The sequence below is a fragment of the Moschus berezovskii genome, chromosome 7 (assembly GCF_049115385.1).
Source record: "Moschus berezovskii isolate FMDL1 chromosome 7, NW_MosBer_1.0, whole genome shotgun sequence".
Lineage (NCBI taxonomy): Eukaryota > Metazoa > Chordata > Mammalia > Artiodactyla > Moschidae > Moschus > Moschus berezovskii.
The window spans coordinates 56,250,693-56,322,781 of NC_142466.1; the positions used below are offsets into that span (position 1 = coordinate 56,250,693).

The following is a 72,089-nucleotide window of genomic DNA, read 5'->3' on the forward strand; positions in this document are numbered from 1 at the left end:
GTTCTCTACATATTAAAGCATTTTGGATAATGGACCATCCACTATTAACCTGTTTTCTACAACACCTAACATAGTGCTCAGTACTCTATAGGAACTCAGTAAATGCTTACCACCTATCTCATGTTTGCTATTGATTTCAAAAATTCTTCCAGAAAATAAAATTTGTTTCTTTACTTATTTGAGAATGAGTAGATTAATCTTAATTTTTAAATACACCTTTATGCTCAATTTAACACTGCTTTTGAGTGACAGGAAGAGCAAATCACTATAGCCAAAAACTCTACTTAAAAATTTCACATTGAACAAGAATCATGCAAGGTTGTTTTTATTAAGCTGTACGTTTAGGTTACATCTAAGGATTTCAGGCATTACTTCATTTGACAAGCAGACATGACATTCTAGGAAACATTTCAACAAATTAAAAGGACTGAACCACTACGGAGAACAGAGCATACCTAGTCTGAAGTTAACAGGTATGGTAAGTACTTCAAGGGGTCATCAAGAGAAAGATGCTAAATGACAACTTGTTCTCTTCTATAAAGTGATTATCCTAGGCAAGTAGCTACAAAGAGAAGCACATGACTATTACAGAGCTAGAGAGATTGCATCCAAGTCCATCATTTTTATTTCAGGGAGGGCTTGGGTGTCATATCAGAAGGCTGATGATTCTTTCAGAATAACATACATGTCAAGTTATGTGTAGTATTAATGCTAATATGATTAGCTTATGTTTAAAGAATCAAGGAAAGAACAATTTTGCATTTAAAACCACTAAGATATATTAGCCACTGCAGGAGATGCTTAGCCATTGAGGAGTCATTTCTGTACTCTCATAGTTTATGAGTTCTTCTGAGAAATTTTGATTGTGACCGTCTTGACTTCTATGTACTCATGGAAACCATATTCTCCGCTAGAGAGTGGAGGAAAAAAATGCACAGAATTTAGCAGAGCTGTACAAATACACTATGGTCAATGATTTTGTACAAGTTTGTTCCTGCTTATCTGGCTAGGGACAATGGAAAATATTTTCTGTGGTCTGTGTACAGAAGCATTTCAAAAGGTAGCTAGCCTACCTTAAAATATCTGGTCTTATATAAATCCCATTTGGGAAAACTTTTTGCATTTTTTTTTTGGCACGCTTTAAATGATCATGTACACTCAGTTGACTTTTAAGGAAATTGTTCATTTTTGACAATTTTTTCTACTTGACTATAAAAGTGCTCACCACACACAAACACAAGCCCAAGAGGAATTTTATCATTTCTAGTTTAGGTTCTAATATATAAGATGGGTATATTACTAGAGGAAATGTAGCTATATTCAAAATATAATCATTTGGTTAATACAGAAAAATTGTAAATTCAAATTTAGTTCAGTTCAGTGTATTCACCATTTCCAATCGATCTCAAAATGAGGAAGTGGCTAAAAATGACCAGGCTTCTATTTTCATTCTAACTTACCCTAGTAGCAGTAGTAGTGTTAGTCACTCAGTCGTGTCCAGCTCTTTGTGAACCCATGGATTGTGGCCCGCCAGGCTCCTCTGTCCATGGGATTCTCCAGGCAAGAATACTGGAGTGGATTGCCATTCCCTTCTCCAGAGGATCTTCCCCACCCAGGGATCAAACCTGGGTCTCTTGCATTGCAGGCAGATGATTTACCATCTGAGCCTAGCTTAAAATAGAATAGAATATTTTCTAGTTGTAGTTGTAGTAATATCTTTTGATTCTTGGCAAACACAAAACACCCCAGAATGAAGCAAAACAAAAAGCTTGACCTTATTGTTACAGGTTTGTATTTGAGTGTAGGGTTGATTGTTTTGTTTTGATTTGAGAGGGGGAGAAGGTTCATTGGGCTAAAATGTGGGACTATTTTGTGAATTTTTTGATTCATGAAACCCCTGTCATTTGCTATATAACTCTTAAATCCAACCCAAATGATCAGCAATTAAACTTGAGTCAATCAATCAAAACTCTGATACCTTGCTATCAGTTTTATTGAGACCTCCTACCAGTTTTAGAAACTGTGATTTACCCTTCCTTAAAGAGATAACTAAAAAAAATTAGGTTAACTTATTCTCTATATTGTTTTGATGAAAGGATTAAATTACATGAACATAAGAGTACTCTTAAAATCATAACACTTGTGCACATGTAGACTTACAGAGGAAAAAGATCTTGATCCTTTTCTAACCCTCCCCTTTGGTGATGTAGACAGGTATGTAGAAGACATCTTTTTCTCCTGGGTAACCTAATCCTCTTACACTGATTATTTTCTTGGACCATTAAGCTTCTGAAAATACCTTCTAAAAGCTTCAGTGAGCATGTTCTTCAAAGTAATTAAAGGGTTTAGCCCCAGTTGTCTGAAACCCATTAAAGGATAATATTTTAGTAAGTATTTTTATCGCACAAAGTTAGATATATTAACCCATGATTTTTGCCAATAGACTTTCCATTGTATTTTGCGTTACATGGACACTTGAAACTCTCAGGAGAGTACAAAGTGTGATAATTGTCTTACTTAAGCTGAAATAAACCTTGCTTCTTAGTATTCTGATGTATAGACATTCTTATGTCTTGATATAACACAAAATACCAGCTTACATTTCTCTTTATGACGCTAGTCTATGAGTTATTGGTTCTGTGCTTCTAAAATTGTCAAAGTGCCAGTCACCTGGCACTTGATTCAAATGCTGATTCTTTTTTTTTAATTATTATTATATTGGTTGGTTTTGCCATACATTGACATGAATCCGCCCTGGGTGTACATGAGTTCCCCTTCCTGAACCCCCCTCCCACCTCCCTCCTCCCCTTATCCTCCCTCTGGGTCATCCGCGTGCACCAGCTCCGAGCATCCTGTATCATGTGTCAAACCTGGACTGGTATTTGCTTCACATATGATAATATACATGTTTCAATGCCATTCTCCAAATCATCCCATTTCAGCAAGATTGGAGAGAAGCCTGAGACTTTGCATTTCTAACACACTGTTAGATGATACCTGTGCTTCTATTCCAGGGTGCACTCTGGAGCAATAAGATGCAGTAACATATTATGCCTGTTTTTCACCCTGTATCCACAAGTTAGCTTGGCACTAATTAATTAAGTAGGCACAGAGGAAATGTTTGCTGCACTGGTTTGGCAAATATAATCAAGCAAAGTCTATTCATGTTAGCCCACCAGTTTATGATACTTTATTTCTCCCCATTTATAAAAGGGACAGGAAGAAAGAAACATCTTGTGAGGTGTTGAGAGCCAATTAAGTTTGAAATGGCATGCTAGTAAAATCTCAAGTGACCTATGTTAATCTAAGTAAAAATGAGTCCAGTTACACACAGAGAGGGATTTCTGCCATTTAACTCATTCCAGGGCTAACGTCATGATGGGAGTGCCAATTCTGTTTTGGACACCCAGCATCAGTACCTCAGTGGGGTCTGTATACTATTATTTTTAGCTCTTTAAGGACTCCGTTGATCAATGATCAACTAGATGATCAAATCAACTAGATGATTAAATCTTTCTATCTTTGAGGATAAACTGTACCTGAACTCTTGGTAGTCATTTGAGATTATTGCTTCAGCAATGCTCTTTAAACATCCTGCAGTGAATGACTTATTTATTAAATTTGCCAACTTTGGTTTCAGATAGACATTAACACTAGCATCCTCAGCTGGGATTTTTGAAGTTAAAATTACAGTATAACATTTTCCTTTATATTTTCAATAAGGAAGTTATCCATATCCATATTCCACATTTTGGGAATAATTCTCCTTTCCATCCTTCTCTTATTTGATTTCCTTATGTCTTGAACATAAAGTTTGACTAAATTGTGTCTAACAATCTAACAAAATTTATGTCTAGTCTGCTTTAATTATTTCATCCCTTCTGATTATTTTATTTTCAACATTCCTAGGGAATTGGATATCTGGGCCAGCAATCAACTAATCTTCAAAATAATCTAACTTTCGTTATAGTTCTTTGTACAAAGTACTTAGTGCTCCCAAGGGACTCCCCAATAATGGATATTATAAGGAAAAAGAACTTGGGGAGGATGAACTATTTGTTGAGTCCCCATTTTGTGACAGTTACAGTACTAAGGAATGAATAGGAAATATGTTCTCTAACTCTCAAAGCCATCTTAAAAGGAATATTAACATTTTCCTTTTAAGTAGAAGAAAACAAAGCCTCAGAAGTTAGATAACTTGAACTGGGTTGCAAGGCTAGCAAGTGGTGGAGTCAGGATTCAAATGCAGGCTGGTTAGTTTCCAATTATGCTTTCTCAGCTATGTCGTGCACTTTTGAATTGATCTTTTGCTGCACTACATCCCCAACAATATTCTAAAGCTACCCATGGCTTTTCACTGCTCCACTAATGAATGTAAGCTGATTTTCTTGAATTCAAGCCTTCTTAATCTGTATCCTATTTAACTCTGAAATCATACTTCCCCCATAATTCCCTACCAGCCAGGCAAATTCACTAACCCCTCAATACGCCACCTGGAATGTTCCTTCACAAATGTCCTCTTCTCTATTTCCTAACATTTGACACTTATTTCCTGCCCTAGATTAAGTCCTATCTTTTCTGTTACATCTTCTCTTATTCTATCAACCGTCTTTGTCAACTGAATTTCCACAGGAGGGTTGGAACCACAGAATCTTAAGCATGGAAAAGAGCTCATAGACCTTTTACTTTCTTCCCTGACTCCTATCCCCACCACAAATGCTCACTTTAACAGATGGAAATAGTGAGACTTAAAGAGATGCTGAAAATGTTATAGTCTAGAGGTGCACATATTTTCTATGCTCTAATACTGCACTCTGCATTTTAATTGCTTCTCTACCTCCATGTTCTATGGACTCACAGTCTATTTATCTTAAAGTATGTGTTTGTTATTTTTCACTGTATATATATATATATATATATATATATATTAACATGTTCCTCATGTCACTACAATTATATGGAAGATGGGACATGGTATTGTGTTTGTAGGGCTCCAAGGACCTCATATAAAGAGTAACTACTTAATGAAAGTATATTGAGAAAGAGGATGGATCATTTTAACATGGGCCCCTTTCACTGGCTCCCCAAAGACAGTTGTTTCATTGTGATATTGTTTTATTTAAATGACAGGTACCTAGCTATTTAATACTCTTAGACAGAGGCTACTTTTTACTTGTCATTTACAAAATGAGCAGTTTCACTGTTTGATTTCATAAAGTTTGAATATGATGTGACTTTTCTTTATGATTTTTTAAATTTATTGATAAATATAAGAAAATTTTAAGAAATATAATGATTAAAATTGCTTGAGCAAAATCGATCAAACATTACCCCTACTTGCTATGCATAAATATATATGTGTATATTTTAAAAAGTCAGTATGTCCCAGTTTGGAAAGAAACTGAAGGCTCATAAATTCATTTATATAATATATATATCCTCAATGTAGTCATGATTGTAAAACATGTTTTCCTTGAATACATTTTCCTTTCAGTTTAAATTTTAGAAACAAAAACAACTTATTCAGTTTATTTAACTTTTTAGTCACATCTCTAAAAATATTAACAATGAGAATCATTCCTCCTACACTGAAGAGTATTTTGAGATAAAGACACCTAATTTGTTCATTTAAGAGATATATTCAAATAGCTAAAGCATTCTTATATTTGCACACTTTTTACAATCACCAATTGGTAGTTTCCACTTCCTTTCTAGAAATGTTTCCCAAATTACATTCATGTATCCAGCAAACAAAAAGTAGGTGATATTTCAAGAACCAATGTAAAGTGCTTAATATGATCCCTTACAAAAAGTTTAATAAATAATATTTCCCTCTGCCATCACATTTTTGCACTTTTGAGAGTAAACCCAACATTTAAAAACTATTTGACGTATAAATCTCCAGGAAAGCACAGAAGCAGGTTTTAATTTGAATAGTAACTTCCCTGGTGGCTCAGATGGTAAAGAATCCGCCCTCAATGTAGGAGATGCGGGGTTCAATCCCTGTTTTGGGAAGAGCCCCTGCAGAAGGAAATAGCAATCCACTCTAGCATTCTTGCCTGAAGAATTTCAAGGACAGAGGAACCTGGCAGGCTACAGTCTACAGGGTCACAAAGAGTGGGACACGATTGAGTGACTAACTCTTTCATTTTCAAAGATTATTATAATTCCTTCAGAGTGATAACCATTTTTATCAAGATAAATATTTATCTTAATGAAAGTTATTCTTACAGTTCTCGACCATTTCCAGACATCTTGAATCCACCAAAGGGGCACTGGGCAGATACCGCACTATAGCAGTTCACCCTGAAAAGGAAAGAAGTACATTATAGGTCACACTTAACCTATTTTGAACTCCTAAATTTGGAATTTTTGAAATTCAGAGAGTTCTTTAACAACTCTATTAATTTTAATGTTACATAGTCACTTAAAAAAATAGCACTATAAATTAGAATGCAGGAGTATAAGTATATGTATATATACTGACTAGAAATAAAAGCAATGATCTGATGCTATATGTGGATAGCCATGTTGGCAGTACATCATATGCCCTGAGAAGTTATAGCTTGAATTATAAAAGATAGAATACCCAACATACCGTAAGTGGACGGATACCGTTTGTGAGACTAGAGTTTGTTGGATGAGTGTTCTTTACTGCCTATATTCAATAACCTTTGTAGTTCTCTTGTGGGTTGTGTCCTTAGGCTAGAATCAATTTTCTTTTGTAATTGTAATATACCTCATATTACTTAGTTCACTTTTTTCATTAACTAATTGAAAAAATTGCTTAAACAGAGGCTGTGGCAGGAGTTGGATTTCATTATATAATTTTTTTAATCCTTTGCCATATTTTAAAAAAGTTTCAAAATGTCTATATGAACAAATATAAACATGAACAAATAAAAACATGAATAATGAGAATTTTTTAAAATTAAAAACTACATCCAAATTCAGTCACAGTCACTGATATAATTGGTGGATTTGATGCATACCCACCTCCACCCACATCAGTGTAGATATTTCTAAAGCTTCCCAGACAATTCTAATGCACGGCCAGTGTTGAGAATCACTGCTTTAGAGTAAAATAATCTGAACCTCAGCGGTCATTTATTGTGTGATCTTGATCAATTACATAAACCCACTAAACTACTGTTTGTTTGTTGATAAATTTAGCATACCAATTAACAGTTGCAGTAAGGTAAAATGAGATAATAAATGTGAGGACTACAGTGTGGGGCTTAGCGCAGAATACATGGTAGTGAAATCGTGACTGTGCCATTGCTTCAGAAAAAAAGATTCTAGAGCTATCGAGAGGGACAAGGATTTTTGGCTGCCTCTCGAGGGTAAATACTTTTCAACATCTCATGGATAAATACTTTTCATGGATTTGGGTGTGACATTATCAACGAGAAAAATAATCTTGGGCTGTTACTGGGACTGAGTGGACAAAGTACAGTTTAATGGAACAAAAATAACTAACAAAGCAGTCCAGAGACTAGGGGCTAGGCAAGGGATTCAGTGTGAGACTCAGAGAAAGTTCAAAGTAGCCTGGTAATGTGGTTAACGTTGAAAAGGTGACATTACATAGGTTTGACTTACCACACGGTCCCAGACTGCAAAGCAGAGGAGACTGTGATGGCTTTGTCAATATCATTGGTAAAAATTCCTGCTGATAACCCATAGAAAGTATTGTTTGCTCTCTTGATTACATCATCTAAAGACTTAAACTTCATGATTTGCTGCACAGGTCCAAATATCTATACAAAAAGAAATGAATGAAATGTTAAAGTAATAGATTACAACAAAATATTTGTATATAATGCTTATAAACATGTCTAAATAATATATAAATAAAATATTTATATTTATTATATTCAGTATTTCATGTAAATATACTTATGTTTTATATTGACTATAAGGCACTTAGCACATAGTTAACAATCACTAAATGTTATTTTGTCATCAATAAAAATAATAAAAGTACAACCAATATCCCTCAAACCACAGACCATTATAAGCAAATATTCCTAAAAAATATTAGCAATTAGTGTTCACCAATACCTACAAAGAATTATATACCATCACCAAGTGACATTCGTTCTAGAGATGCAAGGCTGATTCAGCATTCAAAAACCAATCAGTATATATCGTATTAATAGAATGAGGAAAAAATACCATATAGTCATCTTAGTTGATGCAGGAAAATCATTTCCTAAAATCCAACCTCCTTTTACTGTCAACAAATTAAAAATAAAAAGGCTTTTCTGAACTTGATCAAAGGCATATATGAAAATCTTACAGGTAATACCATATTCAATGGTAAAGACTGAAGGCTTTCCTCCTAAGATAGAGAACAAAAAGACACCCATGTTTACTGATTTTATTTAACACAGTGCTGGAATTATAGCAAGAGAAAAAGGCAAGAAGAAGAAATAAAAAGGCATACAGATTCAGTTCAGTTCAGTTCAGTTCAGTCGCTCAGTCGTGTCCCAACTCTGCGACCCCATGAATTGCAGCATGCCAGGCCTCCTTGTCCATCACCAACTCCCGGAGTTCACTCAAACTCATATGCATTGAGTCAGTGATGCCATCCACCCATCTCATCTTCTGTCGTCCGCTTCTCCTCCTGCCCCCAATCCCTCCCAGCATCAGGGTCTTTTCCAATGAGTCAACTCTTCTCATGAGGTGGCCAAAGTATTGGAGTTTCAGCTTTAGTATCAGTCCTTCCAATGAACACCTAGGTCTGATCTCTTTTAGAATGGACTAGTTGGATCTCCATGCAGTCTAAGGGACTCACAAGAGTATTCTCCAGCACCACAGTTCAAAAGCATCAATTCTTCGGTGATCAGCTTTCTTCACAGTCCAACTCTCACATCCATACATGACCACTGGAAAAACCATAGCCTTGACTAGACGGACCTTTGTCAGCAAAGTAATATCTCTGCTTTTTAATATGCTATCTAGGTTAGTCATAACTTTCCTTCCAAGGAGCAAGCGTCTTTTAATTTCATGGCTGCAATCACCATCTGCAGTGATTTTGGAGCCCCCAAAAATAAAGTCTGACGCTGTTTCCACTGTTTCCCCATCTATTTCCCATGAAGTGATGGGACCAGATGCCATGATCTTAAGTTTTCTGAATGTTGAGCTTTATGCCAACTTTTTCACTCTCCTCTTTCACTTTCATCAAGAGGCTCTTTCAGTTCAGTTCAGTTCAGTCGCTTAGTCATGTCCGACTCTCCGTGACCCCATGAATCACAGCACGCCAGGCCTCCCTGTCCATCACCAACTCCCGGAGTTCACTCAAACTCATGTCCACAGAGTCGGTGATGCCATCCAGCCATCTCATACTGGGCACCTACCGACCTGGGGAATTCCTCATTCAGTATCCTATCATTTTGCCCATTGTTACTGTTCATGGGGTTCTCAAGGCAAGTATACTGAAGTGGTTTGCCATTCCCTTCTCCAGTGGACCACATTCAGCTGTGGTCCATGTGATCAGATCGACTAGTTTCCTGTGGTTATGATTTCTTTAGTTCTTCACTTTCTTCCATAAGGGTGGTATCATCTGCATATCTCAGGTTATTGATATTTCTCCTGGCAATCTTGATTCCAGCTTGTGCTTCATCCAGCCCAGCGTTCCTCATGATGTACTCTGCATGTAAGTTAAATAAACAAGGTGACAATATATAGCCTTGACGTACTCCTTTTCCTATTTGAAATCAGTCTGTTGTTCCATGTCCAGTTCTAACTGTTGCTTCCTGGCCTGCATATAGGTTTCTCAAGAGGCAGGTCAGGTGGTCTGGTATTCCCATCTCTTTCAGAATTCTCCACTGTTTATTGTGATCCACACAGTCAAAGGCCTTGGCATAGTCAATAAAGCAGAAATAGATGTTTTTCTGGAACTCTCTTGCTTTTTCCATGATCTCTGGTTCCTCTGCCTTTTCTAAATTCAGCTTGAATATCTGGAAGTTCATGGTTCACGTATTGCTGAAGCCTGGCTTGGAGAATTTTGAGCATGACTTTACCAGCGTGCGAGATGAGTGCAATTGTGTGGTAGTTGGAGCATTCTTTGGCATTGCCTTTCTTTGGGATTAGAAGATTAGAAATGAATAAAATTGTCCCCATTTGTAGATGACATAATCGTCTACATATAAATTACCAAGGAATCTACAAAAACCTTCTAAAATATCCGAGTTCAGTGATGTTACAGGATGATGTCACAATAAAATATGCAAAAATCAAGTACACTTGTATTAATACATACTAGCAATGAAGGCAATGGCAAGCCACTCCACTACTCTCGCCTAGAAAATCCCATGGATGGAGGAACCTGGTAGGCTGCAGTCCGTGGGGTCGCTAAGGGTCGGACACGACTGAGCGACTTCACTTTCACTTTTCACTTTCCACTTTCACACATTGGAGAAGGAAATGGCAACCCACTCCAGTGTTCTTGCCTGGAGAATCCCAGGGACAGGGGAGCCTGGTGGGCTTCCGTCTATGGGGTCACACAGAGTCGAACACGACTGAAGTGACTTAGCAGCAGTAGCAGCAATGAACAGGAGAGGGCAATGGCAAGCCAATCCAGTGCTCTTGCCTGGAGAATCCCATGGATGGAGGAGCCTGGTGGGCTGCAGTCCGTGGGGTCGCTGAGGGTCGGACACAGCTGAGCGACTTCACTTTCACTTTTCACTTTCACACATTGGAGAAGGAAATGGCAACCCACTCCAGTGTTCTTGCCTGGAGAATCCCAGGGACGGGGGACCCTGGTGGGCTTCTGTCTATGGGGTCACACAGAGTCGGACACGACTGAAGTGACGCAGCAGCAGCAGCAACAGCAGCAATGAACATGTGCATATTGAAATCAGAAATAACAATTTACGCAAAAAATACTTAGGTATAAGTCCAATAAAACATTTATGGGACGTGTATACTGAAAACTACAAAATGCTAATGAAAGAAATAAATGAAGAGATACATAAATGGAGAGACCTACTATGTTCAATAACAGGAAGATTTAGCACAATAAAGATGTTAATTCTCTCCAAAGAGACTGATATGTTTAACACAACTCCTCTCAAAATTCCAGCAAGATTTTAAAATACATATGCACAGGTTATTCTAAAATTTATATGGTAGAGCAAAAGAATTAGCTTAGCTAAAACAATTTTGAAAAAGAAGAATAAAGTGAGAGAAGGCAATCTTTCCAATTTCAAGACTTATTATACAGCTACTAAAATCAAGAGAATATATTTAATATTTTGTAATAATCTATCACTGAAAAGAATCACTGAACCACTTTTCTGTGTGCCTGAAACTAACACAGCATTATAAATCTACTATACTTCAGTAAGAATAATTACATTTTAAAAAGGAATACAGGTAGAGAAATAGACACATAGGTCAATTGAAGGGTAGAGAACCCAGAAATTGATACATACAAATATACACAACTGAAATGTTGACAGTTGCAAAAGTAACCAAGTGGAAGAAAAACTGCCTTTTCAACAAATGATGCTGGAGCGATTGAACATATAGACAAAAACAAATAACCTTTACTTAAATCTCACACCTTGTATAAAAATTAACCTAAAATGGATCACACACTTATGTGTAAAACATAGACTATAAAGCTTTTAGAAACTATAAAAAAATTACACAGAAAGAGTTTTTTGGATCTATGAGTAAATATAGAGTATCTCATAAGAGTTGACACCAAAAGTACTATTTATAAAAAGAAAAATGAATAAATTGGATTTCCTTAAAATTAAAAACTTTGGTCTGAGAAGGACCCTGGTAAGAAGATGAAAAGACAAGCTACAGCCTGGGAGAAAATATTTGCAAACCACACAGCTAAAAAACAGTAAGTGTCTAGAATGTATAAGGAACTCTAAAAACTCAACAGTAAAAAGCAAACACTCCAATTGGCACATGGGCAAAATAAATCAGACATTTTATCAAGGAAAATATCAGATGGCAAATAATCCCAGGTAAAGATGTTCAATATTACTAGCCACCGCTGCTGCTGCTGCTGCTAAGTCCCTTCAGTCATGTCCGACTCTGTGCGACCCCATAGATGGCAGCCCACCAGGCTCCTCTGTCCCTGGGATTCCCCAGGCAAGAATACTGGAATGGGTTGCCATTTCTTTCTCCAATGAATGCATGAATGCATGCTAAGTCGATTCACTCGTGTCTGACTCTGTGCGACCCTATGGACAGCAGCCCTCTAGGCTCCTCTGTCCATAGGATTCTCCAGGCAAGAATACTAGAGTGGGTTGCCATTTCCTTTTCCCTACCAGCTTAAGGAAATGCAAATTTAAACCTCAACTAGCTATCACACCTATCAGAATGGCTAAAATAAAAAATAGTCACAACACCAAACATTAGTGAGGATGCAGAGAAATTGGGATCATTCATATACTGCTAATGGGAATATGAAACTGTTCAGCCACTCTGGAAAATTAGCAGTTTCTTAAAAAGCTGCATCTACCATATGACCCAGGAATTATATTTCTGGGCATTTACCCCAGAAAAGTGAAAACTTATGATTACACAAAAGCCTGTATACTGATATTTATAACAGCATTATTTAAAGTATTCAAACTGGAAACAGCCCAAAGTTCTTCAATGAGCGAATGGTTAATCAACTATAGTGCACTCATACTATGACATACTCACCTATAAATAGGAGCAAATTATCCTTACATGCAACAACCTAGGTAAATCTACAGAGAATTATGATGGGTGGAAAAAAGTCAATTCAAAAAGGTTGCATGATGTGTGAATTCACTTATGTAACATTCTTGAAATGACAAAATTATAGAAATAAAGAAGACATTAGTGGTGAAGAGAAAGCTGAGGATTGAGGATGGGGTGACCTAGTAGGATATAGATCTGGCTGCAAAAGGGAAACTTGAGAAAGTCATGTGATGATGAAATGTTCTGTGTCTTGACTGTATCAATGTTAGCATACTCTTTGTGATATTATAGTTTTATAAGATGTTACCTATTGAGGGAAACTGAGTAAAGAGTACATGGGATCTTTCTGTATTAATATTTCTCACAATGACAACTGGATCTACAACTATCTCAAAATAAGGAGTTTAATTTTTAAAAACTGCATATCACTTTATTCTTTTCCAATTATTTTCAAATATATTATTTCCAAAGGAGAAAAAAAGCATCAATGAATGTGGAATTGTATTTTCCATTTAAGTTTGTGAAGGAAGCACCTGGCAATTGTTAAGCATCCTTATCTGTGGTCATCTGGAAATTCTTGGCCTGACCAATGAATTCCTGACTATTTTTAGTCTTAATAAAAAATAATCATTTATCAGTATTAGAAGTGAATAGTAACATTTATTGAGAGAGGTGTTCAAAGAGCTGAGAATGTTAAAGGAATACTTTGTATATATCCATGCAGACAAAATACAGGAAAAAAGAAAACAGAACAGAATGAAACCATTTACCTCCTCTTTGGCAATACGCATCTCATCCGTAACATCAGAGAAAACTGTGGGTTGGATAAAGTAGCCTTTATTCCCCCATGGGCCTCCGCCACATTCCAGCTTGGCCCCTTCCTTCTTCCCACTTTCAATGAGGTCAAGTATTTTTTCATACTGTTCTTTATCAATCTATTGGAAAAATATCACATGAAAAGTTAGAAAAAAGAGGCAACTTGTAAAGATAATACTTTGCCCAGCCTGTAAATAAGGGTTTTAAAATGCTCAGATTATTAAGTTATTAAGTTATATGTTATTAAGTTAAATATTCCAACCAAAACAGCTGACAGAGGCTCAGATTCATTGTTAGGCATATTTAATTCTCATGATTTTTCTGGAAAGAAACCTTGAAGATAAATGTTTGTATTTAGTATTTGTTTTACAGTTATACAAGAGAAGTATATTGGCACTAAAACATGTGTATACCTTTTCATGTGTGTGTGTGCCCAGACACTAAGTTGTGTCCTACTCTTTGTGACCCCACAGAACATATCCCAACAGGCTCCTCTGTCCATGGGATTTTCCCAGGCAAGAATACTGGAGTGGGTTGCCATTTCCTCCTCCAGGGGATCTTCCTGACCCAGGGATTGAACATGCATCTCTTGTGTCTCCTGCATTGGCAGGCAGATTCTTTACCTTGAGCCACCTGGGAATCCCATACTTTTTCATTCAACTGTCATTTACTTACATGGAAAGAAATGTCTGTTAATCATCAACCAGTCTTACCTGGAAACTGTAATCCTAACTGAAATTAAAAGACAGAAGAAAAAAAAAAAGAAAACTTTGATACTGGGTTTCATTAGACATGGTAGTTATAAAGCAGATGCTTTGTGACTTCAGAAAGACTTTCAGATCTTTAGACCTCAGGATGAGATTCTTCTCCTGACCGTCCTCTGTGGCCAGGTCCATCCTGACCACAGCCTAGTTATCTCACCCACTTTAGGTCCTTCCAGGGCAGTCAATAGGTCTGGTTCTAATTTCTGACCTGTCCTGATTGTTGCCAACCTGCTTTGTTAAATGGACCACATCTAAATACATTTTAAGAACTACAAAACTTAAATACTTTGTTAAACTATATTTTTATAAGGAAAAGAATGACTCCAGGATTCTAACTGGAAACATCAGAAGCACATAACTCTACTCCATGCACTGGAATTGGGCCCACCTATTACCTCGATTCCTACTTGGTGCGGGGGGAAGAAGGGGACTCCAAATCACTGGTGAAGACTGCCTTGTCTCAGATGTGACTGGAGTTAGGTTTTAAAGGGAAAACACTGGAGATCCAGGAGTTAAGGTGAAAGCCTCTTGCCAAGTTACCTTGTCTCTATTCCAAAGGAGATCAATCTTGGGTGTTCATTGGAAGGACTGATGCTAAAGCTGAAACTCCAATACTTTGGCCACCTCATGCGACAAGTTGACTCACTGGAAAAGACTCTGATGCTGGGAGGGATTGGGGGCAGGAGGAGACGGGGACGACAGAGAATAGGATGGCTGGATGGCATCACCGACTCGATGGGCATGAGTTTGAGTGAACTCCGGGAGTTGGTGATGGACAGGGAGGCCTGGCGTGCTGTGATTCATGGGGTCGCAAAGAGTTGGATATGACTGAGTGACTGAACTGAACTGAACTGAAATCACTACTCAAAAAGTTGTTCTTTATCTTTCTCTTTGACACTACAATCTTCTGGGTCTTCTAAATCCCAGGAAAAGGCTTCATGAAGTTCTCAATGCACACAATCCAGTTCCTATATCCAATTAGATTAAGCGCTATGTATACATATATAACAAATTCTTCCCTGGTCCTTTTCCAATTTGATTTCAAAGACTAAAATGTGCATTTCCTTAAGGATTTGGAAATAATCAGTATTTTCACTTGAAAAAGAAGTTATAATATCCATGTATATACATAATTTTATATTAAAAGTTACAACACATATTAAAGCTTATAAATGAGTGTCTCCATAAGCTCTTTCTTATAACAATAGAGAGTATTTTAAAAGGTAAAGACGTCTCATGGACTTTTTAGTCTTTTCCTTCTCAAAGTCCCAACATATCTACTTTTTCTACTTATTCAATGCAACCTGTGACCAAAATCTTTTCAGTTATAAAGATTAAATTATTATGTTAAGCAGTTAAATCACTAGATTATTCACTTAAGAACCCTATGGATGGAAATTTACTTCAAGTCTATTTTAACTTCCTTCTCTTAAGAATAATGAAGTGTCCTAGCTCAATTTTTGAGCCTCTGGTTGAATCTTGCAGATCCCCTGATGGGGAGAAGTATTGCCCAACAACACTGAATATTAAGCTATCTTCTCTTCCTTCATTGTCTCTTCTTTTTTCCTTTTCTCTTCACATACATATATATCTACCTATCTAGCTATCCATCTATATCTACCATCTATCTATCTATCTGTTTATCTATGTCTATTTGATATATTTGTCTCAAATGGGAAATGTGCTTTACTTTTCCATAGATAGACAGATATTTAGAGAAAGAAATAATCACAGGTAAAACCTTAAAGAGTCTCATCGTTTCTTAGAATAGGAGACCAAGTTAAAATTGAATTTACTATATGTCTTGGCATCCATATGAAAAGTTACCAAATATAATCAAAATTAGCCACTGCTTCTATGTACTCACTAAAGACAAAGATAAATATAAAATATAACAGGCTTCAGTCAGTTCAGTCGCTCAGTCGTGTCCGACTCTCCGCGACCCCATGAATCACAGCACGCCAGGCCTCCCTGTCCATCACCAACTCCCGGAGTTCACTCAAACTCATGTCCACAGAGTCGGTGATGTCATCCAGCCACCTCATTCTCTGTCGTCCCCTTCTCCTCCCGCTCCCAACCTTTCCCAGCATCAGAGTCTTTTCCAGTGAGTCAACTCGTCGCATGAGGTGGCCAAAGTATTGCAGTTTCAGCTTTAGCATCAGTCTTTCCAATGAACACCCAGGATTGATCTCCTTTAGAATGGACTGGTTGGATCTCCTTGCAGTTCAAGGGACTCTCAAGAGTCTTCTCCAGCACCACAGTTCAAAAGCATCAATTCTTCGGCAATCAGCTTTCTTCACAGTCCAACTCTCACATCCATACATGACCACGGGAAAAACCATAGCCTTGACTAGATGGACCTTTGTTGGCAAAGTAATGTCTCTGCTTTTTAATATACTATCAAGGTTGGTCATAACTTTCCTTCCAAGGAGCAAGCGTCTTTTAATTTCATGGCTGCAATCAGCATCTGCAGTGATTTTGGAGCCCAAAAAAATAAAGTCTGACACTGTTTCCACTGTTTTTCCATCTATTTCCCATGAAGTGATGGGACCAGATGCCATGATCTTTGTTTTCTGAATGTTGAGCTTCAAGCCAACCTTTTCACTCTCCTCTTTCACAAGAGGTTTTTTAGTTCCTCTTCACTTTCTGCCATAAGGGTAGTGTCATCTGCATATCTGAGGTTATTGATATTTCTCCCAGCAATCTTGATTCCAGCTTGTGCTTCTTCCAGCCCAGCGTTCCTCATGATGTACTCTGCATATAAGTTAAATAAGCAAGGTGACAATATACAGCCTTGATGTACTCCTTTTCCTATTTGGAACCAGTCTGTTGTTCCATGTACAGTTCTGACTGTTGCTTCCTGACCTGCATACAGGTTTCTCAAGAGGCAGGTCAGGTGGTCTGGGATTCCCATCTCTTTCAGAAAATTTCCACACACAGTTTATTGTGATCCACACAGTCAAAGGCTTTGGCATAGTCAATGAAGCAGAAATAGATGTTTTTCTGGAACTCTCTTGCTTTCTCCATGATCCAGCGGATGTTGGCAATTTGATCTCTGGTTCCTCTGCCTTTTCTAAAACCTGCTTGAACATCTGGGAGTTCACAGTTCACATATTGCTGAAGCCTGGCTTGGAGAATTTTGAGCATGACTTTACTAGCGTGTGAGATGAGTGCAATTGTGCGGTAGTTTGAGCATTCTTTGGCATTGCCTTTCTTTGGGATTGGAATGAAGACTGACCTTTTCCAGTCCTGTGGCCACTGCTGAGTTTTCCAAATTTGCTGGCATATTGAGTGCAGCACTTTGACAGCATCATCTTTTAGGATTTGAAATAGCTCAACTGGAATTCCATCACCTCCACTAGCTTTGTTTGTAGTGATGCTTTCTAAGGCTCACTTTACTTCACATTCCAAGATATCTGGCTCTAGGTCAGTGATCATGTTATCGTGACTATCTTGGTCATGAAGATCTTTTTTGTACAGTTCTTCTGTGTATTCTTGCCACCTCTTCTTAATATCTTCTGCTTCTGTTAGGTCCATACCATTTCTGTCTTTTATCGAGCCCATCTTTGCATGAACTTTTTACCAGTTATTTTAGGGCTTTTAGGTTTCAATATTTGGTATTGTCTAAGTCCTAAAATTTTCCTAGTTGGGTAGTTGGCATGAGGAGGAAAATACAAGACAGCCTCTTAGTTTTCTACACTGTAAACTCTATGGGATCACGCAAAAACTCTGCTCTGGATCAAGACCTCAAAGAGCAGGAGTAAATTTAGCACATAAGGTCCTGGAGCTTGAAAACAGATAAAGAACAAAGAAATGTGTAAGGGAGAGGGAAAGCTGGGCTTTAGACAAGAGAAACACTCTCAGTGACTGGTTCAAAGCTGATAGAAGAAAATGGGGACCCCCAGGAATAACTGGGCTTTAACAACTAAAATGGGAAGTTTGATACAAAGTCAGGAACTCAGGACAGTTTAGGACACTCTGTGCTATTTTTAGAAGGTATGAGTGACTAAAGAATTTGGAAAGAATTTAGTCATGCCAGCTGCCTATATCTGTGGGATGGAAGCTGAAAATAAGGATTGATGCTGAGGACGAAATAAATGATAGGATGGTATAAGAACTTCCAAGTGGATAGGAACTGTATATAGGACATCAGAGGTGTATAGACTGAGAAAAACAAATCTTTAGCATTTGTTACTTTTCCTCGTGTCTTTAATTTCCAACATCTCTTTAACTGTTTCTGGATATAAAAACTGGGCAACACAAAATCAAGATAATTTCTTTACCATTGGGAGTTCAATTCATTATTTTTTTAATCACTAAACTGATGCAATATCATCACCAAGGAATATATGTGGATGGGAAATAATCATATTCAATTAAAACCAGACCTAAAGAAGATACTTTACTCTTACTCCGTGTGAACGTTATTCCATCGATTTTACACTCACCTGAGGGCCTTGACTGACTCCTGGGGTCAGAGGATTTCCAAGAACATACTTTTTCGCCCGCTCAACACTCCTTCGAACAAACTCATCATAAATTGATTCTTCTACAAAGAGACGGGATGCAGCTATACAACATTGGCCCTGGTGATAGAATACTCCTTGGTGTGCAAATTCAACTGCATTGTCCACTGCAGAGAAGACATTCATGTTAAAGAAAACGCATTTTCTAAAAATAATATATTTTTTATATATTTTTCTTAGAGGCGATATGGCAGTATAAAAAAATCATGAGTCATGTAGTCAAACATAGATTCAATATATTCTACCTCTTACCAGTCAGGTGATAAATGAGCCTTTTTGATCCTTTATTTGCTACTCAGATGATAGTACAATAGTAAATTCTGAAATATAATGGTTATCAATACAACTTTAATATGAATAATTCCAAAATTTGGAAAGTAATCTATGATTAAATCTTAATTCAAGTGACTTTTATAAGTATTTCAATTTATAAGTAAATGACTGAATATTTCTTTCAGGTCTCAGGTTTTAACTAATGACAAAGAAAATATAAAATATCCACTATGTTAAGTAAGAATGTAAAAACATTCTTATGTACTCCGATCAATAGAAAAAGTGGTATTTCTAAGAAAAATCATAACCCCTTCAAAACCCCAAACAACTAATATTCAGAATTGCTAGCCCACCTTACAACCCTATTCTATGAAAAATTTTCCAAATGTATCTCAAGTGTGCCATGTTATTTCACATATGCCTATAAATTCTTATCTGTTTATTTGAAATGGTTACATGGGTCTTCAAAAGAGGAAATAGTTTGTTTCAGTAGATCCTAAACAACCAGAAGAAAGTTTTCTTTGCACTTTAATTTTATGAATGCAGGAGATTTAACATTATAGCAACTGGCTATTGTTATCGTTATTTTGGGCTTCCCTGGTGGTTCAGATGGTAAACAGTCTGCCTGCAATGCAGGAGACCTGGGTTTGATCCCTGAGTTGGGAAGATCCTCTGGAGGAGGGCATGGCAGCCCACTCCAGTATTCTTGCCTGGAGAACTCTGACAGACAGAGGAGTGTGGCAGGCTGCAGTCCACGAGGTTACAAAGAGCTGGACACGACTGATCAACTAAGCGTAGCATCTTCATTTTGTGAACTAATTACATATGGTTAAGTTGTAGTGAAAGCATTTTACAGAAAGGTTTGGTAAAATGAGAAATCATGTCATGTCTGTAGAATGCATAATAAGGTAGCGTGCTCTAAAAAGTTGATTGCCTCAAACCAATAATGCAGCTCTTAAAGATACAGAGGAATGTTTGATCGTTTTCTGCTAACTCCCAATTAGGAAATAATTGTGGCATTCTACTTGATAATACAATCAGGATGAACTTAGGATACAATGGAGTCCCATCATAATTAGAGATTTAATATATGTAAATTCAACTACACCCGCTAGAAAATAAAATGAAAGAAATTATTTAAATAGTTGGTGTCCTTTCCTCTGGCCATTTCATTCAATGAACATGTGATCCAGACAGAAGGGAGATGACAAATGCACAACTTGCTGTTTCTCCAGCTGGTCTAGTGCAACATGTCTGAGGGTATCTTACCACACTTAAGGTGATGCTAATATTTAAGGCATGAAATTAAGAATATACTTTATGGCTCCTAAATGCATAACAGTTTCTCTAGAGTTCAGCTGAGAAAACACCAACTGAGCTATGAAGGAAGCCCGAGAAAACAGCAATCTATTCCAAATTAGGAAGAAATCATGTCTGTGTTGGACTTATCTAGGCTTTATAACTTTAGGACAGTTTAACAGATTTTTAAGAGTGTATTTGAACTCTGGTTAATGCCTTACACTTTGACATTAGAAGGAAACCCTTTACTGTATGGTACTGCTGCTGCTGCTGCTGCTAAGTCACTTCAGTCGTGTCCGACTCTGTGTGACCCCACAGAAGGAAGCCCACCAGGCTCCCCCGTCCCTGGGATTCTCCAGGCAAGAACACTGGAGTGGGTTGCCATTTCCTTCTCCAATGTGTGAAAGTGGAAAGTGAAAAGTGAAAGTGAAGTCGCTCAGTCGTGTCCGACCCTTAGCGACCCCACGGACTGCAGCCTACCAGGCTCCTCCATCCATGGGATTTTCTAGGCAATACCTGGCCAAAAAGGAGGAAGTGTGAGAAGTGAGCAGAATGGCTTTTACTCACAGTCAGCATCAGCAAACACAATGCAAGGACTCTTTCCCCCGAGTTCCAGGGACACCCTTTTCAGATTGCTTTTCCCAGCAGCTTCTTTGATCAGTTTGCCAACCTGAAATGGAGCATTACAAAGGAGGAGGCTTAATCTGCTCCCATCAAGGCAAGTTTCTTTAGCAATTTAAATTTATATGACGTTTGTGGGAGAAATGGCATTTTTTCAGATTTGGCAGCTTCTGCTACCAAAGGCTCTTCCATCCAAGCATAAACATATATCATGAAAATAGATATATTGAATGTAATAGCTGATTTGATGTACATGATTTTGCTGTACATGGCACAACAGGAGGTTATTTTTCATTTTAACCAGAGCTTCATCTTTCTTCTGTTCAATCTGATATATCATGATTCAACCATAACTTAATCTATTTTGACTTTTCATCCTTCTGTTGAAATACAGAAAACTGTATCCATATCCAAACAAAGTGGCATATTTACCACCCCCGAATCTCTACTTCTCAGCACATGCTCACCCCGACTTGGGCTGCCTCCAATCCTATCATGCCTTAGGGTCCAGCTTGTATCTTAGCTCCTCTTTAGCATTCTGTGATGACTCAAGATGAACGTGACCCTTTCTTTCTCTGATCTCCAGTAAATTCCCTCAAAGGAACTCTTTCAGAGTTTCCCGTGGATTGTGTCATTTGTATACACATCAGTTTCCCAAACAAATGTCACCTCCCTGGTAGCAGTAACTGTTTCTCTCTCACTCCCTCTTTCTCCTGCTGTCCTCCATACCTTGAATATTGGAACTTGGAGAAAGAAACTGGATCTGTGCTCTGTGCTGCTACTTTAGTTAGCTGGAATCTTGTACTTGTTTCTTTTTTAACGCTAGTGGCCTATCTTCAGGGAAAGAGTTTTCTTTTTTTTTTCCTCTGCAGATCACTTCCCATCAAGATTATTTTCTGTAAGTTATTTATGTTTTTCTCGTTTCTGAAACCTGGTCTGTTTTACAACTATTTCCTCTCTATCATTTCTTATTGAAGTCTTAGTACACTAAAATGATCTTTGCTTTTCTTTTTTACAAGATGATTTATTTTATCTAGATTCTTTTATTCTCTGGATTACTTTTCTTTTTCAGTGCATCAGTTTTAATAACAAGTTTCTATCCTGACTAAATAAATGATAGGTAGACATTGCTGAGTGTGTGTTTAAATTTTAAGTGACTACTGAACTGACCCCTACTGTGCATTACAGAGTAAAGCATTAATTAATCTGCTAATATTTTCATCTTATGTAAAATTTACATGCCCAAAATCAAACCTATAAATGTAAGTTAATAAAAATAATAAAAATAAACTAAAAGTAGACTGGCAATGGGGAAACCCTGTTTGAAATTTCTATCATATCCTGTTTTGCTTCCACAACATAATATTTCTCATGACCAGTTTCAAAAACTGAATTTTCATTTGAGGTGATTAAGAATTTTGTATTTCCTAAAAAATATTCTTTGCCTTTTTTCCGTTGAATTCTCCAAGTCCTTTCTGCATCTTTTTTTTTTTTTTTTTTGATTAGAAAGATTTGCTGGAGATACTTTATTAAAGTAGATAATTTTTGTCTTGGGGAAGGTATTTTTCTAAAAGCTACAGGTGTCAAAAAAATTAGCATGAAGAATGGTTAGAAGTATGAGTGAGAAAGAAAGGTTATACTTTTGTTTGTGTAATTTGCAGATAAAAGGTTTGCTTGAGTTTTCCCAAGTTCAGTTCAGTTCAGTCGCTCAGTCGTGTCTGACTCTTTGCGACCCCATGGACTGCAGCCAAAGGTCTAGGTAAAGTCAAAATAAGGAAGAATCAGTCTTTGCCCCATACTTTTGTTTCCTCATTTGGAAAAAAAGTAAAACTATAATTTTTTTCTCAAAGAAAAGGTAAGCACTGCAATGAAGAGAAAGGAAGCACTATTAAGACTGTGGTAAAAGGTATGTTCCATGATATTGTGGCATTGCCGTTGTGGGGCAGAAGTAGCGAATGCTCATAAAAATGTTCTAACTTAGCACATCTCATACAACGTGGGTTGATTACTATTTTAAACGAATCTGATGGGACATTAAAATTCTAACCTTGCCAGAAACATTTTTATAATGAGCATAGCTGCTCTAATGGACTGCAAAAATATAAAATCCATGGTTTGCCTCTTTCATGGCATTTGGCAAGTTCATGTCTACCTGCTAAGCCACAAATTTGAAGCTAAAAAAGGATGACCCGGAAAGACTGATTTTTCTGTGTGACTTCTAAAGTCATCTTGGTCACACTCAATCAGAAGTAGTTACTATACTGATTTCTGGAGATAAGAATGGATAAGATAGTCTTTGAGGAGAGTCAGCAAAGTGGAGAGAGATATATAACAAAGCAAGGAGCAAGTGCTATCACAATTATATATCAAGGACAGTGGGAGCACAGATAGAAAGCTTTTAAATTTAGGATGCTCCTGGGACTGCAGAGAAAGTCTAGGTGGCCTGTGGAGGGAGCCACATTATGGGACGTGTGGCCACGCATGAACAAAAATATAGGGAATGAAAAAATACAGGGAACAATCCAAAAATGATGCGTCAGTGATGAAGAAATATTATGTGGAGAGGGGACCTCTTCCCTCACACCTGAACTAGTGTGACAAATTAAAGAGTAAGGGAAGGAACAAGAGAATGGAAATGACTATAGAACACAGTAATCATGCCATTTAGTGGATACTTTGTAGGATGCTAAATGTTTTACTACTCATTAGCTTATTCAGTTTTATTTGGTACAATTCAATAAGGTAGATATTATTCCCATTTTACATATAAAAACTCAACTTTAGCAAGGATACTTAACTTTTGGAAGACATACTGCTACGAGGGGTAGACTTAGCATTTGAACACAGATGTTTCTTAGTCATCTAATATCAAAGTTTTGGGGGAGAGGGGCAGATAAAGTGCCCCCAAAGTGCTTTAGAGTCTCAGGGATGAGCTAAGACAAACAGGCAGTGCTGTGGAGATGGCATCTGGGAACAGTAGCCTCTGACTCAGACGAGCTAGAGAAGCGTGTGGGCCAGACCTGGACCATAAGCAGTACATGGGCCCTGATGAGGATGGTCTACAATACTAGGCTGAGGAATTTGAAATTTCATGCTTTACCTCCTCTGCTGTGATTTCAACCTGTGACTTCATCATTTTTCAGTTTATTGCTCTATCTCAAACATTCCCAATTGTTTTATCCCCAGACTCCTGAATGAAGAATTGGTTTTCTCCTATCTCAATCAGGAATTTGTAGAATGCCAACTTTTTCTACTCTATGTCTATAAAACAACAAGAAAAAGTATATAGTTATCCAGCTTAAAAAGGATCAAGAAAAATAAAATTTTATTTTCTATTACTTTTGTTCTCTATGTATACTTAATTTTTATATTGAAGTGGCTAATCAGGAGTATAAAATAATCAAGTTAGCTTTCCCTTACTATCTGGAATGTTCTTCCTGTTTCTCTCTCCACAAAGTTTTAAAAAGTAAACATTTTTAACACCCAGAGCATTTAGAGAGCATTTACCAGCTCTCCTCTCCTCTGAAGTGCCTATGGCTGGGATCCTGTTCTTTCACCTTCTGGATAGCCAAGCTGGAGCCAGTGAAGCAGAAAAATTAGGATCCAGGAAGCTAAGCTGCTGGCTTCTTTTCGGAATGTTCACAGGAGAGCTCCAAATAAGGAGCTAAGGGTGAGGCTCTGCTCTTTGATCTTCCTAATCTACAGGTTAAAGTTACAATTCATTCATACACATCACTGTGGCCTAATTTATATCTTCTATCATAAACCTTACAAATCACATGACAAGTTCTGATCAGTCATATTTCTCGTCACACAAAGTAATAACATACTAAAAACAGTTTACTCCAATCCTCCCACATTGGCAATAGGCATTCCGTTTCATCTCAATGACATCTGCTTATGTTCTATAAACATGTTTGAAGGCTAGAATAAGGAACAAATCATTAAAAGAACTTTTGTTTTAAGGAAACGTCGGCTTAAAGGCAGTAACATAAAACACACTTCTGACTGCTTCACTACTGGCCTGAGTAAATGATGTTACCTCTGTGGATCCTGTGAAGGCCACTTTGTCTACATCCATATGAGAAGAAATGGCTGCCCCTGCAGTAGGCCCATAACCAGGGACAATATTCACTACTCCAGGAGGAAACCCTGCCTAAAAGACAAGGAAAATAGTTAGAACAGAGTTGATCATTTAATTCTACAGAAAAAAAGGGGAGTATGGAGCCAAAGCTCCCTCTTGATGCTAATCTTAGGAGTTACTCTACAAGGAAAGATTTATCTACGTGGTTTTATCATTTATTATTATTCTTATTTCACTGCTTAGCTCACTTAACCTCAAGGGGTGCATTTAAGTCCACGTTTGACTTTCATGGTTCTTTACCCCAGTGATGGCTGTCTCAAATTTCATAATACTAACTCAAGATAGTATGTGTAAAAGTGTTTGGTAAATTATTCACGTGGAAGGAAAACAATGTCTTTTATTATCCATTCAGCAAAAATAAGAAGCCAAAGGGATGTTAATATTTTTAGCTTCTACCTGTTCATTGTCAGGGCATACTAATTGGTTTGCAAATTCCTATTCACATTATTTAATCAGAAAAAATGTTAGGTTAAAAATGGTCACTGCATTCATGATCAAGCATCACAGGTTAATTCCAATCTCAATTACAGAATTATCAAGTATAAAGCAGTGTGGCAAATGAAATAGCACATTAAAATTTCATTTTATTTGCATCAACATGTCTCATTTTGACATTTCTTTTGCCTACTTTTAATTTGAAGTGAAGAATATTTTTAAGATATGGGTCCAGATTTTCTAAATTTTAAATTTCTCGGAATTAACGCTTATTTTTAAAATATTGGTAAGATATGAAGGAACAAGGACAAGAACTTGTTTACAAGAAAAAATATATTAAAACAACCTGGATAGTCAATGAAAATAAATTTTATGTGTTCTTTTGTCAGCTTTTATGCAAGAAAGTAAATGCAAAAGAAACTGTAATAGAAAAGAGAATATAAACTTATTCCCTCATGGGTGAATTGTTTAAAAATAATATAGCCCAATGCCACAAGCAAGCTCAGAGGACTCCAACCTTCAAATAGACCAGTTTAAACAAATATGCAGAATTTCCAAGTCATTAATAGCAGTTATAAACCAACTTACATTTCAACATTTGGAAGAAAACCATACCAATTTCAACATGAATTTGCATTTGTGAATGCTGGGCAAAAGAAATAAAAAAGAGCTCATAGGTGACAGTTTGACATGAAGTTTTTGAGTCTGACTTCCTGTCTCCCTTTGGGCAGAGGTTCATTTGGGTTGACTGCCAGAAATCCTTGCCAATGGCCGCGTGTAATATGTCCCTACTAGATAGGCGCTGTTGGCAGATAATGTAGTTTATAGTAGCACCAGATGAGGTCTTCCTACTATCAATTAGGATTCCTGAGATCTTGCACACATTTTGATTTAGCAAACATACCTCTTTTATTAAAGATCCCATGTGAAGAGCAGTCAGAGGGGTTTGCTCTGCTGGTTTGACAACCACTGTGTTTCCGCAGCTAAGGGCAGGCCCAATCTTCCAGAGGAACATGAGCAACGGGAAATTCCACTAGAAAGCAATATATAACAATAGATTCTTTGTATTGCTGAAAGCCACATTTGCTAATCTAACTTCTACATTTATGCTCCTCCTATATATTAAATAAGAATAGTGGTAGTTTTGTTTAACCATCTGGTATATCCTAATTAAGTTCATTGCTCAAAGCAACTCATAAATGCTAACAGCGACAACAAAAACTCCAAATAAACTAGATACAGGAAGCGAGTAGGAGAAAGTCATAAAATTTTATCAAGTGCTATTATTTTGAGTTTATTTTCTACCAGGAAAAATAATCACTGCATGGTTTAGAAAACAAACCTTACTATTAAATATAGTATAAGTTATCTATGTTTAAAAACTGTAACTATTCCTTGCTCCTTAATAGGTCTTTAATTATAACTATTTACCCAATAATAATATTTAGTAATATTTATTTCCACTGAAAATAGCTTGCTAAAGGCAGAAGTCTAAAGTCTGGAGACTGACAGGTTGGTTCAAATCTCAGCTCAATCACTGAGCAGCCATATGAATTCAGACAAGTTATATGCACTCTATGTATGATTTCATCATCTGCACATGCCGACAACAATTCTCTTTACTTCAGAACGCTGTCCTGAGGATTCATAGAGAAAGTGGTCCAAATGTTTAACACAATGATTGGTTCACCACAGACAAACAGTAAATGTTAGCAATTACTACTATTCAGGATTGTGTAATTTTATGGATTTTATTGGGAGTTTTGAACTAACAAGCAATTTCATTCAAAACGTTGGTACATGTATATTTTAGTATCATTGGAGCAAAAGATAGTCATTACCACTTCCTCATCTAAGAACATCAGGACATTTTACCATATGTTTTTTTGGCCTTTTTGATTCTGTCATTTAAAATAAAATCACTGGTAGTCTCCTATTTGTTGGACTTAAAAGGAAATCTTCATGATTCTGCTTAAACATGGTACTTTCTCAAAGAAGAATATGGAGTATCAAAGCCTTTTATCTAAAGGTAAAATATATTTCATACTGTGCTTCAAATGCCTCTGGCATGGTTTTTTTCATTTAGTTAAGAAATTTCATTCAAGAATTTGAACACTCTGGTTGCTACTATTCTCCACACTGAGAAATCCCAGTGCAGATATATGAAGTGTTGGAGAGCAATTGGCTATACTATACTTCATTAAAATGGCTGGTGTCTTGCACAATGACTGCTTTGCTATGGACACGTTAATCATAGAGTTAAACAGAGTTTAACTTAAACAGAGTTTACAATACAGCTTTTTAAAACAAACCTTAGAGTAAAAGGTTAAGATCTGGTGATACTGTACTATGGAATCACACTCAAGAGATGTACCAGAGTATAGATAGGATTTAGATGATCTAGTTCATATTCAAAGGGTATAGTCATAGAGAGACCTAAGTAGAACAATGACTATATTTGCTTCACATTTAGCAAATATCTAAACATTCATTTGTGCCTGAGAAAGCGTCATTACCAAATGAAATAGAATTAGAACTCATTTCTTTTGAGATTGAAAGTTACATAAGGGAACAACTTACAGGAATGATTTGGCCACACACACCAACAGGCTCACTTCTTGTATATGTAAAGAAGTTTCCATCTGGAAAATAAAATGCACAAACATTTATGGACAAATGTGCTTGATAGGCACAGAATGGTGGTTTGAGGCTGATGTGAAAGGAAGATAGAGACAATAATTTTAAAAGAGTTTATATTTCTGATTATTTACAAAATGAAAACCCTCAAATAGGGTGAGCCCTCAAATAATAATTTGAAATAAGAGGAACCATAAAACTGAGTTAGGTGCACAATTGGAAAAGATCTGAATGATGTTTATTCTATCTCTGATCCTCCCAGAGGACTACTTTCTAATTCATACTTATTCTCAAAATTTCCTTTCTTTCATGATAAAGGAAATAAAAGGTGTGTAAATAAGAAAGAAACAGAGCTCTGTTTCTGATGACTCTTTAGTTCTACCAGTAATTTTCTAAGTGCCTAATATAATTTTAAAAATAGTAAAATTAAAACATAGTAGAATTAAAAAATAGCTCTCTATGAGTGGCAAGTTTTTCCCACTGACTTGTTCTAAAAAGTCCTTTTTTTTTTTTTTGCCTACCAAATGATTAAAGCAAATTCTCTTAATCTATGAAAAAAATGCCAGAAGCAGAAGACATTTCTTTTCAGTCTGGATCTGACTGATTCATATGCCTCAATGAATGACCACATGTGACCTTGATGTGCTCATCCTGAGTTTGCACTATGCTTTGTGATTTGTTCTGTTCTAGTTCCCACAAAAGTTTCCTGGCTGTCATAGCAAGAAGGCCCCTTGTCAAGATGTATTTGTACTCTAAATGACTTCTGTTTTGTCAAAGAGTAAAATAAAAGTTTCTAAAATATCCACAGTTCTTGGTCCCACCATGGTCTCTCTCCCCTTTCCACTTCCTGGTGCTCACTTCTAAACTGAGGGTTGCTCCAATTAGATGGAAATGCATATCAGGGCCAGTCCTGGGGGATATTTTGTTTTCATAGTCAATAAGTTTATATGAGTTAAATTCAGCTCCTGGTGTTTTCCAAATTGATGTTTTCATATTCTTATCCCATTATGTGTATACTGTATTAAAATACTAAAAAGCAAACATATTCACTCACCCAAATTCTTAAGCTATAAACACAGGCTCATCTTTCTTTGAAACTATTTGAAACAAATCAATGTGAATTAGTTTGTTTAATTAGCCTGCTCTAACTATACTGAGTTAGACCAGGCACACAGATGACCAGAGCTGACTCATACTGGAACATACAAAGAGGCTTAAATAATTACATTATAGGAAGAATGTAAATGTCACTGTTGGAATAAAACCCAAATAAATAATTTCAGACGCCAGCTTTGAAAAGTTTCCTTAGAGAGACAACTGCTTAAATCAGTAATTGTGGGCATACAGATGTTCTTACTCTAATATTTTCTAAAATATCTCTAGTGTTATCTTCTGCATGATTATGCTGAAACAATTTTAAAATCCATATGATGAATCTTAGCAGAACTTCCAGGTTCAGAACTGCATTGTCTCAAAGTCAAGAAGAAAATAATTTCCCCCTACTTGGTTGACATCTTTAAAAGGGAGAGTTTGGAATTATTCATCTCTACAGTATTCTCCTCTCCCCTACCCTCACTCTGGGTGGTTTCCTAAAGTTACTTACCCATGGGTATTGTACGGCCCTGGATCTTGTCAGCCCAGCCTGCACAGTAGCGTAATGTTTTTATGCAGCCTCCTAAATCCATCAGATATGCATTGGAAAATAGTTTTCCACCATTCATTGCCTCCATTGTCTGAAAAAGAGATCATCCCAAGTCTAAAGTTCCTTAGAAATTTTAGATTAAAAAGATAGTCAATATTTCCTCACTTCATAGCAAACAGATGGGGAAACAATGGAAACAGTGACAGACTTTATTTTCTTGGGCTCCAAAATCATTCAGATGGTGACTGCAGCCATGAAATTAAAAGATGCTTGCTCCTTGGAAGAAAAGCTATGACCAACCTAGACAGCATTTTTAAAAAGCAGAGACATTACTTTGCCAACAAAGGTCCATCTAGTCAAAGCTATGGTTTTTCCAGTAGTCATGTATGGGTGTGAGAGTTGGACTATAAAGAAAGCTGAGTACCGAAGAACTGATGCTTTTGAACTGTGGTGCTGGAGAAGACTCTTGAGAGTCCCTTGAACTGCAAGGAGATCTAACCAGTCAATCTTGAAATCAGTCCTGGATATTCATTGGAAGGACTGATGCTGAAGCTGAAACTCCAATACTTTGGCTACCTGATGTGAAGAACTGACTCATTCGAAAAGACCCTGATGCTGGGAAAGACTGAAGGCAGGAGGAGAAGGGAACGATATAGGATGAGATGGTTGGATGGCATCACTGACTTGATAGACATGAGTTTGAGCAAGCTCTGGGAGCAGGTGATGGACAGGGAAGCCTGGCGTGCTGCAGCCCATGGGGTTGCAAAGAGTTGGACATGACTGAGTGACTGAAATGAACTGAATATTTCGAATAGTCATGTGCTAGGGAATTTTGAAAATACTGAAAGAAATCCTGTGCGCAATCTTGTGTAACTTCCTCTTTTTAAAAAAGAGATTTAAAAAAAGTTAAAATGACTTGCTTAAGGACATAAGATCTGGGTAGAAAAGGTATTGAGATTCTTGTTTCTAAACTTTAGTGACCTTCTCTCTCATTCTGAATGCTCCTAGTGAACCAATTTTCCAGGAATTGGTCACAATTTGATATACGCACAGCTTGTGAGAGTGGTGCTTAGTCTCTTTAGTCAAATCAGGGTTCCAACAAGATTTTACTTGTTGCATGATACAACAGTGGGTGTCTATTTACTGCCAGTGACCATTAATAATGCCTCAATAATCCTTTTTAATTTTTACATTCCATGTGGATATTCTCACACAATTTACACAAACTTAAGTAAGTTCTAGATTTTTTTTTAATCCATGAGGTTTCTTCAACAAAATTTTGAACTGTGAAACTCTGAGTTTTGTCACTAATACCATAATTATTTGAATGGTTAGGCTGTAAAGTTCAACATTTTTTAGTCTAGTGCCCTAATGGTTTTAGGATGACTATCTCTTCTTTTTCTCCTTTTCTTAAGTAGAACTTTTCAGAGTTTGGGGCCTGATGTTCTGCTTAGGCAAGAATGTACAGGTGATAAACTCTTAAATCAGTTCCTTATCTATTGTACAATATTCTCTGTAATTCACAGATTAAATAAATTAAGGAAGCCAAGTTTTAACATATTCTGCTTTCTTCCTGTAGGACATTTCAGTTAATGTTATATTGTGTATAACTTCTAATTCCATACTTTTGCATATTTTATGCTGAATCTTTCATTGGATAATAAATAACACTTTGATTAACTATAACTAACAATGTTGATTTAAAAAAGAAAGCCTTCCTGTTACTGCAAGTTAAGGTTCTAAAGGTAGTAAAAGCTCACTCTGAAATCTGTTGCTGTTGCTTTGTGTTAAATTGGCTTCTCAAGGAGAAAACAAGGAAACACCCACTCCACCCACTGATCCATATAACTGCTAAAATGTTTTTTAAAAGGAGTATACATAAAAATAACATTTTTATAAACACATGAATGGATTTTTCTTTATTACTCTCTCACCTACAAAGAGAATATAATTTAATCAAGACCATTGTGAATGTGTATCAGTTAATTTCAGGAAGGTAAAAAGTGGCCACTTATTAACTGTTTTGGTGGGCTAAGACTTGAGAAATAAGAGTCATTTTAAAGAAATATTCTGGGCACCTTTAACAAACTCCATGAGATTTTTTTCACTCAGAGTTCAGTAGTCAAGTAAATTCAAGAAAGCCAGTCTATTATTCTAGACTCTTCATGCTGCAGATGACCTTGTTAAAGACTCAGAAATTCTACAGTTAAGGAAAGAAATTTGTTTAATTTGTTTTAACTCAGCATCTGCCAAAGTTTAGACTGCAAAATCTATTTTGGGAGTAGACATTAACATCATCTAGAACCTAAGTGCAGAGTACTTACTGTCTGAGAATAAGCTCAGTGGTATGGTTCATATACAAGAGCTGGTAGAAGTTTTTCATTTTGTTTGTAGAAAGTATATTGTTGTTATTGTTGTTTAGAGAGTACACAGTGACCACTAACAACAAAACAACTTACCAATCCAAACTATGAATGCTTTCTAGAGATTTTGAGTTCTGCCCAGTTCAGTTAATACTCACCGCCAGGAGCAGCCGATCTCTTTCAATTAAGTCAGCCAACTTGTTTATCAGCCGTCCTCTCTCTGAAGCATCCATAGTACGCCATGGAGAGCCAATCTGAAAAGCTTGTCTTGCAGCCTTCACGGCTTTGTCAACATCCTCCTGTAAGCCAAAGTGAATTCAATTAGTGGGCTAAATATATTCATAAATTCAAATGTAATAACCATATAAAATAGACTAGAGTTTCTCATAAGCTGTGTCTTCATCAGCTGAAAGTCCAGCACATCGTGCAGAGTCAACTACTGTATATTAGAATTATACCTGCTGCCTACTTTTTGAAATGATGAGTGCCATAAACAAAGCAAATGTATGATTTCCTAGAATAGAAATATTATATTTTAACAGTTCCTATCATTGGAGTGTTTACCTTATGTTCTAATTGCTTTACACATGTTAACTCATTTGATTTTCAATAGTTTTATGAGACAGATACATTCTCTATTTTACAGATGAGGAAACTGAAGCAAAAAAGAAGGTTAAGATTTGCCCAAGCTCAGTAGCTAAAAGTGGCTGAACTATGTTTTAAACAGAGCCCTGCTGGCTGTAGAATCTTTGCTCTTCACCACTATATTTTACTATTTTGGTGACTGGGTTGCCAAAAGTTCCAGGGCAACTCAAGATCTAAAACAGTGAGTATCTTCTTGGATCTCTGTTGATTTTACGGGCTGTGCACTCTCATGAAGAACCTACTGAAGGGTGAATAGAACTGTGTTTTGCTGTTGAAGAGTAAACATTATAAACATGTCCTCAGTCCTCTTGTGTAGAGGAAAAAAAGGCATAGTGGCAGCAGGGTCTGGTATAAAGAAGGGTCAGTATACTACAACCTCTCATTTCCCAACTGGGTGCAGAGAGATTCTTTCAATCCCTAAATGGGTAAAGAAGTCAGTTTTTTACTATTAAGGCACTGCTTTAATTATCTTAATTCAAACAAAAGTAATCAAGAAACTTCATACTCAGTCTAGGTTAGGTTTCTTGCCTTCATTAGTGTGTCTTTACTCACACCTTTCCCTAAACTGGTTTATTCTTCCTGTTCTCTCCTACTCTGCCTCAGTGAAATACTCTCCCTGACCACTCACTCCCATAGATCTTTGTTCAGATCCCATATGAGCTCCTATAGAATCCATCTACTACAAAAATCACTACCTCTTCCATGACTACTTCATGTGTCCTTTTTCCTTCCCCCATCAAATCAGTTGCAAACACTTTAAACACATAGATTATCCCAGTGTTCTTTTGTACATCAGTCTGGTCACTATGTGAAGCTATATAAGCTCCACAAATCATGGTACCTCTTAGGCCAGTGTGTTTTCTTTTGGGTAAGAGTGATAGTTTCCTGAAAGAAACTGAAGAGAAAATTGTTCTATTTTAAGTTGCCCAAATTAAACTGAACCCATTCAACAATGCTATCTTCCCTTGGGGAGGCACGGATCTCAGATTAATATTCCCTGTCTTTGATTATATTTAGTTAAGAAGTCCTGAACTGCAAATTCCCTGGTGGTCCAGTGGCCAAAATTCTACTCTTCTACTTCAAGGGGCACAGATTTGATATATGGTTGAAGAACTAAGATCCAGTGTGGTGTGGCCAAAAAGTAAAAAAAAAAAGTCATCATCCCAAACTTACAAGTCTGCAAATTAAAATACAAGCAAAGTAAATTATTTTTACAACATTTATTGCCACACTAAGATGATCTTGGGCCAGAGGAATATTTTAGAAGCATAATCTGGTCTAAGTGATATAATTATCAAAATACAGACTACAAGCAAATATTCTTTCACTGGAAGCATCATACACTTGTATATATTACTGTTTAACTTTTGAGGGGATAACAATTATATACACTAAAATTCATGTATTATTACTCTCCATTCCTAAGAAATGCATATATGCATATATATACACACACATATATAGTTCCTATTTTGAGCATTTGGTTAACCACATTGATTGCTTATATTTAGACATCATTTTAGGCCACAGGTTCTCACCTTCTCCAAATTATTTTGGAAGAGTGCTGTTGAAAAACATTAAAGGCAAACTGCAAGAATCTGAAATTGCCAGCATGATCTGTAGATACCACAGCTTATAAAATACATGCTCTGTGTTTAAAAAGGTCTGTATGACACAGCTTTCACTGGGATCCTTCTGCTCAGTGTTCTATCATCAGCCTTAGCCAAATACGGTTTATCATAGGCATCCTGGACTCTCAAAGGGATATGGAATAATTGGCTTCAAGACAAGTAACTCTGCCATATGGAAAATATGTTCCTGGAGAATGCTGCTATAAATAAGGACAGTTTTGTGGTTATGTTCTTTTTTTCTCATATATTTTATCTTTCAGGCACAGAAATAGAGTAATGGTAGTTAATATATATCTCTGGAACAAAACAACCCAGATCTGAATTCTGGTTCCTTACCTATTAACTATATAAGTTTTGAAGTATCCATCTATTCATCCATTTATAATTTGCTAAACACTAAAGATTTGCTAAACAACACTAAAGATTTGCTAAACATTCTATTCTGTAGCATTCTTATCAGGTTGCTAACGATAAAACAGTGAAGTAAAGAGACTGACCTTTTGAAAATCCCAGTTGTGTGGGAGAAACATACAACCACATAATCACATCATTATTATAAACCATAAGAAATTTGGTTCAGTTCATTCTGAAGTGAACTATATTGTTATATGACTTCTCTAACCTTCTGTTTTCCTATCTTTTTTAAAAAGAATATTTATTTATTTAAGCTGTGTCAGGTCTTAGCTGTGGCGTGTGGGATCTTTTGTGGTGGCACACAGATACTCTATTTGTGGCACACAAGCTTTGTAGTTGTGGCATGTGGGCTTAGTTGCTCTGATGCATGTGGGATCTTAGTTTCCCAACCAGGCACTGAATCTGTGTCACCTGCATTGCAAGGATTCTTAACAATTGGACCACCAGAGAAGTCCCTTCTTATCTTTAAAATAGGGATAATTTACCTCACGTGCTTCCCAGGTGGCTCAGTGGTAAAGAATCTGCCTGCCAAAACAGGACATGGGCTCATTCCCTCAGTCAGGAAGATCTCCTGGAGAAAGAAATGGCAACCCACTCCAGTATTTTTGCTTGGAAAATTTCATGGATGGAGGAGCTTAGCAGGCTAGTGTCCAGGGGCTTGCAAGGAGACGGATACCACTTAGCGACTAAATCACCACCATAATTTACCTCATGAAGTTGTGTTGAAGACTAAATAAGGTGATACTTGAAACATTTTCTGTGTGACAGCCATTATGTTAAATGTTCATTAAGTGGTAGTACGTTCTATTGGAGTCGGAGCAAGTCAAAACAAAATTAATCTCAGCAATTCTAGTGTATTTTAACCCTTCCTTTCAGTTTTCACTGCTCTGTATTGTTTTAGGCTATCATCTTGCATTGTTGCTAACCCTCCTAAGTCCATTCTTTTCCCTCCTCAGATTGTTTGCCTACTGCGTGCTTAGTCTCTCAGTTGTGTTCAACTCTTTGCGACCCCATGGACTGTAGCCTACCAGGCTACTCTGTCCATGGGATTTCCCAGGCAAGTAAGTATACTGAAGAGGGTAGATACTTCCTCTTCCAGGGGATCTCCCCAACCCAGGGATCAAACCTACATCTCCTGCAACTCCTGTATTGGCAGGTAGATTCTTTACCACTGAGCCACCACTTTGTGGTCTTGCCTATTCCTACCAGGCTGCTGCTGCTGCTGCTGCTAAGTCACTTCAGTCATTTCCGACTCTGTGTGATCCCATAGATGGAAGCCCACCAGGCTCCCCCATCCCTGGGATTCTCCAGGCAAGAACACTGGAGTGGGTTGCCATTTCCTTCTCCAATGTATAAAAGTGAAAAGTGAAAGTGAAGTCGCTCAGTCGTATCCGACCCTTAGCGACCCCACGGACTGCAGCCTACCAGGCTCCTCCATCCACAGGATTTTCTAGGCAAGAGTACTGGAGTGGCTTGCCATTCTTCTTCAGATAATTTGACCATATCATTTTCCCTTCCCTGTATTTGCAAATGCTCCCTTTTGCCCACAGTCCTGAAGCCAGTCCCCGCTTTCTGATTTTCAAGGCCTAGCATTTCGGGCTCTAAGTCACCTAATCAAACTTGTGTTTATACTTTTTCTACCCTAGGTAGCCCTCTATTTCTCACATTTGCTTTTGTAATTTTCCTTCCTAGAACCTTCTCCCAGCTCATCCCTTCCTTTCAAAATCCTTCATATTCTTTAAGACCCAGCTCAAATATCACAACCTACCTAAACTTTGCCAAAGTAAACCAGCTTGATAATAGCTACTAGTTAAGAGCTTACTAAGCTCCTGGCACTATGTTACAGGTGTAGTTAAGCATCACAGACTTGGTTTTATAGGACATGAGATGTAGCAATAGTAGAGCCAAAATTTGATTCCAAATCTAACTCCAAAATCCAGTTTTAGGATAGCTTCATAGCTATCCTGATAGTGATCTCCTTTACAATGAATATTTACTGCTACCTCTAGTATAAGCTATAATATTTCTTACTCTTTGGGTCTATGATAGGCAGTTAATAAATATTTAAACGTTTTATTATGTATCTTATAATGAGTTTTCATTATGTTACATTGATTTCATATAAGGGTGCTCCTTATATAAATAATCTTCTTATATTGATATTTACAAAATAATTCATATCTTAATTGATTCCATTACATAGCACAGCTTTTACATTAATCAAACTATTAGGTATAGAGGTTTTTAAAAAATTATTATTATTATTATTATCCCAAGACTATTATTGCTTGGATTTTTAATCCAGGACTAGCATATCCAAAGACATAATTTTTAAATAACCAGAAAACAATTTGATACATTAACTCAAATTTTCTACCATCAATAGTGCTTTTACCTGATAGTGTTTAAAGTGTTCCTTTTTTAAAGTAAGGGACCACAAGTTGAACATAGAAGTTAAGGAAGGACTGAACTCATCCATTCCTGCCAGACCACGCATTTCCATATTACATTCATCCATATTTGGAGAAAATTGTTATCAGACCAGTTTTATACCTGTCACAGACACTTACTGTAATGGACATTTACTTTTATCCCCACCAATTATTTGCTAGGTCATGCTGTAGTATTAAAAGCAGCTTGTGGGATTAGGCGATATAGCCTAAAAGAGCCACTGAAGTGAAAAGAAAACAGTTCCCACCCACATATGTGCTTTGCTTTGTAACCTCCATTTGTTCTTGCCCCTCCTCCTCTCTTTATAATACCATTGAAAGGCTGTATGTAGCCCATTGTTAGCTCCGTTCTACTCATAAATTAAATCCTTAAAACCTCTTGGCTCATTATCTAAAGAGTCAGTTCAAGAATATTAGGTTTACTGTGACCCTGTAATTTACTAGATTTGTACCTTCACTAAGCAACCTTAGAAGTTACTATACATTTGTTGGCAAACTTGTGAGAACAGCAATAATTATTTAAAAACAAAAGCTGGTAGATTATTTCAGAAAAGAATATGATGACAAGAGCACTGGATCTTAAGCAAACAGTTGCATGCTATGGACAGTTTATACCATAAACAATCTAACTTGAGAGATAAGTATTCAGCCAACTCCATTAGCACAGTGACCTGATTTGAAGCTTTGTTGGACGTTAATGAATGTTTTTAATTTACATTTGCACAGACAGTTCTCTTCGACAAGTAGCAGTAACCATCAATAAGCAGAGAGCAAATGGATAATAGGTATTTCTAAAGCTTCAGGTGTGATCATCAACTTTTCCTCACTCCACTTTGGAAAGAGGGTAAATCTCACCAACAATGCCAAGTCCTCAGATGGCCTGACAGGATTTCACCTGGAATTCCAGGCACAAATTTGTTTTACTGAGGAAACACATCCCAGAAGCTAGGGGCAAAGCCCCTAGAGCTCCAAGGCCCCAGAGCTAAAGAATTAAGAAATGTTCTTTTTTCTTTCGTTAATGCAAACTGCAAACGGCTCTGCGTCTCCCTCCTGAGAGGCAGGGACACTTCTGGAGAGGAAGAGTACACAACCATCATGGGCTCAACTCTGCCCTCAGCTTGCCAGTTGTTGCTTTGCCCACCTCTTCAGGGTTGTCAGAGACACTCAAGCAACTAGGATATTTGAGGTCATGTAATGCTGGGTTGGGGGCTTCCCCGGTGGCTCAGGTCAAGAATCCACCTGCAGTGCAGGAGCTGCGGGAGATGCAGGTTCGATCCCTGGATCAGGAAGATCCCTTGGAGGAGGGAATGGCAACCCATTCCAATATTCCTGCCAAGAAAACCCCACTGAGCTAGTCCACAGGGTTGCAAAGAGTCGGACATGACTGAAGTGATTTAGCACACACAGAATGCTGGGTAGATCTCTAGGATCCTCTGATTAAAAGCTATTTTTCTTTATTGAATGTGAAGAACCAATTTTTCCCTTATTTCTGGGAATTGCTCAGGGGACCCAGGGTTCTGAGTTTCCTGAATACTTTGCCAGATATCATCAGTATTTCTCTACCCTAGTTCAGTCTTGTGCCATTTCAGAGAGATGCAGAGTGATTGTCTTAGCACAGTTTCCAATCATTAACTTCCTTACTTGTCAGAACCCCTTCCTCCTGTTAAATGTTAACAACACCTGAGAGGAGATACAACTTATGACTTAATATATTCGTTCAGTGGTTCTCAAAGCATATTCTCTTATCCTGATCCCAACAACATCAGCTTCAGCTAAGAATTTGTCAGAAATGCAGGTCCTCAGGTCTCACTCTGGAATTATTGAAACAAACTTTGGGATAGGTGGGGTTCAGGGATCAGTGTTTTAATAAGCCTCCCAGGAAATTCTAAAGCATCCAAAATTTCTAGAATTACTGCTTTAGTCAGTAGTCAATTTAGTACTAGATTTCTTGATGGAGTAAATTATTTCATTTATTCATTACTTATAGTGTGTTAGATACCATGGGCATAAAGGTGAGATGTAGTTCATCTCTACAAGTTTATCTCTAAACCAAGTTCATCTCACGTCTTTGATCTCTACAAGAAGCATATTGTCTCAGACAAATTAACCAATAAGCAATAAAACACAAGGTTTAGAATATACATAAATGTGGTATTCTATAATGACATACAAGAGAGCAATTCTACCTGGAAAGGTTAGAGAAAGCTTAAAGAAGTGTGAAACCTATAACAATGGAGGCTTCATTGTATGCCTGGCGCTGTTAAAACACTTAACTTGTTTTCCTTTTTCAGTTCTTTTGCGGGGAGGGCAGTCAACCACAAGGTGTGTGGGAGCTTAGTTTCCTGACTAGGAATTGAACCTGCAACCCATGCATTGAAAGCATGAAGTCTTAACTACTGGACCACCAGGGAAGTCCCCCATGTTTTCTTAAATTCCTCCAAGTTTTTCCTATCTCCCTCTTTTATACAAAAAGGAACGGAAGCTCCAAAAGGTTAAATGATAAATGCAGCTGTTGATCTTTTGTGCTCTTGTCACAGATGATGACTTGAACTTGGTCCCAAGGACAGTACTACGGATGGCCATCTTCTAGAGGCAGTGACCAACATGCAATATTTGGGGCATTCTGGGAAAGGTTGGGGGCGGGAGGAGAAGGGGACGACAGAGAATGAGATGGCTGGATGGCTTCACTGACTCTGTGAACATGAGTTTGAGTGAACTCCGGGAGTTGGTGATGGACAGGGAGGCCTGGTGTGCTGTGATTCATGGGGTCGCGGAGAGTTGGTCATGACTGAGCGACTGTACTGAACTGAACTGAAAGTTTGGAACTCACACTGATCGGGAAAGATGAAAACCAGAAGCAAAGATTTTTTTCCCCAGAGTCAATGAGAAACCCTTGAAGAATTTAGGCATGGATGAACTCTAGTATATAGAAAGTGAAATCTGAAAGCAGATGACATGTGTCTCCATTCTATTTTGCTTCTACTTCTCAAGCTATTGATTCCTCTATCTAAACTCTGCATTCTTGCCCCTCAAGACATGGGTCTTATTTCTTCTGATAATACTGCAACCTGAATCCAGGGCCTTTCCTAAATCCTAAAAAGCCCTTCAGGTCTATCACTGTTTTCAAATAGGTTTGCAAGGTGTAATATCTTGAGATTAGTTGATTGGGAAGAAGATAAGGAAAGAATGGAGAAAGGACAAGATCACATGACTGCTGCCATGAAATGAACAGTGTTGAGAGTAGTAGTATCCTTGAATTTTGCTGAGTTTTCATCTTCCAATAAGTAGTCTTTTCATGTAGCAAAATAATTAACCTCTTTATATCTTACATGACAGAAATTAAAATCTTAATAAGAGCTAGACAACTAAAGACCAGAAAAATCTTTTCCAATTAGACCATATTCTTTTTAAGATATATGTTCAGATAAAAATTCTGAAGGCTTTTAATCTCTCCACTCCCTGAGCTATTTAATTTCACTCTCTCTTACTTTAATAATATTGACAAAGAAAGAGAGTAGCCCTGCCAGTCACAGGTTCTGGAGTCAGAAGCCCAGTTCAAATCAGCATTTGAATGCTGATTTCATTATATATTAGCAATATCATCTTGAGTAAATTACCCTTTTATTTCTGCTATTCTCTCATCCATTGTAAAAGTGGCTAGCAGTAGTACATAGGGTTGCATTGTGTACTAAATTTTTTAAAAATCAGTATTAAAAATTATTACCATAAAAGTTAGCTTTTGTTGTTATATTATTAGCTAAAAGGAAACAACACAAGTTGTGATTCAACTTAAATCCTTTAAAATTCAGTTTTTTAGGTACTGATTAATGCTAATTCAATGATTGTTAATGCAATGACTTGGCAATGTATTGTTACTAAAGTCCTGTATTAAAATTTTATTTTAATTTCCTTTTGTCACCTAAGAAAAATGTTTTATATAAATAAAAGATTTCTCCACCTTTGAAACCTGTGACCACTCACTTCATACGCAGTCTGTTCATACAATAAATATAGATACTATTTCAATTGAAAAACAAGCAAGGAAAATAATATGAAAAGAAACTCCACACCCAGAGGAACAGGCTTGTCATTATTACGTGACTATTGAGTACCCTTTATGTACCAAGAATATTTCCCCAGATGCCCTGGAAACCATATTTTCATGACATGACTATTTGAAGATGGAATAGGGGTTAGGCACTCAGAATGGTGAGAAGCAAAGAAACCTGGCATAAAATGCAAATAGTGTTACAAAACTCACCTTATCTCCTTCTTCCACCTCACAGAGTTTCTCCTCAGTTGCGGGATTAAAGACTGGAAATTTCTTACCACTCACTGAACTATGCCATTCATTGTTTATGAAGATCTGTAGACAGAAGGTAAGTAAAAAGGTATTTAAATATCCAGTCAATTTCAGAAACTTTTTATAAACTTAAAGTAAAGCACTAAGTGAAGCCTATGTTACAACCTCACCTCCCTCAGCTACTTGCCTTCTCCAGGAATTTTTTGAGTGTTTAAAACATTTTACACACAAACACACACATGCATGCATACATAACACACTAAAATAAAGTAATACTTTACAATTTCACTAAGATATGAGGTCATTTAAAGAACAGACAATACAGACTGAAGAGAACAATTTAGAAAAAGATGCTGTTATCTTAAATAACCATGAATTTGAGGCAAGAGTGAAGGCTTAATTGGGCTTGATCTTCATGAATCATTGTCTATTTTCCACTTCAGATTCTGAACATGCTCATCTTGGGCTACTGGTGATTTGGTATGGTAAGTGACTATTTTCTGATCCTTTAGTTTACCGTCTTAAAAGTAGCCTGAGGGAGGATTTTAAAAGAAGATTGCTTAGGAAAAAAATCAGTTAGTGACCTTTTTTCATCAACTTTTTAAAGACATAAGGGTTTCATTCTTCTTTTTAAAAGGTTGTCTAGTAAATTATTTGTCCTCAGATGAAATCAGGTACTAGATTTCTTAGTTCTATCTATGAGAAAGAGATCTGCATCTAAAGAAACAGGGGGTCCAGAAAATAATTGAATTTTGTTCTGTGTACACAAAGAGTAAGAATATTAAAAAGTGTTAGTATGTCATTTAAAAAGTCTGAGTTTCAATTTTTGCAACGCTGAATTTGCATTTCTTTATGGAAACTGTAATACCTTTGATATCTCATTCATCTTTTCACAGAATAAAAATATCTTATGTAGCCAAATTAAGAAGTACTATTTTTGTGATGAATAAAGTTATGTTTTGTTTCTGACAAAAGCTGGAATTTCTTGTTTCTCCTCTCATCCCATTATTTCTTGTTTATTCTCTTTTTTCCTTATTCATTATTGAAATACAAAATAATCATAAGTACAGTGTTGAATATTATGTATTGTGATTCCTGTTAGATTATTTTTACAGCATGAACTAGTTTATTTAATTTTAAACCACAGGTAATTGACCCATGAAATTTTAAATGAAAGATGACATACACAGTGGATCTGTAATATATATCTTAACTCAGACACCTCCTCTTACCCTGATAGTTAAAGATAAGTTATTAATTGTGCAGCTCTGAGGGAGAATGTATTAAAACACTGCCCCTCAAGGTTTAAATTGGTTGTTATGCTAAATACAAATTACTGAACTATTAAAGATTCCCCAGTGACAACTCTCAAGATTATACATTGTTGATTTAATTATTTATATTGTGTATATTTGAAATAAAAGTAGTCTTTTAAATTAACCTGTGAGTTTGTACTGACTTAGCTATTCTGTGCAGTGTCCAAATTTAGCTTAACATTCTGTCAAATTAATAGGATATACATTACTATATGTCACAAAATGCTTACATATAATTAATTCTATATTCTGTGATTTACAAGATTGTTACCCCCCAAAATTAAAAAATTATTACAAAAGCATTCCCTGTTCTCATACATGTCTACTATAAAGCTTGTCACTTTTTAAAAAAACTCATTTTTAAATGTCTGCCTTCCCTCTTAAGCTGTAAGTTAAGATAAGGTCAAGGACAGTGTATGTCTGTTTCTCTGATTTATCCTCAGAAGAAAAAAATCCCAGTCAAAGTGTTCAGCACAATCCCAGCCCTCAAGTGATCTTAACCTCAGTGAAGAACTCTTGACTAAATAACTTAAAATTGAATCAACGAACCTAGAATCCAGTAGTTACATATGGGTAGGATCTATAATATTCTGCACATGTGTCCACTCTGATATTTTGACTTGCTAAAAAAACAAGAGGAAGGATATGTCTCCTTATTTGCCTATTCATGCCAATGTAACCTATGTATTTGGAGGAGTTCCAAAGAATTGTAGTGCTAGCCTGGAACTGACAGGAAAAGATGTGGCCACGAGTAAGTAAAAGGGGAAGTGGTACAAAGCAGTTCAGATAGAGACTAGATGTCCAAAGACACAAATATGGAAGTTTGAGAAAGATAGAAGTATCGAGAAAATCCTTCTTTCTCTGATAGGGTAATATAATACAGACGAAGACCATAAAATTCCTATTAGCCCCTATGAAAAAAATATAAACATCTTAGTTGAACTTAAAGAAAAATAAATTTAGATTACAACTACTGACTTGCTCACATCTTTTGGTGTGAATCGGCATTGTAGCTATTATTTTTTTATTTACAATATTTTATTAAATGATAAAATTCATTTTTAAAAGGTGGCTGAGGGAGAAATAAAAAATTTATACCTTTATTGTAAATGTAAGTTTTAAATATTCAATGAAATTTAACCTTAGATACTAAGAAAGGTTAGAGGAAATTTATGATGAACAAGAAAATACTATCAACTTCTAGTCACAGCTTAATTGTGCATAGAAGCCTTGCTCTGATTGCTTACCTGCTTTATACCCTAGATGAAGTTTAAATGATTTTAGCCTACTTGTGAAAATCAAATCTACTTTCAAAGGATAATCATTTATTATCTTTTAATAACAAAGATATTAAAAATAATTTGTTCTAAGTTCTAAAGGCAAATTTGAAGTGAAATTCTTCCTTTTTTGGCCTAACAACAAATCTTAATCTCGTACAAATAGTTGAAACAAGTGTAGATACCTAAAATTGACTGCTTTGAAAGAAACGAATACTAGGCTGAATGTGTAAATTTTGGTATGTTTGCTAAAGAGTCATTCACTATATATTATCTTTTCTTTCCTGAAGTTATTGTATACTTTACAGTTCACATTCTTCAAGTTTACAGTGTTTTCTTTCCTATGTCTTTAGCCCTATTTTTCCCCTAAGAGATCACTGGGAAGCACCTTAATCAAAGTGTCCCAAGTTCAGCTCGTTGTCATTTCGAGCTTTACACTGCTCTCACTTCAAACTAAGGTTCTAAAACTTGTTGCGTTCTCTCTCACACACACACACGCACACACACATACACACACCTTCCCTCTTCTGTTAAAGACACACAGAATCCCTACTCATCCTTTTTTATCACCATGTTCTATGCTACCTGGAGAAGGGAAAGGCTACCCACTCCAGTATTCTGGCCTGGAGAATTCCATGGACTGTATAGTCTGTGGGGTCGCAAAGAGTCGGACACGACTGAGCGACTTACACTCACTCACTCACTCTATACTATCTTAAAAAAAAAAAAAAAAAAAAGCCTTTCCCTGTTCTCCCTGCCCCCTATCTCTGCCTAATTGATTTTTCATCTTACTATAATCTTCCTAAGAAAAACCAGTTCAAATTGTGTCACCTTCTCAGAACATGTAGGTTGTTCTCCCTTCTCAAACTCCTCAGCCTGGAGTTCGAGGTGTCTCACCACTTGGCCCCAAGATAATTTTCCAACTATCCCACTCTTTCCCCTTTGTTTCAGCTTCATCTACTCTGTTTCTCAGACTGGAGTTTCATTATTTTCTTCTCCTCATATTTCAAGCTATTTTAAAACGTCATTTCCTCCTGAGGATTTCACTAGTTGGTCCAGTTGGATTTAACCACTTTTTTTTTTTAATCTTTCCTAACATAGCATTTTAATATCCTACTAATAAATTGCCCCTCCCTTGGCTCAGATGGTAAATTACTTATTATGTTTTGTTTTGAATTAAAGCTAGCCATCTACACATCAGCTCATCAGATAACAAACAGAAACTAAAGACATCATGTTATTTGTCCTAGATTCTTTAGCTAGCCTTGCAAATTTCTAATTCTGTATTTTCTCTGCTCTAAAGATAATATGACCTCCTCCAGTTTTATATCTCTAAACTAAGAAAGCACAAAGTCTCCCCCTGTCAGAAATATGCCCAGAATTCCACCCTTCCACGGTGCAATTTCACCAAAACTTCAATAAAAAGAAGGTACAGAACGTATTGTATTTTGTTAGGCCCATGGTAAAGCTTTTCATCTCCCACCTAAGCCTCTTACACTGATAATTTGTGGTTTCAACTCTTCAATAATATGCTCTCAATATATTACAACTTACTTTTTAAAAAATTTATTTATTTTAATTAATTTATTTATTTATAAATTTTAATTAGTTTACAATATTGTAGTGGCTTTTGCCATACATTGACATGAATCAGCCATGGGTGTACATGTGTTTCCCATCCTGAGCCCCCCTCTCACCTCCCTCCCCATCCCATTCCTCAGGGTCATCCCAGTGTATTACAAATTATTTTAATCCCTTCATACATTCTTTTTGGTGAAAGAACCATTATAATATGTATGTACCATCTATTTTCATTATCAGACTCTTGTATTTAAACTGCACATAAAACTCCCTTTTCAGATTAAAGTCAGTGAATATTTTGTAAATGAGCATTAAAGTAAGAACAGAAGTTTATCCTCCTCCAGGCTACTAAAGAGATCAGTGGCAGATGATCTCAAATTACCAGCAATTACTCTGCATTATTCAGTTTCCATTTTTAACATAGGGGAACACAGTGAACTTAATTTTTGTTTGAATTTGGACTTATATGACACAAAATGGTCACTTTTGTTTTATCAGAAAAGTATTAGTCAAATAATGAGTAGATGCCTGAGAAATACTCTGTTAATAATAGGGAAATGTGGAAGATTAGTGAGCTATGGCCCTGCTTCCAAGTGGCTGTGATCTAAAAGGAGAGTATATTTATATCATGGTTAGTCAGTAAAGAATTGAAGATTGTAGAGTGCAATGACCAAAGCAGTGCTTTAATTAGTAAGTTGACAGAGAAACTCATTGAAGAAAGGAGCATGGCCTGAAAGAATGCAACCTTGAAAATTAGGACTGAATTGGTAGAAAGAAGGAAAACAAGGAGCAGAGAGAGAGAACCCTCTTAGGATATTTGGAACACAGTCGAGAGATCAGCCCCAAGCAGAGAATTCCAGTGGAAACAAGTCTTAGATAAATTCCAACAGGGAAAATGAAACCAGTTAGTGATGGATCTTGACACCCAAGTTACTCTATCCTGGATGTCATAAGACAGTGACAGGATCAAATGGATGTTTTAGAATACTGATTTTAACGTACCAAAAATGGATTTGAGTTAGAGCAGAGTCAGACTTCTCTGCTGGCTCATTAGTAAAGAATCTGCCAGTCAGTGCAGGAGACACAGGTTTCATCCCTGGTCTGGGAAGATCCCCTGGAGAAGGAAATGACAACCCACTCCAGTATTCTTATCTGGGAAATCACATGTACAGAGAGGCCTCATGGGCTACGGTCCATAGGGTCACAAAAGTTTCAGACAAGATAGACTTAGTGACTAAACAACAACAGCAACAACAAACAGAGTCCAGGGGATTAGCCTAGAGACCATTTTAACATTCCAGGCATGAGGTCTTAAGGCTTTAAAGAATAGTGATATATCAATATAGTCTGCAAATTATCAATGATATACATTCTCCCCCAAACAGCAGCCTTTCAGTATAAAAACAAAATTCGGCACAGATAATGAGATGAAAGAGTCAGGCATTGTACTATCCTTTTCTTCCCCTTAGCTGTGGGGAATTTATTGGTCGGGACTATCTTGATCATCTTTTTCTCTGTTTTAATTTTACCCAGTTGATATATGCCTTACAGCCAACTGTGTAGCTGAATGTTTTATTCAATCATCCTTCCTATAGTTATATAACATGGTATATGGAGATGTATAGGTTAGTAAATGTTTATTAAAATGATTTTGAAACCATTTTAGGTCTGTTGAAATGATCTATCCTGATTACAACTTCATTTTCCATTTGCTGTTTGCCTTTAGCAAGTTTGGAGGGAAACGGATCATGCTATAAAAGTAAAAAACAATTATTGGATCCTATTTAGCCACTATATTAACTAAATTCTAATTATGAAGTTTGGACTCAGGATACTTTTGAATAATATATATGTGCAGTAGACTCCAAGTTCACAATACTGATGGGAAATTATAGATGCCTAGGCATACTCTTAAGCTTCAAGTGCTTCTTACTTGGGGAAACAATCAATGGAAATGTTGAGGCAACTTAATAATTGATTTTTACTCTTTAAACTTTAGATATGTCAGATTGTAAGAAATACATTATATAAACTTTGATTTAAAAAAAGAAAATGGCTGTTTCCTGAATGTAGTTTAGTGTCCAAGGATAAGTCATAATTTTGAATGAAAGAAAGCCTTTCCTGAGGAAAAGTTCTTATATCTTAGTGTGTTTGATATAAAGCTACAATTCTAAATAAATAGGCACTTTCCTCAAAATATGGCTGGTTTAGATGAAGTTAGATTTGTCTAATAGGCAAATAAAACCTATTATCCTTGTCTGTTGAGATTTTGAAACCCGTTGGCTTAAAAGAGAAGCCCTGACTCCTTCCAAAAGTCCCTTGGGGTGCCCCAAATTCACCTGATCTATGCAGTACTGCAACCGGGCCAGTAGCTCTGGATGCCGTAAGAGAAGCCAGCGCTTTCTTGGTGGCAGAGATTTTAACAGATCACATTTTCAACGCACAAAGAATCGCTTTTAAGTCATGCCAAGAGTGAGGAAGGTTGAAGGGATTCTCCATTTTATGTCATCTGTGTGAAATTCCAAACCTGAGATCCTGAGTCTCGGCCATGTGGAATAATGGGTACAGTTGAAAATGTATAGGAAGTGACGGATGTTGTAAATGTGTTAACTTTTCCCCAGCATTAGGAAACTAAAATGTACCAAAAACCCGGAGGGTGGGAAGTGGGGCAGGGAGAAAGACCAAGATGGGAGCTAATAAGAGAGAGAGACTAAGCAAAAATCAGCTGGGGGTGTTAAACATTTAAAAGAATCAAAGCTAGATCTTCTGCCAATTATTTTTAACCCAAACCCCGAGGCAGCAAAGCAAAATGTTGAGACTCAAAGTTAAAAAAAAAAAAAATCCAAAAGGAAATTAAGGAGGAAATAACAGATGGGAGGAAAATGCTTAACTGCAGTCAAAAGAATGAAAACAAAATGAGAGGGTGGCCAAAACAAAAGGAGGAGAAATAAAGTTTTTCTTTTTCATTTCTGTTTCATATTACAGTCTGAGTTCAGTAACATGAGTGTATACTCTTTTCTTACTTGTCTTTGGAAGAGCCTTTTCATCCTTTTCAACTCAATCAGGGAAAAGGAAAAGATGCTGAAGCTTTTCTGTTTTGAGCCACATCATCATTTTGTCCCATAACTGACAAAAATACTCATCAATAATTTCCATACATTATGTATACCTTATATCAGAGGTAAACTGCAGAAGCACTAGGAAGTTCTGTAAATATTTAATACTTAACAATACCAAGACCCAATAATATAATTGCTTGCATATATACCTTCCTTCTAAAGAAAGTGACAAATGTAGAGCATTATTCAGCTGTTTGATATTTCCAATGTTATTGGAAATGGTCAGTTAATGAAATCATGGTGAGGGAGAGAGTTGTTCAGACAAAATTTTAAGAAGTGTGATGTTTATGCAAATGCCTAGTCAAGAAATTCACATTAATAATTCCAACATTACAATAAAGGCATGAGGTATAGATATAATATCAGAAAGTCAAATATTAGCAACATTTTACACACCTTGCAAGCAATGCTGGTATTTGTGGGAACTTTTGACAGACAGACTCACACACATGCGCTCGCACACACATATACTCAAAATGTATCACTATGATGAAATCCAGTTTACACAAAAATTTACTTTTCTGATTTGTTTATTAGCAGTGGCTCTTAATTAAATGTTTAATAATGAAGTGATTATTGCTCATATTCTTTGGAACAGGGCTCAATGTGACCACTTCAATCTAATAAACGTATAACGCATTTGGCCACAATTATAATAACATCATGAATACCCAAATCACCACCATTCTATGCTAGATAATTGCCACTTTAAGACAAGTGCATGGCCATTTTATCAATGCTAGTATTCCCAGGAGGATTCTTTTATGCTGATCTGTGTTATATCATCCCATAGATTATCCAGGCCATTTTAGAGATACTAATCTAACTTTGGGTTGCTCTTCAAATGAGTTGTTTGTCATACTCTTCAAGAGTTTTTCTCACCCCACCCCCTTATTCTGGCAAGTAGTTAATGACAAATATGTGAAGTCCGGTTTAAGGAAACCCTGTGAACACTTGTTCTGAGAGCCCTTATGAAATGGGAATAACACCCTCTTTTAGGGGATGTGCTATTTACTTTAGGATTTTGTTGATAAGCTTTTCTTAAAGCTAGGCAGGTATCTGAGAACAAATCAGTTTGCCAAGACACAGTCTTCAGAGATGAGTTAAATATTACATTCTTAAAGAAGCTTTATATCCCAGGAAAATAATCAAAGTTGGTTCCATCACTGGCTTGTGGCCATGATCTAGTTCTTGCAGGACTTGGCACTTTCTGAAGGAGAAAATAAATACTTCTGACCTGGCTGGGTGTGAGTGGACTTTCCTCTTTCTCCCCACAAGTATGATAGCCACTTTCTGGGAGAAACAGGACATCAGGTCCCTAATTCAATGGTGACCACTATGTAGGTAAAGTTATAAGGCTGATTCAATGCTTTTAGACAATTGCTGCTGGTCAACAGACCATGCTTTAAGTAGGATCAACAAATCCTAAAGTCTGTTAGAAATCCAGAATACCAGATCTCACCTCAGACCTATAGATTGGAATTTGCATTTCAACATAGTCTGTAAGTGTCACTTACATAATTAAATTTGAGATTATACTGCTCTGGAGTATCTTCTTTCTACCAGTCCAAATTTCCATTCTCTCAGTCAGGGTAAGGAATGAATGATACAAGTTAAGTAACAGGTGCAAAAGCACTTGTTAGAGACAATCTAATGAGATTCAAATATTAAATACTGCTATTTTCAGTGTTTAGGGAAAAAAATGAACTCTCATGGAAAAGAATCAGATCTGAAATGAGAAGATTCAGCTCATTCTGTTTTTGCCTCTTAAAAGCTGTGTGACCTTGAACAAGTCACTTAAACTATCTAAGCTCAGGTTCCTCAGCTTTAAAATAAGACATCTTCCCTAGCTCCTTCCTGGCAGCTAATTATGAACTTCAAATGAGACCAACAGATGAATGTAGTTTTGAACTGTGACATGCAGTATAAACTTTTGATTTGCTTACATTGGCAACTGAAAATTTTTAGAATTCCTGGAATCATCTTGGGAAGGAGAGGGTTAAAAAGAGTCTGGACCAAGGAGCTAATAAGTAAGTGCCAGGCACTTTCCACAAATTACCCTAATTCTCACAGCAAGGTAGTCATTATTATTCCTAATTTACAGACAAGGGAACTGAAACTCAAGGAGCTTAGAAGCTTGGCCAAGGCCATATCATTAAATAAGTAGAAGAGCTGGAAATCGAAGCTGGACTTATCTTGTGAAGCTCTCTCACCTTGCAGCCATCCCGCTATTTGTTCAACTGCTTCCCAGCCAAGAGCAAACAAAATAAACGATCTCCCAAATGAAAGCAGTGCCACGGTACAGGCATCTTTGTTTTGAACCTAAGTCCTGTCCTATTTTAAGCACCCCTCAGTGGTTGCTCAAATGAAAGCCATCAGGCAGTCTGGCAGCAGCCTCATCTCCAGCCTAATCCAAGCTCTCTCTTCCTCACTTCATTTCGACCACGGTCGCCTTTGGATAGTTCCTTGACTATACCACGCCCTTGTCCACAGACGTCCCTGCAGGTGTTCTTATTCTGGGGCTTTGTTTCCTCAGTTCCATGGCCACCTTATGTCTGCCTCCCTCAGACTTGCCTTAACTGTCCCCTTCCTAAAGAGGCTTTCCCTGACACCTCATCCAAAGAAAGCGCTTCTCCTCAGCTGCCTCAGCTTTCAGTTTTTTTCTTTTTAGTTTTCTTCCCACCCCCTCCAGGAATACAAGCTCCATGAAGCAAGAATCATTCTTGCTTTCTGATATCATAAGACCTAGCAGAGAACAATTTGATAAATAAAGGGATATAAAATGAGAGAGAGGAAGGGAAAAAAAGAGAAACGGGTGAAAAGAATGGGGTATTTGGCAATGCATGTGGCCTGAATTTGTTTGTTGTAAGAATTTAAAGGGAGACAATGGTGAAACACACACACACACACACACACACACACACACACACACACTTTAAATTGTGCCTAGCACATAGTATTCAATGATTCATAAACGTTCTTTATAGAAAACATATCTTTAACCTACATGGGTTAAGTGATAATACCACAAAGCTAGGGAAATATATCCTCCTCCAAGCAAAATTTATTATTCCCTAGGAGTTGAAGAAATGTAGTTCTCACAGGAATTGCACACCTGTGTCATAGTCTTCTGCATCACGGCCTCTCCCAGCTGAAACCCCACCTTTTCAATCAAATTGGAAAGTCTGTTTCCAACCTTTCTTATTGTTCTCCTCTTTTTCTAAATTGGTGGCAAACTTCCTCCTATTGGCCTGGAAACAGCTGAACAACAGCTGGAAAGGCTCATAGGCATGTCCCCTCCAGTAATCAGGAATAGACAAATGAAAGTCAGAATAAAGATAGACTAGGATGCCAGCAACTCCATGTCTCAAAGTAGTGATACTGGTCTTAGACGAGTCACTTGGGGTGAGGGCTGAATCTGCCAGCATTCCAAGACTAGCTTTGTCATTTACTAGCTGTGAAACTTAAAGAAAGTTACTTAGCCACTCTATTCTTCAGTCTCCTCAACTACAAAGCAGGAATAGTAACATCCTCATAGGGTTATTGTAAAGAGTAAATAAAGTCCTCGTAAATAACTAAAACAGTCACTGGCACAGAGTAAACACAATGAAACTTAACGATGGTATTTCCTGTCTGTGTGAGTGTCTGTGTGGGTATGTGAAATGTCATTACCAATGAAGATCTTTTCTGGAATGAATAAGTCATTCATGATTGAATGAGTTACATTTAAGAGTCAAACTAAATATTTGGGGGTTTGATTCCTGTCTGAGAAAGCTTTCTTCCTGAATTTTCTATTTGTCTTTAAGGTAGAAAATGGTGTTGTAAAGGGAGAATGGAAAACAAAGATACCAAATCCTGTAAGAGAAAGTTCTTGATCCCTGAAATCCAGGATAAAGCCTTGGAACTTAGCTCCAATGAAATCTTTGTCAGGTGGGGCATGACTGTGCAAGAAAGAGTGACAGAAAAGCTAGGGGATGACAATGAAATGAGAAGACCCCTTTTGGGAAACAGGTCTAGGAAAGACTGAGTAAAAGAAGGTCCTGGAAAATTGTATGGAATTCAGAAAAATAGATAGGACTAAGATGGCTAATGTTAATCGATCACTTCCCATGTGTCAGGTACTATTTCAAGGGCTTCATATGCATTAAAAGCACGTAGTGCTTTCTTCAACCTTAAGAATTCCTGTTTTACATGTAAGGAAACCAAGGCAGAGAGAGGTAATGTAGTTTTCCCAAAGATCACATAATTTCCCAAGAAGCTCATTCTCTAAAAGGATGAGCAGAGAGCTGGCAGAGATAGAGTTTGTTTAGAATTGGAAAGGGGGGTGGGGATATGAGGATAGAGACAGACTCTGAGTTTGAGTGCATTTATACTGATGTTACTGAGATTTTAAATTCCAAAAACTTTTATATCATCTTATAAAGTATTTCTTAAACTCTGATCTCTGTTTTATGCACCTTAGAAGAGAAAGTAGACTATAAAGTCATAAAAGTTATGCATCAGTGAGCCCTTTTGTTTGGACTAGAAGCAAGTCTCAAGCTTGAGAGCATGTATAGTTCTTCTACTGTAGTTGTAATCGTTTTCTGTTACTCGGTCTTGCTTGTCTCTTTCCTCCACTTTGCCCCAACAACCAACATATTCTAATAATAATAAACATGAACACTAAAATAGTGCAAGGAAAATAACGTAGTTGAGGGGCTTGCTATAGAAGGTAATTTCTCAGACACTGTAAAATCCCTTGCTTATTTTTTTTGCAACCAGGAAAGTTAGCTAATAACCATCTTTTTCCAACTCCTCTTGCAAGTGCAAATCCAATACAGTTCTTCAGTTAGGCACAGTAAAAAGAAAATGCAAAGGCATTTGAAAAAGCTCACCCATTTAGATTTAATTACATACATAACTGGTGTCCTCCCAAGTGTGAAAATGCTGTAACCAATAAATCAGACAATAAAATGCTATCTGAGCAGAACAGATTTATAGAGAAGATGTGTGAGCAATCGAAATTCACTGACTTGCTTGCATTGGGTATTTTTACCCAGAAAAGTTCTTATATGCAAAAGCAAATTCCTGCTCTTGGAATCTTGCCTCCTTTTGAGCACTTAGGTCAGTTAGTTTCCCTAGAGGGTGTTCTTGTGTAATGACTTTAAAATGAACAGGCAATTTTAATCTTAAAATTATCTCTATATGTTAAAGAATCACTAGATCTGTGTTTGTATATATATTTTGAGGATTATCTCATTCGTTCACTACTGTTACTCACACGTTTAATTAATGACTACTTAATGAAGCTTAGTTCAGTAGAAAGAATATTTCATATTAGAGTTCGCTGGAAATTCACAGACAAGGAAGACTTCAACCTTTTGCAAACCAAAATTTTGAAAGATGTGACATTCAGACTACCAAAAAATGTGACATTCAGACTATCAACATATCTTCCCAATATCATGGGGAAAAACAAAACAAAACTGTGTTATAATAGTAAGGGGATAGATCATTCAATGATTGCCAGTGGTTTTGATCTTTATAAAACAAGTGCATTTTTAAATGTATTTACTCTGGATTGAAATATCTTGCAAGTGACAAACAGTAAGAAAGTTGGGAAAACTGGAGTCTTGTTATCTGTTAGGCATGCTTTTGCCAAGTGCAAAATCTTTGGAGGGTATAGTCTCTTCGCATTTTTTATGTTCCCGTTTGGAATAAAATCAAACAGACAAAAAATATTTTCCCTTTTAATAAAACCTTGTAAAAATAATACTTTAATACACTTCATAACTATTGGTCAACCATGTTAAAGGCACAATCTGATCTCTGCAGACACTTTTCTATGGAAAAGAGCCAGTCAGCTGAACAACTTCCTCATTTGTTATGCTTATGAAAATAAAAATTTAGCAGACTAGAATTTCAAAACCATCCATGGTTACAAGTAAGGAAACAATAATAGCAGGACTTTATCATTAACTTACAGTGCTCTTGGAATTTCCTTGGTTAATTCAGACAGCAAAGTGGCTCTCCCTGAGTGGGGATAGTTCCTTTCTTACTTTCCTTTCTGCATCACACCATAAAGCTCACTTCTTTAATGATCTCGGTTAGATTGGTTTTGTTTATTTGTTTCTCTGAAAGTTCTAGGCTCTGACTAGAAAGCAGGAATGTAGCAATGTGAAACAGGCGAAGTTCAGAGATACTCTTGATTGACTCAGAAAGGATCCATTTCCTCCTCCCTAACTGTGGATTTTTAAGTCTGGGTCTGGCTCCTGCTGTTTTTTCTCTAAATATTTATCAGCTAATAATTACATGCCGGCTCCAATGGCAATGAATTTGTCTGAAGAAATAAATAAGAAGGCTTTCTTTTCCCAAATATGCTAAATAATGCAAGGACCATGTAGTATTTTGTAACTGGAGTTTTCCTTCATCCAATTATCAGATTCAGGTCTTTCAATTTTAACACTCATTTGACATATATAAAAATCATGTTACTTCAGTATGCTCTGTTTTACTTCACTATACTCTGTTTCTCTATCTCTCTTTTTTTTTCCTTTTAAAAAAATGATTTCCCATTTGTTTGCCTGTTTCCAGTAAGTTTCTCTAGTAAGTATTTGCCTCTCTTATACATGCTGGGTGCTCTGCCTAAAGTTAATAGAACTGCTTAGTAAAGTCCACTGAATCCTGGCACAAGAACCTATTACAGCGAAGAGCATTCTTTGTACTTAGAAATATTTTAAGAAATAAATTTCTGAAAAGTTGCCTGATAGGGTTTAGAATTCATTATGTGATCAAGACACTAAACCCAGACCTGCATTTTGCAAGCCTTTTATTTTTATATTTGCAAAGGGCTCTCCACACTGGTTTACTTAAATTGACCTTTTGTGCTTTAAATAAATGTAGTTTTCATAAAGCTGAGGCAAAGCAACAAGCAGAAGTTGTACTAACCTTAGTATATTTAAACTTCAAATTGGTGAGTGGGGCAGGTACGTCTGGCATGGCTGAGGACGACATTGCTGGTTCCGCTCCTGGAACACAGGTGACAGGCTCAGCGATTTGGTTCTGATAGAGCACTTGGCTTTATTTGTTCCTTTTTTATCTGCATGGGCTAAGGTTTATTTGCATACTGGGATATGATTGGATGAACAAACTCGGAGCAAAAAGAAAACGACACTACTTATTTGTAACACCTAGAGCAGGAAGCCCTTGACTTTAAACTTAAATCCTTAAGAAACCAGTGCTCCAGCATTGAAGCTGCGTCCGGAGACAGGGCACTATTTGCAGACGAATTAATTTACAAACCCGAAACCTGTGATAAGTGTAGGAAGCACAGCTGCTCTGGCCACTAAGGCCAGTTATTATTTTTTTGGCTTTTCGTGCCTTTTATGTTACTGTGAAACTTTCTGTGTTCTGACAGACTTGGAATCAGAGAATTCGAGGATTGAAAAGGAATCTCAAAGGGCACTTGTTCTTTGCAGAGGCGAGTGAGGCAAGGACCCTGGCCAGGTGTCTTTAGGACAGTGCTATCCGCGATCTGTTCATGTCCCAGAAAAGCAGGGTCCTTTTCTTTAGGTCCCCTCTAGAGACCCTACCCCAAGGCCACTTTAAAAGAATCATGCCCATCAGATGTATTTCAGTGCTTGGTAAGCAGACCTACTAGGATTTCAGGAGCTCTAAATTATCTTTATTTAAGTTATCTTTATCTTTATTTAAATGGTCTTTATCTAAATTATCTTTTATATGTGGGAACAGAAATGTCAGCAGGATTTTTTAGGGAACTCAGACTGTGCTGTCACACACTCACCACAATAGCAAATGGCAATATCGTCTGCTAAAACTCACTTAAAATGAAAGTAACCTCTGGTTTTGGAAATTGGCTGGTATTTATCAACCATAGACGCAGGCAATTGTACCAAGAGTGAATTTAAACAGGATTCCTGAGTAATATAGGTTCTTAAAATGAGATTAATGTTTCAAGTTAGGAACATTCAAAAAGGACAATTTTTAACTGTACTACTCCCATTTTTAAGTATAAAATTTTATTTTATCGAAAGTCTAGCAAAAGTTACAGTCAGAACAAGATGGAAAACCTTGGGTGCTTTTTACCAATTACTAAGAATTAAGAGTAATAATATTTCTTCCAGTGAAAAGTGCCAGCTTTTCCAAATATGGGATTTAAGTAGGGAAGCTGAGGTTTGTTGAATAGTTACTCCAAATCAGGGGCAGGAACCGTACTTTCTCTTTCTGCACTCTCTGGGTTTCCCACTTTACAGACATAAAATAGCTTGTTTATGAACACCAATCTTATAAGGACAAAACCAAAATTTCACTTCAGGCCAGTGTGACACCAAAACCTTGGTTCTTATTCCAATTTATTCTCCTTGTCCTCCTCTCCACAAGAGCATTCCCAGATGGGCTCAAGAGTCGGCTGTTTTGTTCTCTGAGTCGTCACCCTCACAGGCCCTCAAGTGTAGCCTTTTATTTGTCTAAGATGAGGGTCAACAAATTTTTTTCTGTAAAGAGAGAAAGATTATTTTTTGCTTTCTAGGCCACACAGTTTCTGTTTTGATTTACTCAACTCTACAGTCAACCGATACCATAATACAGTTTGCAATACAATGTTATTTACAAAAATAGATTCAGCTCATAGGCCAGGCCCCTAGATGCTAAGACAACCATCCCTGAGGTCCTTGCCTCCCCTGTGCCTCTGCTTGAAGACCAGATAGAAACTTCTATGCTGTTTCATTGTTTTTTTCTCTCTCTCCCTATCCCCCTCACTCACAATTTCATTCTTTTTGGAAAATCTAATTGTTTTCTCTCTTAAAAATATGTTTTGAATTAAATGCACAATTACACAACAGCTGTTACATAACTCACAGAGTGGTGCTCTGGCCAGGCCCAGACAGCTGTGTTTTGCTACTTTCTTCTGCTCTCAGCTTTGCAGTTGTTTATGGAGTCAAACACTTGTCCAGGCAGTGAAAGCTCAATGCTTCACAGCACACTTGGTGTGTCATCTAACTGTTTATATGCTCCTTCTTAATCATATTTTATTGAATAATTGCATAAGAACAGGTCCCTTTATGTCAGACATTACAGAATGTAGGTAAAAGGAACAGTTATTAAACAGGTTACCACACCTGCCCATTAAATTTTTACAAATATTTACCAAGTATCTTCTATGAGGAAAGCATTGTGATGAGAGGATCAGGAACTTTCCCACCTTAATCTTACTTGAAGGGCAGATCTTTCTTATCCAGAAACCACAGAGCCTGAGATCTCTGCTTCTGAAATAAGTATTGATATCATCCATTTCCTAGAATTTGTCTTGTAGAATAGTATGATCTTAGGAGTGGTTGCATGGGTAAAAGGCCAAGGAGATCACTTCCCTCCTTTACAAAGGGAAAATGGCTTTGGTGAGAACACAGGGACGAGGAAGCCCCACTTCAAGACTGAGTCAAAGGTTGTATATTTTTATATACAATATATATTGTATATTTTAGCAGGCTTATGCAGCAGAGGATGGGCTGGAAATTAAACTTGAGAATCATAGATGAAGGATGTTTAATCATCCTTTCCTTCTTAGGGACAAGTTAAATTACACACACATACATACCCATCCACCCACACTCACACACCCGTGAAGGGGTGGGAAGAGGAGCATAATTTAATTTTCTTTTAAATCTGACTTCTTCTAGTCCTTGGTGAAAACTGTCATCATCCCAAGAACCATACAGACTAGGTCTCCAACTATGGCTGAAACTGCTGACTCATAGTATAAGGAATCTCTCTAAAACACTTCTAAAACTCAAGCCTTAGTCACTGAAAAGCTATTGGTGCCTAAGCTTCTCCCACTCACATGAGTAACTGAAATAAAAAACATGCACATTGAACACACATAACTGTATGATGAAATAAAAAATCGCTGATCTCCACATTTTCTGATTTCAAAATCCAGAATCGATCTGTTGGAGCTGAATTTGCTTCGCTTAATGACATCTGCTGTCCCTGACTCTTCAGTGTTGCCTTCAGCATCACAGGGTGAGTCTGCTGAGTGGTTAACCCAGCGATGGATATGTCTCTTTGCTTTTGATCACCGCAGTGTCAACAGACACCACTTGGGTTCACGTGCCTGTTTGGCTTTTAATAATTTGGAAAAAAATGGATCTTGGTATGTGATGAGAGAATCTGTGCTCGATTGGCAAGTTGGTATTAAAAAGGGAGGTGGAAGAAGCATTAGAGTGTGTGAGCATATCTTTTTGTGGGCTAATTTCTGTTCATCTGACATCCTTTGCCCATTAGCAATTTTTTTTAATTGTTTAATCTTTAATTTCTCCTGCTCCTCACATATCCTATCAATTGTTTTCTCTTTGTCTTGTGTTACTAAAATGGCAGATGCCCCTCTTACCTGATACAATCAGGATACTAACTAATTAGAAGGATAACTAAAAGAAACATTAGATTAAAGCCTCTATAAGACTATTTTAGTTTAAATAGATTTTTGCTGAACTTCATAGGCCAAATCTATTTCTTAGAGCTGGGTCTGCTGCTCGAGCTTGAAATAACCTTGCATGAATATTGTTCACATTGTTTTTATTTCCTTAAAATGCAGAAAGAAGTTTAAAACCATTAAAGACATCTTTGAGGCAATCTGAATGCAGACTACTTTTGAGAGTTTTATACATTTTCTAGGTTTTTTTACAATTGTCTTATGTATAGATTGTTATTATGCCAGCGTGTTTCATAATTTGACAAGACTGAGTGTTTGCATAACACTCAGTTTTGTTTTCATAGAAATCAATTGCCCTTTCCTCCTAATAAATCAGCAACTTAAATAACATTTAATTCAACCATGCCGTTGAAATACTAGATTCACATGAATGATAAGAATTTGGAGCAAAAAGATTTGACTACTGGTAAGCAGAGAAGATTGTTTCCAAAACTGAGTGTATGTAGACATAAATGTCAGTACTATTTTTTTCTCTTTTAATTTATTTTTATTAAAAAATTTTTAGAGTCAAATATGCCATATATGTGTACATGCACTCTAAATCACTTCAGTCATGTCCGACTCTTTGCGACCCTGTGGGCCATAGCCCGCCAGGCTCCTCTGTCCATGAGATTCTCCAGGCAAGAATACTGGAGTGGGTTGCCATGCCCTCCTCCAAGGGATCTTCCTGACCCAGGGATCACACTCATGTCGCTTACATCTCCAGCATTGGCAGGTCGGTTCTTTACCACTAGCGCTACCTGGGAACCCATAACATGTATGGAAAGTTGCAAAAAATCATAATTTTTTGTAGTAACATCTCAACAAAAATCATGAAAGAAAGAAAACAAAATAATCACCACTGGGGTCAAATAAAGAACAATATCAGAGCCTCAGAGTCCACTTTGTACATCCTTTATGTTACTATGTCCTTCTTCCTCACTCCAGATGACCAGTAACTTAACTTCTAACGCCACTTGTTCTTTTCTCCCTGGTTTTGAATTTGTAAACAAATTATACAGTCAGAATATTCTTACAAAGGAGATTCAGAGGTGCAAGTTAATCTGGGAAGTGAGTTAAATCATGGTTGTAGGTAAAGAAAGTTTCTCAGGGAGTACTCTCCACTCAAATGTCCTCCAATAAATATAAATTATAAGTGCAAAATGCACAGCGACATGTTAGTATTTTTAAGTCAAGGGTATTTTTTTTTTTTACTCCCAATCCTGGCACATGAAAGGGTGCAGAGAAATGACCTTTTTCCTATAGTTTCTCAGAGCTTAATAATGCTTGGCAAACTGCACTAAAATTGTAAAAATATTCAACCCTTATTCTATGTCTAGAAATTTATTTTAAGCAAGCAATTAAATATGTCTAAATTATGAATAAGTATCTTTAAAATAATATAAAATTTAAAATGCCAAATTGTTTAGATAAATCATGGGTTAGTGAAAAAGGTAAAAAAAATACTTGGAGAATTTTTGTGTTATGCTATAAATTATTTTTTAAAAAAACAGGATAACAGGTTATAAACCTGTATACTAATCTGTAGGTATGCTGAGAAATTGTATTTTACTTTTAGTATTTGGCTGAAATCTGCAATTTGCCTTTGACCTTTCCCTCCCTCAGTGTTTGGAAAGCTAAATAGCTGAATTTTTACTTCACTGTCATTTTTGCCATTCTGAATTTATGCATGATAAAAAAATCATGTGATTTCTTTTTGTTATATTTTATATAATTTTCCCAGACAGAATAATGACTCCTAAAGATATCCCTGGAAGCTGTGAAAGTCACTTTATTCGGCAAGAAAAATGTCACAGTTGTAATTTAATTAAGGATCTTGAGCAATTATTTATTTTGGATTGTCAGGGTAAGTCTTAGATGCAATCTCAAGTATCCTTAGAAGAAAGAAGCAAAGGCGATTTGACCACAGAAACAGGGGTGGCTTGGTTACTGAAGCTGTTATCTTTGACAAGTAAGGGGCCAGGAGCCAGGGAATGCAAGGAATGAAGTTCTAGAAACTGGAAAATACAGGGAAGTGGATTCTTCTCCAGAATCTCTGGAGGGTGCTGGCTCAGCCCATCCCTCTGACCTTGACCAGTGAAACTGATTTCAGTACTCTGACCTCTAGAGTTTTAAGAGAATAAATGTGTGCTGTGTTTAACCACTAAGTTTATGGTAATTTGTTACATCAGTCATAGGACCCCAATATATAATCAATGTAAGCATGAGTTCAAGGTTGCTTAATAGTACAAGCTGTTACTGATCATGTGTTCTGCCTGTTTTTCTGGTTTATTGTTAAAATCTAAGTATTCCTGTTCAAATAAAGGAAAGCGTCCCTCCCATCTGACCTTGGAATAGAAACTTCTCAGGTGCTTGACATCTTGAAAACTTTTCAGTTTCAGTTGTAGTATAAATGGATATTCATTCAATTGCAAAAGAAAAATGCAATAGATAATGCTGTTTATGAAAGTAATTAATTTTTTAATGATTATTTTAGCTGGAAAATATCAAACCTGGTTTGAATTTGCTTCCTTGAATTGGTTCCCACATTTTAAAGTTATATGTACGCAGATCTATAACCAAAACCCCAACTGAACTTTCAGGCTTTACATTCCAGCTGCTTATTGGTTACCTGAGCTACATGTCACATCTAGTCAGGTACCTGGGTTTGAAAATTGAGAGCCTGCATATTTGTTTTATGTGGACCATGCAGTATGATTGAAAAAAAAGAAAAGAAACATTTACGTAAAAAAAACAAATTTTAACTTGAACATTGGAAGACTCGAAGAGTATTTTAGCCTGCCTGACCATTGGAATCAGCTAGGGAATTCAAAACAAAACAAAAGAGATTCTGATTCAATAATAGGGGTTTGAGCCCAGCTATTGGTATGCATTTAAAGTTCCTCAGGTAATTGTAATGTGTGGTCAGCTGTCAGAACCACTGAAGCAGCTCTGACTCTATTTCCTCATGTTGTTCAGAGTTGGAGCGACATGCACATCACCTGGAAAACTTTTAGAAATGCAAATTCTCAGGTTCCATCTCAGACCAACTGAATCAGAATTGTTGGAGATAGCACCCAATAATCTGTGCTTTAAGGAACCCATCAGGTGATTCAGAGTTAAAGTCAAGTTTGAGAACCACAGCACTAAACATAGACCCAACCTATCTCTAATATTTAGTTCAGCCTATTTTCACTCAATTAAGTTAACTGCCTAGTCTCTTAGTTCATATTTTAAGATCCCCTGATTGAACTCACTGGCTCAGTGGGTAAAGAATCTGCTTACCAGTGCAGGAGACACAGAACACTCAGTTCAATCCCTGGGTCAGGCAGAGGAGGAGATGACAACCCACTCCAGTATTCTTGCCTGAATCTGGATAATCCCATGGGCAGAGGAGCCTGGCAGAATACAGTCCAGGAGGTCGGAAAGAGATGAACCTGACTGAGTGACAGAGCACGCACACACACACAGTTGAACTCACTATCATTTCTCAAAATCAAACTTTTTTCTTGAATTTTCTCCTTCTGATTACAACAAAACAACACTGGCCAAATTTCAGACATCTGTGATTCCTTGCCTTTTTCCTGTAAAACTGTTAATTTTATTTATTGAAGTAATTATTACCTTCAGCTGTCTAGTGTCCTGACATTGTAGGTCTGGATTTTAAAGAGCAAATCAATCTCATATTTTTAACCCAATCTAAGAGTTTCTGATTACAAGAGTCTTTGTTAAACACATATATTTAGTCCATTTCTACTTCTATTGTGATGACTCATGTACTTTATGCTTTCTGTTTGTCCTTATGATCAGCTAGAATTAGGTTTAGTGCCCATCATGAAAAATCCAGAATAAATACTCAAGATGGAAATGGGTTTCTTTTTCACATAAACAGATATTATAAATTGCTTATCCAGGGTAGGTGTGGTAACAGAGTTGAGAGATACAGAGGCTCTTTTCAGCTCACTGCCCCAGCATCCCTGAACTATGACTCTTGGCCTCCTGATAAGAGAAGGCTGCCAGAATTCCAACCATTACATTCACATTCCAGGATTCAAATGGAGAAAGGGGAGGAAAAATGAAAAAAGACTAGCGGACACTCAGTGATCAGAGTTTAGTCACATAAACACACTTAACTATAAGGAAAAATAAAGATTGTACACTTTTTTCTGGGCAGCCAGGCTCATAGGTCAAAATCAGTAATGGTAATATTAAGAAGGGAGGACTATTGCAGGGGTAGCTGCATACTTTTTACTTCTTATCTATCTTCTCTGGTATGGAGTATAATTTCTTTATTCCCCCATTTTCACTTCTTCTCTTGTTTAGAAGAAATATTTTTTGTTTTTATTTGTCAAACTATAAATTTTAATATACTTCATTTAAGGACATAAATTTCCCTCTAAGCACGTCTTTAGCAACATCTACAAGTTTGGACAGGGTTTCCCTGGTGCTCAGCAGTAAGGAATCCACCTGCTAATGCAAGAGATGCAAGAGACGCCATTTCAATCCCTGGGTCAGGAAGATCCCCTAGAGAAGGAAATGGTAACTCCATTTTTGCCTGGGAAATCCCATGGATAGAGGAGCCTGACACCCTACTGTCCATTGGGTTGCAAAGAGTTGGACATGAATTTAGCGACTAAACAACAACAAGTTTGAATACAGTAGTTTCATTTATTCAGTCAATTAAAAATAGTTTCTAATTTCCATTGTGATATCTTCATAGATTTATAGTTTATTTTGGTGTGCATTTCTTAATTTTTCTATTGGTTGGTAATAAACAACCCCCAAATCTTTGTATCTTACATTACTAAGGCTATTATGTACTTGCCAATTTAGCATTGCTTTATCTTACTTGTGAATTGAACTTGTTATCACTATAAGATGTTCCTATTCGTGTCTATTCTTTTTGCCTTCATCTGATAAATCATAGCCACAGTAGCTTTTCTTTGGGTTGGAATTTGTATAACATATATTCTTCCATCTTCTTACAATCTCTGTGTCTGTATGTATTACATGTCTGTTTGGGCTTCCCTGGTGGCTCAGATGGTAAAAAAATCAACCTACAATGCAGGAGACCTGGGTTTGATCCCTGGGTTGGGATTATCCCTTGGGTCTGGCAACCCACTCCAGTACTCTTGCTTGGAGGATCCTCATGGACAGAGGAGCCTGGCGGACTACGGGTTGCAAAGAGTCAGACATGACTGAGCAACTAAGCACATTAAATGATCCACTATTGGGTTTGATTTACTTAAGCAGCTTAACTGATTTTCTCTAATTAGATCACTTATTTTATTGACATGTAATATAATGTATTTATAAATTTATGTTTAAAATCTATCATCCTACTAAATATTTTTATGTTACTTGCTCTATTTTTCTTTTCTCTTTTAAAAATTGATTTAAAATTTTTAGTTTTAAAATTAAACTAAATGTTAATTTTACATTTAATGTATATTCATGTAAATTTTTTTTATTGGAGGCTAATTATTTTACAATATTATATTGGTTGGTTTTGCCATACATAGATATGAATCCGCCCTGGGTGTACATGAGTTCCCCTTCCTGAACCCCCCTCCCACCTCCCTCCTCCCCTTATCCTCCCTCTGGGTCAAGTTAATTATTTATTCTCTGTGTAATTTGGGGACATTTATTCTATTTTTATTATTTAATTAATTTATCAAATATTATGCATATTTTTTCACTTATTACAGTCTAAAATTAATTTGTACCTTTGCTCTTTTCCTTGGCTAATCTTACTTAGAAAATTTAAACTCCTTTACACCTCGTCCCATAACATGTCATTGTTGGTGATGTTCCTTTGAATATTTGTGTAGGAACTTCCCTGGTGGTCCAGTGGTTAACAATCTGCCTTGTAATGCAGGGGACGTGGGTTCGATCCCTGGTTAAAAAACTAAGATCCCACATGCTGCAAAACAGCCAAGCCCTCTCACGGTGGCACAGGAACTACTGAGCCCACATGCTCCAGAACCTGTGTGCCACAACTAGAGAGCCTGAGTGTCACATGTAAGATCCAATACAGCCAAATAAATTAAAATATATTTGTATTTAATTTATATATATAAATTAAAATATATATCAGTTCAGTTCAGTTCAGTTCAGTTCATTCGCTCAGTCGTGTCCGACTCTCTGCGACCCCATGAATCACAGCACGCCAGGCCTCCCTGTCCATCACCAACTCCCGGAGTTCACTCAAACTCACGTCCACAGAGTCGGTGATGCCATCCAGCCATCTCATTCTCTGTCGTCCCCTTCTCCTCCCGCCCCCAACCCTTCCCAGCATCAGAGTCTTTTCCAGTGAGTCAACTCGTCGCATGAGGTGGCCAAAGTATTGCAGTTTCAGCTTTAGCATCAGTCCCTCCAATGAACATCCAGAATTGATCTCCTTTAGAATGGACTGGTTGGATCTCCTTGCAGTATAAGGGACTCTCAAGAGTCTTCTCCAACACCACAGTGCAAAAGCATCGATTCTTCGGCAATCAGCTTCCTTCACAGTCCAACTCTCACATCCATACATGACTACGGGAAAAACCATTGCCTTGACTAGACGGACCTTGGTTGGCAAAGTAATGTCTCTGCTTTTTAATATACTATCTATACATATATATAAAATATATATGTATATTTGTATTATCTAATGTTATTAGATAATCTATTTTCCACTCCAGGTTCATTTAATCTCTTTGTCTTATGGCATGGCTCTTTTTGCCCTCTGGCTTCTGGTTTGGCTCAACCAGCAAGAAAGGGAGGGAGATGCTGACAGAAGCGTGGAATGCAGCAAGAGGGAAAGGCCAGGCCACTTACTCCCTTGCTTCTCTCATGACTGAGTGGCATTCTGGCAGGTTTCTCACAGGGCTGTCTTCCTGTATAACTGCTGGCCTTGTTGAGTGTTCCTCACTGTAAAGTGCTGGCTTTATTCACTGGGCTCTGAAAACACCATTTACTTTTCCTATCTCCTCAATCTTTCCGGAGTGGTCACTGCTTTTCACCTGTGCAAACTCCGGGTTATCCAGTACCTTTGTGGATTGTCCACCTTTCTGTAAGAAATTCCTTCATTACATCATTTTCAAATCTCCAGCCAGGTGTGCCTTCTGTTTTTCCTGTGACCCTGGTATTACCCCTTCAGAATTTTAGATACATCTTTTTGTTTTGTTTAATTGTATAATTTGTTTATATAATTGGTTATGTATAATAACATAATAAGCACTAGCAAACCTCAACACAAAACAAAATACTTTGAAGATAACCTACATGTACACTTGTAGGTCCTACAGTCCATTGCTCTGTCCCTCTCTCCTACTTGGATGAGAAAATTAGGAAACCTGTGTTCATTATTCTCTTAATTGACTTCCATTGTATCTCTATGTATTCCAGAAAATGGTATGTATAAGCTTGTGTATGTGTGTAAGTGTATACATGTTAATTTTTTCTAACTTTATAAAAACGGACTCTTTTTTTCTTTTTCTTGCTGCTGCTGCTGCTAAGTCACTTCAGTCATGTCCGACTCTGTGCGACCCCATAGATGGCAGCCCTCCAGGCTACCCTGTCCCTGGGATTTTCCAGGCAAGAGTACTGCAGTGGGTTGCCATTGCCTTCTCTGTTCTTTTTCTTACTTACATGTTATATTTATATGATTCATACATAGTAATGTAAATCACTGTAGTTTTTTATTTTGAATGCTGGGTAATAAACTTTTCTGATAATAGTTTATTCATCCAGAATTGATAATGGGTTTTGGGGGGCTTGTATGAACATATTTGCATATATTTCTACTGGCTATATATCCAGACTTAAATCTGATATTTCTTAAGGAAAAGGAATGTTAAGCTTTATATCAATTTGTATTTCTATCTTCAGTGGAAAAATGACCCTGTGGATCCATATTCTTCAGTATTTGAGTCTCAGGCTTTTTCATTTTTAATAAAGTGATACAAGATGGTATCACATTGGGATCTTTATTTGTTCTTCCTTGGTTACTAAATATCTTGAATACTTCATCATATGTTTATTGATCAGTTTTGTTTTTGTAAAAGTATGTTTACATGATTTGTACTGTTTTATTAGAATGCATATTTTAAATAATTTTGTAATATTTAAAAATAGGCACTTGATTCTGATCATTAATCACATTATTAATGTCTTCTCTCAGTTATAAATCTCTAAATTTTACTTTATATACAGTATATTTTTAATGATCAAAATGTTCTTAATTTTAATACAATTAAATTTATCAATCTTTTATTTTTACAATCAATATTTTTTGTGCTTTTAAAAAGAAAATTATCCAAATATCACAGACTAAAGATATGCTAATATCTTTTCTTACTAAGAACATTAAAATTCTATATTTCCCTTTGAAGCTTATATGGGAATGATTTTTGTGAATAGTGTGAAGTAGGCTTCCCTGGTGGCTCGCACGGTAAAAAGTCTGCCTATAATGTGGGAGAGGAAGATCCACGGGAGAAGGGAATGGCAACCAACTCCAGTATTCTTTCCTGGACAACTCCATGGACAGAGGATCCTGGTGAGCTACATGGGGTTGCAAAAATTTGGGTCCATGGGGTTGCAAAAATTTGGATACAACTGAGTGACTAGCACTTTCACTTTTCAGGGTATGAAGGAAAGTCAGTGGTGTGCTACAGCTGACTCATTTTCCTATCTCAGGAAACTTGATTATTAACATTTCAGGAATTTGAGTCAGATGACTTTACATTGGTTGTTGTTGTTCAGTCACTCAGTCATGTCCAACTCTGCGACCCAATGGACTGCAGCACTCCAAGCTTCCCTGTCCTTCACTATCTCCCGGAGCCTACTCAAACTCATGTCCGTTGAGTTGGTAATGCCATCCAACTATCTCATCCTCTGTCGTATCCTTCTCTTCGCAGCATCAGGACCTTTCCTAATAAGTTGGCTCTTTGCACCAGGTGTTTCAGCTGGTATTGGAGTATTGGAGTTTCAGCTTCAGCATCAGTCCTTCCAATGAATATTCAGGGTTGATTTCCTGAAATCATGAGAAAGGCTGGGCTGGAAGAAGCACAAGCTGGAATCAAGATTGCCGGGAGAAATATCAATAACCTCAGATATGCAGATGACACCACCCTTATGGCAGAAAGTTAAAAACTAAAGAGCCTCTTGATGAAAGTGAAAGAGGAGAGTGAAAAAGTTGGCTTAAAGCTCAACATTCAGAAAACTAAGATCGTGGCATCTGGTCCCATCACTTCATGGGAAATAGATGGGAAAACAGTGGAAACAGTGGCTGACTATTTTTTGGACTCCAAAATCACTGCAGATGGTGATTGCAGCCATGAAATTAAAAGACACTTACTCCTTGGAAGGAAAGTTATGACTGACCGAGACAGTATATTACAAAGCAAAGACATTACTTTGTCAACAAAGGTCTGTCTAGTCAAGGCTATGGTTTTTCCAGTAGTCATGTATGGATGTGAGAGTTGGACTATAAAGAAAGCTGAGTGCTGAAGAATTGATGCTTTTAAACTGTGGTGTTGGAGAAGACTCTTGAGAGTCCCTTGGATTGCAAGAAGGTCCAACCAGTCCATCCTAAAGGAGATTGGTCCTGGGTGTTCTTTGGAAGGACTGTTGTTGATGCTGAAGCTCCAGTACTTTGGTCCACCTGATGCGAAGAGCTGACTCATTTGAAAAGACCCTGATGCTGGGAAAGATTGAGGTGAGGGCAGGAGGAAAAGGGAGCGACAGAGGATGAGATGGTTGGATGGCATCACTGACTGAATGGACATGAGTTTGGGTAAGCTCTGGGAGTTGGTGATGGACAGGGAGGCCTGGTGTTCTGTGGTTCGTGGGGTCACAAAGAGTCAGACACAACTGAGTGACTGAGCTGAGCTAAGTTGGTCTTATTCTTCCAAGGAGCAAGTGTCTTTTAATTTCACGGCTGCAATCACCATCTGCAGTGATTTTGGAGTCCAAAAAAGTAAAGTCTCTCACTGTATCCATTGTTTTCTCATCTATCTGCCATGAAGTGATGGGACCAGATGCCATGACTAGTTTTCTGAATGTTGAGTTTTAAGCGAACTTTTTCACTGATTAGTTTCATCTTTTAAATATAGATCTTTTTAAGTCTATGTCTGATCATTCAAATATCCTAAGTCTCTGCCTTGAGAAAATGCAGTTCCTTATGGCTTTTGTTCATGCTGTCTTTTCTTCTTCTGACTATCATAGACATGTATTAGTAATTGAATTTAAAAATTTTGAAGGCTTATGATGATCTTATCTTCTTCTAAAGAATATGTATATTTGCTATAGCATTTATTTCTATTAGACGTATATTGGACCTTCTCTTCTCTCTGTGTTCTTGAACACTGTTTCATAATCCCCATACCTTGTCCCTGTGATACATCATAACATAATTTCCTCAAATCCATAATGTTTTACTTATTCTCTATTCAATTATTTTTAACCTGTTGTTAGAGCATTAATTGAGCTTTTAATTTCAATGACTATGTTTTTCCTTTATAGAGTTTTATTTGATTCTTTTAAAAATTATAATTTTTTTGTACTAAGTTGTATTGATTTAAATAAGATGAATAGTCTCAAATCTTTATTTAACCAAAGAATTCAGCAAAATCACAGATATATTGTGTCTTTACAAATAAATGGTAAAAAGTGGTTTAAAGTTTTCTGAACTAACAACGAAACCTCAAATACTTTGTCAATTCAAATAGTATTACTTGGGAAAATACATAGAAGTTCATTGAGGTTGCATTTCACAAACACAGCAGAGCAACCTCCAGAATCTGAATGTCTTAAAAGGCTCAGTTGTATAAATAACACTTCCAAGAATGTGTTATGAAATAGAGCAGGATTATTCATTTTTATTCAAATCTCCATACTGGGAAAGAGAATCATTTCGAGATGTTTTCATAAATGTTCTCAATTTACCACTTTATCAGAACTAAATTTAAGACCAGAAATTGTATCTGTTCCTCTGTATTATACAGGAAGAAGAAACATTTTATTATTATCTTTCTGATATTCCTTTCACTAGCATTTGGGAGGGACTACAGTTTCAAGTCTAAGTGTTATAACACAGAGGAAGAGTAAACGCCATTGTTTATGAAATCTCAAGGAAGGAAGATTAATTTTATATCCACAGCTTAGACTAAGGAGCTGCTGGTAATGCTGTTGCCTCCCCATCCAGTGATTCAAAGGGCATATTTTTCTATTATTCTTTAGTGAATGTCAGCCATTCAATGATGTGAGGTCTTAGTCCTAGCTCCTTTTCATGCAACCTTGACTGCTGTCCTTACTGGGTTATTAAGCCCTTTGGCTATCAGTGCAGCACATTATCAAGAGCAGAAACAGTTTGTTTACTTCATGATTATAAGTTTCTTCTTTGTTCTTTTGGCTCCTGGAGTTTTTCTTTTTTTTTTCTTGTTGAGCCAAGTGTGCATTTAACTCTTACTTATTATATTTTTATCTCACATTTTCAGTTGTTTTTTAGGAGAATTTCCACATGATCTGGCCTGCTATAATGAGTGAAATGGAAATGATTTTTCTAAAAAGAACACAATCATTAAAAAAAAAAAACTAGTTGTTTCATAAGACTATCAGATTTTCATGCTTGTTCATTTTTTGTTTGCACATATTTGAGACTTTTTTTTAATAAATGGCAATCAATATCAAAATATTCACACTCTCTTATATGTTATATATTATTTATTATTACTCACATGCATAAAGGTGTATGTGTATAGAAACCTGGAAAACTCCTGATTTGGAGCGCTATTATTATTTTTTTTGGAGGCCCCCCTTTTTTAGTTTTTCCCTTTTATAGAAATTTATTGTCAATTTATATTAAAGTTATAAAATCATACAAGTTTTTTATTGCTCGAATACTAATTTTAATACTTGTACATTGGAAGGACTGATGCTAAAGCTGAAACTGCAATACTTTGGCTACCTCATGCGACGAGTTGACTCACTGGAAAAGACTCTGATGCTGGGAAAGGTTGGGGGCGGGAGGAGAAGGGGACGACCGAGGATGAGATGGCTGGATGGCATCACCGACTCTGTGGACATAAGTTTGAGTGAAGTCCGGGAGTTGGTGATGGACAGGGAGGCCTGGCGTGCTGTGATTCATGGGGTCGTGGAGAGTCGGACACGACTGAGCGACTGAACTGAACGCTGAACTGAACTTAGAGTTCCAGGTTGAACCTAAACTCCAGGTTTAAAATTTACCAGTGTTCAGATTCTAAATGTGTCCAGAGTACTGATCATGTTGATCCACTGGGAGCACTTTTTAAAGGAAGGGCTAATATCTTCCTGGGAATAACTCTAAGTGAAGACAGCACCATAGAAACGAACTGAGGGCTTCCCTGGTGGCTCAGATGGTAAAGTATCCACCTGCAATGTGGGAGACCTGGGTTCAATCCCTGGATTGGGAAAATCCCCTGGTGAAGGGTATGCAACCCACTCCAGTATTCTTGTCTGGAGAATCCCCATGGACAGAGGAACCTGGTGGGCTACAGTCCACGGGGGTCACAAAAAGTCAGACATGACTGAGAAACTAAGCATACGCACACAAACAGCTGAGGTCTACAGTAATGCTTCGACTGTCAGAGATGGTTGAATGTAATCACAGTTCGCCACTTACTATTGAGATTTGCTCCTAAGTCAGCACCC

General features: G+C 37.0%; 1 protein-coding gene across 1 annotated transcript; it reads right to left on the reverse strand.

The window, feature by feature from the left end:
• Positions 1 to 309: 309 nt before the first annotated feature.
• ALDH1A1 (aldehyde dehydrogenase 1 family member A1) lies at positions 310 to 56,033 on the reverse strand. Its single transcript, XM_055426886.2, has 13 exons — positions 55,880 to 56,033; positions 41,618 to 41,722; positions 32,375 to 32,515; positions 29,815 to 29,944; positions 28,155 to 28,216; positions 26,479 to 26,607; positions 25,038 to 25,151; positions 20,942 to 21,044; positions 18,725 to 18,909; positions 13,467 to 13,631; positions 7,600 to 7,757; positions 6,232 to 6,306; positions 310 to 910 (listed from the first exon to the last, which is right to left on the reverse strand). The coding sequence occupies exons 1-13, from the start codon at positions 55,943 to 55,945 to the stop codon at positions 838 to 840; spliced, it is 1,506 nt and encodes a 501-aa protein (XP_055282861.1). The 5' UTR covers positions 55,946 to 56,033; the 3' UTR covers positions 310 to 837.
• Between the last annotated feature and the right edge of the window lie 16,056 nt (positions 56,034 to 72,089).

What these genes read in the sequence shown, in the direction of transcription:
- ALDH1A1 (XM_055426886.2), bottom strand. Translation starts at nt 55,945, where the DNA reads ATGTCGTCCTCAGCCATGCCAGACGTACCTGCCCCACTCACCAATTTG. An exon ending in GAGATCGGCTGCTCCTGGCG is followed by an intron (nt 29,945 to 32,374) that starts GTGAGTATTAAC and finishes TCTCTTTTTCAG; the next exon opens with ACAATGGAGGCAATGAATGG. An exon ending in TGTGTGGCCAAATCATTCCT is followed by an intron (nt 26,608 to 28,154) that starts GTAAGTTGTTCC and finishes ATTGCTTTCTAG; the next exon opens with TGGAATTTCCCGTTGCTCAT.